The sequence below is a fragment of the Phocoena sinus genome, chromosome 14 (genome assembly GCF_008692025.1).
Source record: "Phocoena sinus isolate mPhoSin1 chromosome 14, mPhoSin1.pri, whole genome shotgun sequence".
Taxonomy (NCBI): Eukaryota; Metazoa; Chordata; class Mammalia; order Artiodactyla; family Phocoenidae; genus Phocoena; species Phocoena sinus.
In genome coordinates this window covers 20,192,553-20,264,641 of record NC_045776.1, presented here as the reverse complement: position 1 = coordinate 20,264,641, position 72,089 = coordinate 20,192,553, and positions in this window count along the sequence as shown.

Genomic DNA, 72,089 nt, shown 5'->3' with positions numbered 1-72,089 from the left:
AAGCGTTCCAAGAGACTGGCAAAATCCTAAGTGTTTATGATGAGGACAGCCTAAATAAACTATGGCAAATTCATAAAGATGGAATACTCTGCATCTGTTTAAAAAAAATGAGAAATTTCCCTACACCTTGATATGGAAAGATCTATAAGATATAAGAAATGGAAAGAAGGTTCAGATCAGTACCTATAGAATGCATCTGGTTGTTCTCCCTCTATCCCTAACCATCTGTTTGTTCTCCCTCTATCCCTAACCAGGTATAAATTCATACTCCATGCTTCTCAGCCTTGTTCTGGGCCTTGAAAGCCTGACGCCTGAGAACTGCATCAACAGGGCCCCTTTACTGTCTCATTTTGGGTGGGTTTGACCAGTGGAGTCACAGGGGTGAGAGAAGACCAAGAGTTCCTCCCCACTTCCTCTTTACTTGCCTACCAAAGGTCTGTCAGCTCACCATGACTGTGACTCCTGCCTGGAAAGCAAGCCTCTGAGCTCCAGCTCTCCCTTGCTGGAGAGCTGGTAACCCTTTATCCCCTTGCTCCACCAGGTCTAGGGCCAATAAATATTTCCCACTAGTCTCCAGGGGCATCAGCCTCCATTTTTACCTGTTAACACTATCAACATCTGTAAAAATTTGTCTGGTTAAATCTATTCAGTTGAACTATCTTAGTGGAACTTTGTTTCCTGCTGGGATTCTGATTTACATGGTATACGATCTTTTACTTAAGAATGAAAAAAAAGGGCTTCCTTGGTGGCGCAGTGGTTGAGAGTCCGCCTGCCGATGCAGGGGACGCGGGTTCGTGCCCCGGTCCGGGAAGATCCCACATGCCGCGGAGCAGCTGGGCCCGTGAGCCACAGCTGCTGAGCCTGCACGTCCGGAGCCTGTGCTCTGCAACGGGAGAGGCCACCACAGTGAGAGGCCCGAGTGCCACAAAAACAAACAAACAAAAAGAATGAAAAAATAGTTGATTAGTGGTTGCTTGAATTTACACAAAGAAATATTGGAAGGATACACAAGAAAGCAATCTAAATGTGGACCTTCAAGAGGTGATGGAGAACAGAAGTAGGAACAAGATTAATCACTAAAAACCTTTTGGTGGTCTCTTGCTAACCATGAGAATGTATTATCTTCTTCAAGAACAATTTAAAAGAAACAAAATGAGAAATATACAGAGGATTATATAGGATGATGAAATAAATCAAGCTGGGATGATTTTTTTTAATGAAGCTACCTCTATATATTTATACAAAATAATCTCCCAAGATATAGTAAGGGGGAAAAAAGGGTAGAAAACGTGTATTAAATGCTTCTGTTTGTGCGGAAGGAAGGAAGGAAGGGAGGGAGGAAGGAAACAGGGGTGAGCAAAAGAGGGAAGGAAGGGAGAAAAGGACTGAATATAAATGTATGTGTGCACAGAATACCTTGGATGGTACACAGAAGACTTGTAATGTGAATCAGGAGTCTGGTGGATAGGCATGTGAGGAAGAATTATTTTTTACCTTATATTCTTTTGTACCTTTTGATAATTTTTACCAAAAGTGCATAAGTAGCGTTTATTTTAGAAAAAGGAGAAAATACAGATAAATAAAATCACCAATATTCCCCACAATTTTTATTTTCCCTTTTTGCTCACCAAAATTTTTCCTTCTTTTGTAACAGTATAGTGAACAGGCTATGAATACAACCTTTGACAAGGCAATTTCACCTTTAGTAATCTATTGTAAGAAAAGAATTAAGGATGTGGGCAAAGACTTGTTTAAAAGATGTTCACAGCAGTATTTTTTATAATAGTGAAGAATTGATTTTAAAAAACCTACATGTCAAAACTAGGGTATTAGTTTTGATGAATTATGATTCATCCCAACAAAGGTATAGCCTAGCACTATTAAAAATAATGTTGCAGAAGACTAATGATAGCCCTGGAAATATGTCCATGCTCTACTATTTAATATAAAAGCAGGTTCACAAAATACAATTCAAGAATATTTGTTCATAAATTTTAAAAACTTGAGTGTCTATTATTTGTTAGGCATCCTACCAGGTATTAGGGACACAACAGTCAATAATAAGACACGGTTTTTTTGCCCCTCCTGGGGCTTTAATTCTAGTCAAGGATGCAGGCCAGTAAATATTCAATAACTATATAGTGTAAGACTTGTTGAGGGGGCAGTAGAGATGTCAAGAAGTAAAACAAAACTAACTAAACCCAGATTACATGGGACAAAGGGGACAGGGATTTAGAGGCTAGGAGGATGGGGACTGACACTTAAAGATGCTTCCCTTGAAGAAAGTGATTATATCAGTCACCTCTTGCTGTCTAAGAAGCCATTACAAAATTCTGTGGCCTAAAATAACTGTGATTTATTATCCTCTGAGTTGGCAATCGTGTCAGTCTTTCTGCTGCTCTATCCTGGAATCACACACATGACTATGGTAATCCAACCTCCCTACTAGAATATCCAAGATGGCCTCACTGATGTGTCTGGAAAATTCTGTTGGCTATTGGCTGGGGTGGCCCAGTTCTGCACTTGGCCTCTCATCCTCCAGAAACCTAGACCAGGCTTCACAGCAAGGTAGCATCAGTATTCCAAGAAGTTGAAAGCAGAAGTTACAAAGCCTCCAACTCTGATGCTCTGGAGCTCACATAACGTCACTACCTGCCAGATTCTACTGGTCAAAGCAAGCCATAAGACCAGCCAAGATTCACAGGGTTGGAACTATGGATGCCACCTCTTGATGGGAGAAATTGCAGCATTCCACTGCAGAAGAGTATGGACACAGGCTTGATTCACCATTACTGTAATAATCTTCCATAGCAATGTCCATGATGAGAAATGAAAGGTAGGAGGAAAGAGCTCTAGGCAGAGAGACCAGCCATCAAAGGTGAGAGAAAGCACAACACATTCAAGGAACAATCAGTTCAGTGGGGATTAAGCCTAGAACTGATGAGAGGAAAGGAAATCAGAAAGAAAAAATTATAAAGGAAGTTATTTCAAAAATGAGACAAGTAGGATGAATACCAGTTACCTTGCTTAAAACAAATAGATTTTTAAATGGCAGAAGAAGAGTTTGTTGTCAGTGAGAATGAGAGGGACAACTCTGAAATTCAGAAGGAATCAGGAAAGGAATGGGGCATAGCAGTCAAGAATGTGTCACACTGTATCACACACTGCTGGGTGGCCAAGATCAGGATAAGAATCCAAGGAGACGGCCTTTGGCTTCATCTATCAGATGGCCAGCTCAATAACCTGAAATATGTCTGACTTATATAACAAGAGTGGAAACTTCTGAGTGGTAGAATTATGGACTTTTTATCTTCGCAATTTACTTTCTTGTATTTTTAACTTTTTTCTACCTTTGAACAATCACTCGTAATATTGTCACTGATAGATAATCACTATTAAAAAGAAAGTCAGAGGGCTTCCCTGGTGGTGCAGTGGTTGAGAGTCCGCCTGCCGATGCAGGGGACACGGGTTCGTGCCCCGGTCCGGGAAGATCCCACATGCCGCGGAGCGGCTGGGCCCGTGAGCCATGGCCGCTGAGCCTGCGCGTCCGGAGCCTGTGCTCCACAACAGGAGAGGCCCGCATACCGCAGAAAAAGAAAAGAAAGTCAGAAATATGTATATACATATTTTCATCATTAAGATTCTATAAAAATTTTATGTCATTGTAACTTAATTAGTGTTCAGAAGTAGACTGGCTCTATCAAAGAGCATGCAAACCTTACTTCCAGAAAAGTTCAGCCAATTTATACTCTTACATACCTATTGTTCCTGTACTTCCTCAATACCGAAGCCTTAAAAAAAAGTCTTGGTTAACTTAATAGGCTAAAAATATATTACGTTGTTTTAACATTTCTATGTTTTGACCCTAATGAAGTTGAAGTTTTTCCATGTTTTTTGGCCATCTGTACTGCTTTTTCGGAAAAATCCCTATTTGTAACTTTTGCCCATTTCACTTTAAAACGGTAGTGATATAAAGTAATAGTTTATATATTAGCCCTATTTCATGTGAATAATGCAGTTGTTGAAACAGAAATCTCTTCAATCTATCTCAGGAAGCAGGGAACTTACAGCTAGAGAAAAGGATAATCTCATAGAACCCACAACCAGAAAGTAGAACAAGATCTCCCAAGAACTGGAAAGCTATCAGGCAGCTAGATATTCTCCCTCTCTCTGGGACTACTAGCCTCTTCTACTTCTCTCTACACAGCTCTTCCTTTCTGCTTTTCATAGACTAGTTCTCTTGATAAGACTTCATTTATGTATTCATGGGGTTATATATTCATGAGCCTTGAGGTTGTACAGCACCAACTCTGAGCCCTATTCTCCAAGGAATTAAAGCATGAATGTTCCCTTGAGTGTATTATAACCAGCTACATACCTATGTTTCCACATTCAAATATGTGAGTCTGAGAACCTTACTCCTGGATTATCTTGCTTTGAGCTAGACGCACACTTCTTGTGAATTTAGACATGGCTGCGGAGTTTGGGGTGGGGGAGGGATGAAGGGCAGAAGAAGCTCAAATGGCCTGTGCCGATTTATTTCATTTTCAGAGAAGGAAATAGGGGCAGCCACACAAACAAACTGATAAACATCCTATACACCCTATGGTTCTCCAACATGCTGCAAATATGTTTCCTAGTTCGTTTGAATTCACATTCCAGTATTTTTGACAGTGGAAAACTTTAAGTTTTGATGTGGTCATGCCTACCAATCTTTTCTTTAGCAATCAAAATTCATTATTTTCACATATTTGGCTAGTTATACCATAACATTTGCTGGAAAATCCATCTGCTTCTCACTGATTTGAAGTGACAATTTTTTCATATGCAAATATTTGTATATATTTGCATCTTTATTCCATTTCATGTATTGACGTGACACTTCTATATTGAGCCATGCAAGTATTCCCAACTTATTATTCTTTGTCAATATTTTCTTAACTCTTCTCAACCATTTATTTTTCCAGAAGAATTTCACATCACCACTACGAGCAAGATGACTGTTTCATCTGGAAGTAACAACTGTTTTGACCCTGAAGAAAAATCTGACCATAGCCTACATAGGCCATGGTTCCACTACTCAAAAAGTATGTGACTTTAAACTCTAGAACCATAGTTATCAGGGAAGATGTTCATGCTTTAATAGGATTATAGTAAGTAAAACTGAGCAAAGAAACAACAGGCTCTGTCTCTCAACTTCAACTCACAGTGTGGATGAGAGAGAGAGCAGTATTCTACTTTTTATTCTCTCCCACTTTGCTGAGCACATAGAGCTGAATTCACATAACTTAAATACTTGTTTAATAAGACTCCTCCGTGTTGGTTATTCTTTCACCTCGCCTTATGGCACTTGCTAAAACTTTCAGAAAAACACTAAAGAACAGCACCTCTAGTGGGCATCCTTATGATATCTGCAGAGTATGTATGTCCATGCCACTCTCCCACTGTGTCACAGTGGCATGGACATATATACACTACCAAACATAAAATAGATAGCTAGTGGGGAGCAGCTGCATAGCACAGGGAGATCAGCTCGGTGGTTTGTGACCTCCTAGAGGGGTGGGATAGGGAGGGTGGGAGGGAGGGAGGGAGACGCAAGAGGGAAGAGATATGGGAACATATGTATAACTGATTCACTTTGTTATAAAGCAGAAACTAACACACCATTGTAAAGCAATTATACTCCAATAAAGATGTTAAAAATATATATATCTGCAGAGACAACTTTGATGTGAATGAAATTATTTCTACATTTGCAAAGTGAACCGTAGAAGAGCAACAGACAGAAACAGTGAACTTAGAAAGCCAAATTGGATTCAGGTTTTAATGTGTCACTAACAGTGTGATGTTTGGAAAGTCATTTAAACACTGGATACTAGCCTCCATTGTGTCCCCCACCTGGGATGCTCTTCCCACCCACCAGTCTTTCTCATCACTGAAGACTTAACTGGGGAGTCCTCTCCTCCAGGAAGTCAACCTGGTCCCAACCGTATCAGGAGCTCCTCTCTTCGGTGCTCTACTGGCCTTCAAGGGTCAGTGACCTCAGCCCATGATTCTTTGTAGCCTAGAACCCAGCATATTACACTACTCTTTAAATATCATTTACTAATGCATTCATTTAACACGGGAATTGTCCTTGATAACTTTTAAAGTCCCTTATGGTTTCCAAATTCCAAATCACAATATCATAGCAATAATTTAGGCTTTCGAACCAAAAATAGCCAGTCAAGACTTAGTGGTTTATTTTTGCTTTAAATACTCAGATAATTTCCTCAGTTTTGCACGTAATCTTTTATTTAGGGATATTCCTTAATCATATGACATGAGAGAGAGAGGATATTAGCCTGATCAAAAGACAAGTGTTCTGATCCAAACTCCACTATTTCCCAGCTATGTGACATTGGACGAATCACTTTACTCACGCTGTTCCTCAATTTCCGCATCTTTCAGTTAAGTATGATCCTGGTCCTTCCTGCCCTACGGGCTTGTTGTGAGCGACAACTGAGAGAATACAGTGAAAGAACTTTCGTAAGACTACAAAGTGCTCTTCAAATATAATGCAGTAAGCTTCAATTAAAATGTTACATTAGGGCTTCCCTGGTGGCGCAGTGGTTGAGAGTCTGCCTGCCGATGCAGGGGACGCGGGCTCCGCCCCGGTCCGGGAGGATCCCACATGCCGCGGAGCGGCTGGGCCCATGAGCCATGGCCACTGAGCCTGCGCGTCCGGAGCCTGTGCTCAGCAACGGGAGAGGCCACAACAGTGAGAGGCCCGCGTAAAGCAAAAAAATAAATAAATAAAATGTTACATTAATTATTATCATTATTGTTATGTCTATTTCTCATAAATGTGCTACTATATAGAAATAAAATATAACATCATTTATACTATTGTATTATAGCTACTTATTTACATATTTAGTATTTAGTATGTATAAGTAGTGAGTAGAAAGTCACCCTGCCCATGCTAAATCTCAGTTTCGACAAAGTTCTGACAGTCGCTTTAATATGACGTTGGCCAAGAAACAGCCTTTGTAAATTACTTTGAAAGAGAAATCAATTAGAATGCCGTTTCTCCTATTTATTCTACAGTAGCATTTTACCCTCAAAATACAAGATATTACTTTTCACTTGATGAGTTGTTTCTTTTTGAAACCTGAACAATATAATTAAGTCTTAGTTATACACTTGAACAGAAAGAGCCAGAAAGAACAAATTCCCAAATCCTTTCTTTTTGTTTTTGCTTCAGACAACCAGCTTGGTTGCATGAAAGAAACAGGTGACCAGTTTATTGAGCAAGACGGATATGATAGGACAGAAAAGAAAAAACACTTTCTTCTTTCTCACCATTGCCCTTCAGACAGGCTATGCCAGGTCACCTTCCCGACTCAAGCTCATTGTGTTAGGGGGAGGGGAGGCAGCAATCGTCTGAGCCTCTCTTTTTCCTTGTGTAGTTACCTCGCTTTTCTTTCGAACTCCGCTTCTGACCCCTCCAGATCATAAAGCCATAGAAGTAAATTTCCTTCTTGAAAAATACAGTCTTCAGGGCTTCCCTGGTGACGCAGTGGTTGAGAGTCCGCCTGTCCATGCAAGGGACGCGGGTTCGTGCCCCGGTTCGGGAAGATCCCACATGCCGCGGAGCGGCTGCTCCCATGAGCCATGGCCACTGAGCCTGCGCGTCCGGAGCCTGTGCTCCGCAATGGGAGAGGCCGCAACAGTGAGAGGACCGCGTACCGCCAGAAAAAAGCCAAAAAAACAAACAAACAAAAAACAGTCTTCAGCTAGCACTGTGCTCTCTTAGCCTGGCAGATGTTGAAATCTGACATTTTCTGACAGCCAAAATTACCAGATAAAACACAGGACACCCAGTTAAAACTGAACTTCAGAAAACCATTCACTGCTTATCTGCGCAGTTATCAAATTGAACTGCGCATTCTGTATCTATTTAGGTATTTTCATTTGTTATTAACACTATCTATTGACACTACAGCGGTAGGGCCCTCCTAGGGGTTCCTCTAAGGCACTCTTCTTGCCTCAGTTGCTGGAAGTTTCTCACCCAGCAATTCCTGGGTGGTTGCATCTGTATTGCTGCTAGTCTCTTACTCTTCCCAGAGACCTTCCAAATCTGTTCTGCTGTGGTCTGCTCGCCCCAACAGAAGGCTCTCGTGGGTAAGACCTAGGCCATCTCTCTGCACCTGTGGCCGCACCTGGCCCAGCGAGGCCCGTACGCAGGGGGTCCACTCCCAGGGCAGTGCTTGTTCCTTGTCCTGCTGCCATAACAGTCAACCCCTTTTGGTCGAAGGTCAGTGGGACACATATAAAGTTCTCCAAGTGATCTCCTGGAAGCCCATTTTCCTGGCACCTTCCACCTCATATTCTGAGACAATCACTTCAAAACGGACACAAATAGCACCCCCCCCCCCCCACACACACACACACACACACTGATACATCTTCAACCCTGGTTCAGAAAAATAGAAATGATGACTAAACTAACCCATTAAAAACTCACACATACCCACTTGTGAATAATCTAAACTTAAATAATCCTTGTTTGCAAAGCTACATTTTTCTTCAAGTGGTTATGCAGAAACACAGAATGGAAGAATTGACAGGCCAGGTTTTTATTCCAATTTATTTAATGAGCTAAAAAAAAAAACCTCCGAATGTAAATTAGCAAATTAACAAGATGTCTGATTAAACTGGACCAGTGACAGCATTTAGCTGGCATGTGGGTCCACCCAGCCTGCTTAGATGCATTTCCTTGGCAGGGGCTTTGGGAGAGTTTGGGATGTTGACAGAATTTGTGTACTGCAAAATGTCTGTGCATCTATTCCGAACAGTCACACTTTTGTAGCTGCAGAGAAGTGAGGCTGTGAGATATGGCTATCTTTAATTCCAGCCTACATGCTTCATTAAAGGCAACTCTATACAAAGAACTGGAAAGCAGAGTCACAAAGCTGAAATCTAATCAGAAAGAGAAAATTCAAAACATTATTTCTGCTTCAAGCCTATATAGGGTGCAACGCGGAAGGTCAGTGTTTCCTTTATTTTTTTCTCCATTTTAATAACAATGTCCAGAGATGCTTTAAAATAACAGAAGTGCTTATGGAAATCTTTGTGCCTGTTGCCAAGAAACTAGAACGTCAGCCTACTGGGTTGTAAAATATCACACAGGTTGGCCTATCGAATCCCAAGGCATCATGCCCTCTTCATCCTCAGCCTATTTTCCTTCCTGGTGCCCACATCTGCCCTTTTGATGGCAGCATCCCACCCACCCACCCTCCACACCCCTTCTAAGTACCCAGGGCTTGGGGAACCCAGGAACTCTTAGCCTGCATCACCAAGCCTCCCCAAACCTAACAAAACTTACACCTTCAATGTCTCATTAATCCAAGAATGCCTAGCTCTTCTAATAAGCTAAACTCAACCAAGGTGAATGACCAGTCATATCTTGTTTTACTCTCACTAAATCCTTCTTGTCCGAGGTAGCTATTTTATTTTCATAAATCCTTCAAGCCCTTCATATCTTTAAAACTTTGGGGCAGGGGGATTCACTTTTACCTCTTAAGTCACTCATGACTACTGACCAGCACCTCTGTTCACACTCATGGCCAAGTGTTTCTAGAGCCGCATCTCAGGGACCACCCATGGTATGGTGTATGCCCACATTCATCCATTCGTTAATTTAAAAGAAAACCAGGTTTAGTTTTGTTGAAAGATGAACTGTGGCACATTGAAATTCTCCAGAGATCCTTCACACATACGTTGATTTAAATCAGACAGCGTCCATCTAAAAGTGCTTAGGTACTCTCCACAGACAGGAGCTGGGGAGAGGGGTTTTATAGAGGAGATGCAGAAGCAACGCGAGTAAACTATTTGATTGGCTATGGCTTAAGCAGTTGCCTTATTTTGCAAAGGCTGGTTGGCTGTTTGCGGCTGGTTGTCCTTAAGTTTCATTTTCTTGGATACAAGTGCACTGACTGACTTCAGGCTTTGGTTTGCTCACGTAGACGACCAAGGCATTGGAGCCACCTCAGTCTAATGGCCGCCTTGTTTAATTACATTAACAGTTTCATCAAATACTTTTTTCCTTTTAATAAACAATTAGTTGCAGCTAAATGAATCAAGCACTTCCTTTTTTAAAGCAAACATGAACCTAGTCTTGAGAAACAAGCTAGATTTTAGGTACAAGTATGATATGGAGCTGGAGGTGGGAGGCGCTGTTCCTGGCTATTACCATCCCATCATCAATATCGTCAGGTGTTTGCCCCTGACAATGGTACATCCTCGTCTGATTTTGGTTCAGTGCAGATCCTGCCCTCAGAAGTGATTTTGTTCTCCCTTCATCAGAAACAGCACTGTCTGCTGAACAGATGGGAAAGACAGTAACTGTGATGTCAAGTCATATGGTTTCGAGAACAGATAGGAGTAGTCATTCCAAACATTAGTATAGTTTCTTTCAGGTTTTCATGGAAGTGACACACATGAACGTCAATAGGCAAAAATAACAGATAACATTTTCAATCATCTCAAAATCTACTTGGCAAAAATCAAAAGTATAAATTGGTTGGCTTGCGTTCCTAAAGTACTGTGAATTTGATAGGGTAAAAAAATTAGGTTGGGCCTAATAGAAACGAGATTCTTCGTTCAGTCATTCAACAAATATATACTGAGCCCTGAATTTATGCCAAACTGCTGGATTTGTGGGATAACATGGTGAACAAGTCAGTCTTTGTTCTAGAGGAGCTACTGGTCTAATGAAGGGAGATTATCTTAATAAATGAACTGAGAATTACAATGCAGTGTGGTAAGTGCCAAGATAAAGGACAGCAGGAGATGCCCTGGGAAGCTACCGAAGGAGCACTCATCCCAATCTGGGGCGGACTGTCCGGGAAGACGACTGAGAAGTGGTATCAAAGCTGAAAACTCAACATGTGGCAACTGCCCAGACAAAGAGCAAGTATGTTGGGAGGGGGTAAAGAGGAGAACGCTTCATGCATGTCAAAGATGTGGAGGTGACAAGGTGACAGAGACAGTGACATTGAGTTTAAAATAGGCTGCCAGATCAGAACCTTGGATAAAAAGAATGGAATAAACTCTATAACTGGAACTTGTTAACCAAACATCTACTCATCAGAACTCAGCATTACCACAGGTCCCGGTCTAAACTGAAAAGAATGAGTCAGAACAAATCACCTCTGAATTACGTATCGCATTCTATGAATCTATTTGCAGCACAAAAACACAATTTGAGATCCTCAAAGTAGTTATATATTTATATATAATATATATATTTATATATATTATACACACCATACATAGATGCATAAAGAGACATGGAAATGTGAACTATGAAATATATAGGGGATCATATATATGTATGTGTGTGTGTGTGTGTGTGTGTGTGTGTGTGTGTGTGTGTATATGGCATCTAAATTATATAACCAAAATGTTTCATACCTGAAAGCGTTTTTTTTTTTTTTTTTTTTTTTTTTTTTTGTGTTACGTGGGCCTCTCACTGCCGTGGCCTCTCCCGTTGCGGAGCACAGGCTCCGGACGCGCAGGCTCAGCGGCCATGGCTCACGGGGCCAGCCGCTCCGCGGCATGTGGGATCTTCCCGGACCGGGGCACGAACCCGCGCCCCCTGCATCGGCAGGCGGACTCTCAACCGCTGCGCCACCAGGGAAGCCCCCTGAAAGCGTTTTTTTAATCCTGCAGAACACTGAAAATTGTTGCTTTCCAAAGAAAATACCTCTGAGAGGAACTGAGCACACACCAGCAGTCAAGCTGTGAATCTGACTGAGTGATTTCAGGATCACTTTTTCAAAGATAGTGAATGAAAGGTGAAGACAGTATAAAGGCAGAAAATATGCAGTCCTACTAAAACTGTGCCAACATCCTTGGAGAATGTTAGCTATGCACTTGTAAATTTCACGGACACCTTGCAAACTCCTAGCTGATATTTTCCTAGTATGAGCCCCTAACAGAGCTACAGCAGGTTTATCAGAACTTAGAACGCCCCAGCTTTCATCCCAAGGGAACTGTGAGATTCAGGTGGTTCGGGTAAAGTAAGTACAATCAAAATCTTGTTCTAACCACTTGTGGCTGAACAGAAAATAATAATTTTTTATTTTTAATGAGCGTTTGAGGCAAAGCCAGTAGCTGAGAATATGGCTGAAATGGGTTTCATCTAATATGCTTTAATTGATTATTTTTATAAAGCATCCCTGAGTTACTGAAGATGGTACAGGTATAGAAATTTAATGAAACCAAAATTAAGCACTCTAGAAGCAAGATAAAACGTTTCATGCTGTCTGTAAGAAGCCTGCCCAATGCTTTTTCTCTTTACTGCATCAAAGCACAGCAGCATTTCCCATGTCCTTCCCCCTGGGCTGTTGTCAGCTAAGTACTGATGATGAAACGAAAGGATAATAGCGTGTACACACACACACACACACACACACACCGTTGAGAAAGAGGAAAGGAGTAAAGGCTATTCATAAATCCAAGTTTGAGAACACCTACTAAAAATTCAGAGGTAAATAAAGTAGTGAATTGTTTTACTATATTCTAAATATTTTTCATACAAATGATGAGCACAAAGAGGAGAGCAGAGTTGGGGACTAACAAGCTATCAGTGTGGTAGATTTCATACTGTCTATAATTATTCACTTCCTCTCCCTATAGGAATATACCCAGTGTGGGTTTTCCCTTAAATTTATTCTGACTTCAATAAAAAGATCAGGCCACAATGAAAAGGAGCCACTTGGAAATCAACTTGGAAGTCAAGATCATTTTAGAAAAACAACTGAAATTGCAAAGAGATACAAATGTCTTTTCTCCAAGAAGACAGATAGAGAAAGAAAACCTGTCGCTTGATATCCTAAATTCTGGAGCAAGTGACCCAGAGCAAAGGAGCTTCGGAGCTGAAAGACATCTCCAGTCTAGAGGACAGTGGTTATGCATAGTGTATTGGCTACAGTTGGCCTCTACAATAACGAAGTGTTTACTTAGAGATTACATTCACCATGAAGCATATTAATACCACCATCCCTCCATTCCAGAACAGACATAACTAGCTCCTTTTTTTCTTTGATGAGCCTGGACATAGCCTCCTGTTGCCACTCTTAGTCTAGCAGAATTAGTACTAAAGATGAACCTTATTTGTCATCCCTACTCTAAAAGTTAAAGAGGAGATTTTAATTTATGTCTTTTATGTCTAGTTGTTGTATTGCGCTTCAATTTTGCTTGAAAGAGAATAACTTTTGTAGCTACTGATGAAAATTTTAAAATATGGATAATGAATGCTTAGCACATATATATTTACTCTTTTAATGGAGTTCCTCTTTTCCAGAAAAGCAACATAAGAATTGGATTGTTCTTTTTTCGTTCTGTTTTGTTTTTAATAAACTTCATTTTTTAGAGCTGTTTTAGATTCTCCGCAAAGTTGAGCTGAAAGTACAGAAAGTTTTCATATACCCTCATGCACATACACACAACCTCCTCTACCATGGACATCCCGCATGTCCCGCATGGACATACCACAGGAGTACATTTGTTAAAAATGATGAATATACATTGACACATCACTATCAAAGTCCACAGTTTAGATTAGGGTTCACTCCTGGCGTTGTACATCCTATGGGTTTTGACAAATGTATAACAAGGTATCATTAGGGTAACATACACAGTAGTCTCATTGTCTTAAAAAATCTCTGTGCTAAGTCTATTCATCCTTCCCTCTCCCCTAACTTCTGTCAACTACTAGTCTTTTCACTATCTCCATAATTTTTTTAAATGTCATACAGATGAAATCATAGAGTATGTAGCCTTTTCAGTTGGCTCCCTTCACTTAATAATGTTCATTTAAGTCTCCCCCATGTTTTTCATGGCTTGATAGCTCATTTACTTCTAGTGCTGGATAATATATTCCATTGTCTGGATGTACCAGATTATTTATCCATTTACCTACCGAAGGACATCTTGGTTGCTTCCAAGCTGTGGCAATTGTGAATAAAGTTACAATAAGCATCCAAGTGCAGTTGTTTATGTAAACATAAGTTTTCAATTCAGTTGAGTAAATATCAAGGAGCATATGGTAAGAGGATGTTTAGTTTTGTAAGAAAGTGCTAAATTGTCTTCCAGAGTGGCTGTACCATTTTATATTCTCACCAACAATGAATTAGAGTTCCTGTCGCTTCTGTGTTCACAAACATTTGGTGTTGTCAGTGTTTTGGATTTTGTCCATTCTAATAGGTGCGTTGTGGTCTCTCACTGTTGTTTTTATTTGCATTTCCATATGACGTATGACGTGGAACAGCTTTTCATATGCTTAATTGCCGTCTATTTATTTTCTTTAGTAAGGTTTCTGTTCAGAGTGTTTGCCCATTTTTAAATCAGGCTGTTTGTTTTCTTATTTTTGCATGTTAAGAGTTCTTTGTATATTTTGGGTAACAGTCCCTCATCAGACATGTCTTTTGCAATATTTTCTTCCAGTCTGCGGCTTGTCTTCTCAGTCTTCTAACTTTGTCTTTCACAGTGCAGAAGTGTTTAATTCTAATAAAGTTAAGCTTACAAATTATTCCTTTCAGAAATCGTGCCTTTGGTGTTGTACTTAAAAAGTCATCACCATACCCAATGTCAGCTACATTTTCTCTTATGTTATCTTCCAGGAAATTTATAGTTTTGCATTTTACATTTAGGTCTATGATCCATTTTCAGTTCATTTTAGTGAAGCGTGTAAAGATTATCTAGATCATTTGTTTTCATGTGCATGACCGGTTGTTCCAGTACCATTTGTTGAAAGGACTATCTTTGCTCCACTGCCCTGCTTTTGTTCCTTTGTCAAAGATCAGTTGACTGTATTTATGTGGGTCTATTTCTGGACTCTCTGTTCTGTTCCACTGATCTACTTGTCTGTTCTTTCACCAATACCACGCTGTCTTAATTAACGTAGCTTTATAGTAAGTCTTGACATGGGTAGTGTCAGTCCTCTGACACCATAAGGACCTGATAAAGCTCCTGGAGGTGAAACTCACAGAAGTGTGGGCCCCCCCATTACTGAGTCCCCCTGGAATTTTTAACTCTTGAAAGTGCCCACACTGAGCCCCCTGTTACTTGTCAGTTACATTTCAGGTTTTCCTACCCCAGCACTGGTTCCTGCAGGGATTTCTACTCTGGTAAGTTGTGACTCTCTGTATTCACCTGTCAGTCTCTCCAATTTGGGAAGCAGCAGTTTAGCCCATGATGTCAGTTCTCTGACAGATCTGAGAAGAACTGTTGAATTTTCAAGTTTGTTCAGCTTTTTCCTTGTCGTTAGGACAGACTGACAACTTCTAAGCTTTTTACATGTCAGACCAGAAACTGGAAGTCTGCTGTTATATTTAATCTCAATTCTTAGTGATCTAAGCCAGGGGTTGTGGAATTAAAGAGGCAAAACTGCTTGGAGCAGACCCAAATGGGAAGGTACCATAAATACAAAATTATAACTGACAAAAAGTAACCAATTTCCAGAAGTTGCCTTAAAATTCTAAACCTATTTCAGTGGCAACAAACTTTACAGTAAACTTTTCCTAAGTTTGTGGATCCTTCTCTGCCCAACTCCTGCTTTCTCTGTCACAACTACCTTGTTGGGTACTTTTCCCTGAATCACCCTTTTTCTCATAGCCCTGACATCACAGTGAACAATGCTGTCAGAAGTGATGTGTAGTTTATTTACAAAGTAGACAAATATCCAAGTACTACTGGGTTCTAGAAGCATAGATCCCTTTATGACTGCTGAGACTGAGTCCAAATCCCAGCTCCAGCAACTGGGCCAAATTCTTTAGTCTCTTTACATCTCAGCTACTTGGGAATGATTATGATATTACATGTGCCGTAGGCCTTGTGGCAATTACATGAGTTAAGATATATACAGCTCCTAGAACAGTGCCTGGCACATAGAATTACAGAGTGTTAACTCTGGTGAGACCTTTCTAATAACCCACACCACGGTCATGGGACTCTAGAACAGAGAAAAAGTTGCAGTAATGCCTGAGATATTGATCCCTTACCCTTAGGGTGGCCAGAAGAGATCCAGACCAATCACCTCTGGCCAGATATGCCATTCAAATAATTCTAAATTTCTCTGTATGTCAGGATGTGAAAGGGGACTGGGAAGCACTGTGTTTTTCTGTTTCCCATGGGGATAGCGTACATTATCATAGACCCATAATATCTTTTCCATTCTATCTCATTTTACTGAAAAGAAAATATCCCGGAATCTAAAAAAAAAAAAATGGTCATGAAGAACCTAGGGGCAAGACAGGAATAAAGACGCAGACCTACTAGAGAATGGACTTAAGGACACGGGGAGGGGGAAGGGTAAGCTGGGACAAAGTTAGAGAGTGGCATGGACATATATATACTACCAAATGTAAAATAGATAGCTAGTGGGAAGCAGCCGCACAGCACAGGGAGATCAGCTCGGTGCTTTGTGACTGCCTAGAGGGCTGGAATAGGGAGGGTGGGAGGGAGGGAGACACAAGAGGGAAGAGATATGGGGATATATGTATAACTGATTCACTTTGTTATAAAGCACAAACTAACACACCATTGTAAAGCAATTATACTTCAATAAAAATGTTTAAAAAAAAAAGGGCTTCCCCGGTGGCACAGTGGTTGAGAGTCCGCCTGCCGATGCAGGGGACACGGGTTCGTGCCCCAGTCCTAGAAGATCCCACATGCCGCAGAGCGGCTGGGCCCGTGAGCCATGGCCACTGAGCCTGCGCATCCGGAGCCTGTGCTCCGCAACGGGAGAGGCCACAACAGTGAGAGGCCTGCGGACCGCAAAAAAAAAAAAAAAAGAAAAGAAAATATTCTGGGAAATAGCCTCTGACTTTTTTCATTTTAACACACCATTACGAGAGAGCCTGTGCTGATTACCCAACCATGGCTTTAAAAAGCTGAATAATTTTACACTGAACTATTTATGTTACTTCCTTAGGGCTTGGATTTCTGCATGGGAATTATGGATTATTCTGACCAGACTCTGAAGCATTTATATTTATTCCAAAAAATTATTCTTCTGTCTGCCCCCTAAAGTGGCACGTACCTGGCAAATGCTGCTATGAATCAATTGGGAAGAATGAACACAGACTCGTCCGAGAACCAGGGGATACACACTTTGGATGTTTCAGGTTGAAAGCTGACTTCCTAGGCCCTGTGCAAAGTTCAAAAGCCCTGGTTAACTGTCCTACTCTGGTGGAATTGCCCATCATCTCCCCTCAGAATAACCATGGCACCCCACCAATGACAGCATAGATGCACCACGCTGCTTTCATGTTGCTTAGCAATTTTCCTTAACGTTACAGCTTTACAAATACACAGGGGGACCCTAGCAGGTTGAAGTTTTTGAGTAATTCAGCCCTAATATCTCTGAGAAGGAAACAAAGTTTAATCTTTTTCCAACTTGGGGTTGTTTTTATCACAAATGTAAATATTACACACACCTGTGTGCATACACAGTATCACTGGGACTTTGTAGTTCTATAAATTATTTTTATTCAGATTGTTTTCTAGTTTATGAGCAACTACACCAGATTGTAATGAAATCTTTTCTACTTGTAAATAGCCTGATAATTGCTCAATACTGTCATGTTGTTTAATAATTGTTACTGTCATTTTGAAAAAGTGAAGGAAAGAAGACATTCCATGAAGGGGAACAATGGAGAGAAAGGAATGTGTCAGGAAGAAATTTTCCTCTACCCTTCTAGGTTCTTCTGGCTGGTCTAAGAATTAAATTGACATGAGACGGATTAATAGAAGAAAATGAAACAAAAGTTTAATAACATGCACACATAGGAGAGACCCAGTAAAATTGAATAACTCACCAAAATGGCCAAAACCCTCACCTTAAATACCATCTTCTGCTAAAGACAGAAGGGGATGTTGAGGGTAGTAGCCTGGGACTTCAAAGAAGAGGAAGGCAATTTAGAAGGGGATGGAAAAGCAGATGGTCGATAAACAAAGGTTTGCTGGGCCAGGCAGAGACAATGGGACACAGAAAGGAATTTTAACAAACAGACTTTGCTAGGTTCCTCCCTGTCTACACACCTAGTTCATAACTATAGTTATCTCTGATGATAACTCCCTTCCTGGAACAGTCCCTCTATCTACACTCTTTTAGGCAGCTAGGGGAAAGGTCAAAGTTTCTTCCTGAGTCTTTTGGGCCTTGATTCTTTTCAGCTTTAAAGAATCTACATACCAAAGAGACATATTGGGGTGGCAAATTTTGCTCCCCTACAAGTGATTTCTAAATTTTGTTGTTGCTATTGTTATAGGGAGAATGCACTGAAAAGTTGCAGAGCTACTTGGTAAACACAAAACACATTCCAGATTTTTAAAACAGAAAGTATTATATAAGGTAGATAATTCAAAGCCCGTTCAACCTAACTCCACTTTAAATACTTTTAGCCCTGCTTTGGTACCAACTTTTTGCCCTCTTTCGGGATCTCCATTTCCTCATCTGTAACATTAGGACATGCATTAAATGGGATTTACATTACATCTAGAAAGATAAGAATAAAGTCTTCCTGATTTTAAGATGTTTACGTCTAAACACATTAGGAGGTTGACTAACATATCCATCACAAAGGGAAACTTCTAGGAAACACTTTCGTCTCCTTTTAAGACTTTGTCTACATAACGATCCCAAAGTAGATCAAAACCTTTTAAAGGATAAAGTCTATTTTGGAGATGTGTTAGAAGTGGAAATATTTTATCTCAGGCTTGGCCTGGTCCATAAACTTCAATATTTTGTAATCATGTTAGCAGAATGTTTTGTTCACAGGTTATGTTCCCTTTGGCTTGTAGCTTATACAGTGTTTGTTGAGTGTCTAAGACCAACACATAGAGCCAGCAAGTGAAAACTATCAGCTAACTTCCCCTGCACTTTTTACTAAGGAGAATTAGTGAGCACATAAAACCTAAATTCCTTCATAAAGTTTTTTTCTTCATCTTTTCCTTCATGAAGTTTGTTTTCTGGTCTTCAAAGTAAAGACCTTAAATTAGATAAAGCCTGGAGTCCTTTATTCCTTAAATTATCTGGTGATTGTAAGATTCTAGATCTTTAGAAGACATTTGAAAACAATTCACAAGTACTCTTGCTCTTTCAGAAGCCAACTGAACCAACAACATTCTCATCTTAGAAACTTGTGTATGTCATACGGAAATACATCAAATCTATAATGGCTTCCAGTAATGACTGACCAGGTGATTAGGACCAACTATCCCACTGACATAGGAAAACAAAGAAACAAAAGCCCCTGTGCATTATTGGTGCAGCTAAATATGGAAAACAGTGGGTAGTTCCTCAAAGTATTAAACATGGAATTACTATATTATCCAGCAATTCTACTTCTGGGCATATTCAAGAGAACTGGAAGCAGGGTCTTGAAGAGACAGTTGGACACCTGTGATATAATAGGAAATACATATTTACTGTTTCTGGCTTCTGGCACAGAGCTTCTAAAACCCTGGGGAATTTCGTAAGCCATGAAGTCTCTTTTGTATACTAATGAGATGACCTAAGTCAGAAGGCCCCTAAGTAGTTTCAAGATGGGGACCAGAAAGACCAAGCCCTGATTAGAAGGTGGCTCTATCCTCTCCCCACCTCCAGGGAGGGGGAAGGGGCTGGATATTGAGTTCAATCACCAATGACCAATGATTTAACCAACCATGCCTACATAATGAAATGTCCATAAAAACCCTTAAACACAGGGGCTTGGGGAGTTTCCAAACACACTGAGATACTGGGATGGTGGCATGGAAGCTCTGCTCCACTCCCCCTGGACCCTTATACCTTGCCCTATTCACCTCTTCTATTTGGCTGTTCCTGGGTTGTATCCTTTATAATATACTGATAAATGTAAGTAAAGTGATTTTCTGGGTTCTATAAGTCATTCTAGCAAAGTTTTGAACCTGAGGAGGGAGTTATGGGAAACCCTGAGCTTGTTTTTGGACAAGCAAAATGTGGGTAGCCCAGGCACCGTGCTTAGGCTGGCATGTGAAGTGGCAACGTTCTTGTGAAACTGAACTGCTTAACTCGTGGAATCTGCACTAATTCTGACTAGTTAGTGTCAGAACTGAATTAAATTGTTGGATACCCAATTGGTGTCAGAGAATCAGACAGTTAGAGAATTGGTGGTGGAAAGACACCATGCATTTGATATCAGGGAAATAAAGCCAACAGCCATGTTTACAGCAACACTATTCACAAAAGCCAAAAGGTAGAAACAACCCACATGTCCATCAACAGATGAGCGGATGAACAAAATGTGATATATACATACAGTGGAATATTATTCAATTGTACAAAGAAAGGAAATTCCGACTTACGCTGTACATGGATGAACCTTGAGGACATTTTGCTAAGTCAAAGAAAACAGTCACAAAGAGACAAACAGTACATGATTCCACCTATATGAGGTACCTAGAGTAGTCAAATTCATAGGGGCAGAATGCAGAATGGTGGTTAACAGGGAAAGGGGAAATGGGAGTTCTAGTTTAACCATTACAGAGCTTCAGTTTTGCAAGGTGAAAAGAGTTCTGGAGATTGGCTGCACAACAATGTGAATGTATTTCCACTACTGAACTGCACCCTTAAAAATGACTGAAGGCTTCCCGGGTGGCGCAGTGGTTGGGAGTCCGCCTGCCGATGCAGGGGACACGGGTTCGTGCCCCGGTCCGGGAAGATCCCACATGCCGCGGAGCGGCTGGGCCCGTGAGCCATGGCCGCTGAGCCTGCGCGTCCGGAGCCTGTCCTCCGTAACGGGAGAGGCCACAACAGTGAGAGACACGCATACCGCCAAAAAAGGAAAAAAAAAAAATGATTGAGACGATAAATGTAAGCTGGTTGACTGACCCTAAGGATGAATGAGGAGGTCAGAATTTAACTCTGCCAATGTATAAATCCTAACACAAAATCCCTCAAAGGTTCCACTCTGAAATGGAGTTATGGATTTAGAAAATTCCAGGGATCATCTAGGTGACCCAGAGGAACCCAAGCCTCGTTCATAGGACATGAGCACCCTCAGATCCCTGGAAGAAGCGATGAAAATTCCTCTCTTGAGAAAGCCCGTATCACTCTTGGTATCACATTATTTATATCTGTAACTTCTCAAATGTATGTCCAGGAAATAATCAAAGAACTAGTCCCCTCTGGACAAAACAACATAAGCCATAATCAATAGAAAAAAGAGACAAAAGAAATTGTCCACTGGGAATCCATTGCACAACTAGAATCATTAGATTTAAACTGTAAACAACACTGTACTAGTTATGCTCATAACTAACAAAAGCAAAACATTAAAATGCCAACAAGGAGTTGGAAGCCATACAAGTAACATTTCAGAGCTACAGAAGAGTTGGTCTGAATTTACAAAATAGAAAGAACCCATAGACAAAATTAACAATTCACTGGATGGGCTCAGCATCAGATTAAACACAAGAAAAGAGAAAACTAGTGAACTTTAAGATGGGTCAAAGGAGACTATCCATTCCGTTATTTCAGAAAAACAACAATAACAAAAAACAGTAAAATCATGATGCAAGGTAGAAACATAGTCAATATAATGAGAAGATAGATCAGTGTTTAATTGGAGTCCTAGAAGGAGAGGCAAGAAGGGGGCAACATTTGAAGAAATAATGCCTGAGAATTCCCCAAACCGATAAACTATATTAATCCAGTGATTCAAGAAGCCCAACAAACCTCCTGCCTATGCAGTGAAACTACAGGAAAATCAAAGACAAAAGTAAAATATTAAGGCAGCCAGAGAATAAACAGCAGATTACCCTACTGGAACAAGAATTAGAGAACTAGCTGAATTCTTAAAAGCAACAATGGAAGCTAGAAAACAATGTGAAATATCTGTAAGGTACTAACAGAACTAATTGTCAATTTAGAATTTGCTGTTGAAAGAAAATTTTGATCCAGGATGGAGATAAAACAAAGACATTTCAGACATAAAATCTCAAATAATTTGCTACATGCAGAATTATCTAAAACCAATGCTTAATGGTAGTTCTTAATGGCTTAATTTCTTCGGGCTGGGGAAAAAAAAAAGAACCTCAGGGATTCAGCAAGAATAGAAATCAATGAACCTGGTAAATATATGGGTGGATCAAATGAAATTTGGATTATGAAATAATAACAATAACAACAGAATATGAAATAAAATTATTTTTAAAATTCTCCTGGCCTCACAATTATGGTCGTATACCTAATAAGTGAAGGATTTCTAAGTTGTGATCGACTAGTAAACGTTTCTTTCAAATCCTTAGCACATGCTCAGTGGAGAATGGAATGAATGGAAGAACTAACATTATGAAAAGCTCCATTGACTCATCTGCAAGACACAAGTGACTGAGCTCTTGAATCATCCATGAGATCAGTGTTCTAGGAAATCCATTTCATCTAGAGTTCTGGTAGAGATTCCTTTGGGAAGGAAATGTTCCTTGTCCTCGATAATTTTCTAAATAGAATGAAACGTGTAACTGCAGATGCAAGTTCTTCCATATGGCAGCTTTAGTTACATGTCACTTTTACACATTGCTTTTTCGCTGATTTACAATATTATATTAGTTTCAGGTGTACAGCACAGTAATTCAATATTTTTGTAGATTATAATCCATTATAAATTATTACAATATAATGGCTATAATTCCCTGAACCCTACAACATTTTCTTGTTGCTTATCTATTTTATACATAGTAGTTTGTATCTCTTGAGCCCATACCCCTAATTTGTCCCTCCCCCAATCCCTTTCCCGTTTGGTAACCACCAGCTTGTTTTCTATATGTGTGAGTCTTTTTCCATTTTGGATATTCATTCATTTGTATTATTTTTTAGATTCCACATATAAGTGATATCATACAGTAAATGTCTTTCTCTGTGTGACTTATTTCACTAAACATAATATTCTCTAAGTCCATCCACATTGCTGTAAACAGAAGAATTTCATTCTTTTTTATGGCTGAATAATATTCCATTTATAAATATATCTCACATCTTCTTTACCCATTTGTCTGTTGAGGGGCACTTTGGGCTGCTTCATGTCTTGGCTATTGGAAATAGTGCTGCTATGAACACTGGGGTGCATGTGTATCTTTTCAAATTAGTGTTTTCGTTTTTTCCAGATATATACCCAGGAGTGGAATTGCTGGATCATATGGTAGTTCTATTATTAGTTTTTCTGAGGAACTTCAAAAATGTTTTCCATAGAGGCTGCACAAATTCACATTCTCACCAACAGTGTACAAGGATTCCCTTTCTCTACATCTTCACCAACATTTGCTATTTGTAGACTTCTTGATAATAACCATTCTGACAGGTGTGAGCTGATATCTCATTATTGTTTTGATTTGTGTTTCTTCAATAATTAGCAATGTTGAGCATCTTTTCATGTGCCTATTAGCCACCTGTATGTCTTCTTTTGAAAAATGTCTGTTCAGGTCTTCTGCCCATTTTTTGATTGGGTTTCTTTTTTTTTTCATATTGAGTCATATGACCTGTTTATATGTTTTGGACATTAACCCCTTGTCAGTCACATCATTTGAAAATATTTTCTTCCATTCCATAGGTTGTCTTTTCATTTTGTTCACTGTTTCCTTTGCTGTGTAAAAGCTTTTAAGTTTAATTAGATCTCCTTTGTTTATTTTTGTTTTTATTTCTTTTGCCTAAGGAGACTGATTCAAAAAACTACTGCTATGATCTATGTCAGAGTGTTCTGTACATATTCTCTTCTAGGAGTTTTATGATTTCAGGTCTTACATTTAGGTCTTTAAACCATTCTGAATTTATTTTGGTATATGTTGGAATGTTCTAATCTCACTGTTTTACATGTAACTGCCCAGCTTTCCCAAGAGACTCTCTTCTTCACTCTTGCCTCCTTTGTCATAGATTAACTGACCATAGGCACAAGGGTTTATTCTGGGCTTGCTATTCTGTTCCATTGATCTATGTGCCTGTTTTTGTGCCAGTACCATGCTGTTTTGATAACTGTAGCTTTGTAGTATAGCCTGAAGTCAAGGAGCATGATCTTCCAGTTTTGTTCTTTTTCTCAAGATGGATTTGGCAATTCAACATCTTTTGTGGTTCCATATGAATTTTAGGATTATTTTCTCTAGTTCTGTGAAAAACATCATGGGTATTTTGATAGGGATTGCATTAAATCTGTAGATACAGTCTTTGAGGTCCTAAGTACAGAGAGTGCCTCTTATTTCATACTAGATTCTAGTTTTATAAGAAAAAAGTTAGTGCTTATTTTGCTTGACCTAACATTTTTAAGACCTGTAAAAAAAAATAGACACAATGAAATAAGCAAAAGAAAAAATTATTTTCTTCTTGAAACTGACGTTTCCAATATTCTGATGGTTGTATGCAAAGAGAATAAAATTTGGTGACAGAAGAAAAGTCTTTTGTTTCATTAATGGCTCTTGTTGTGATATGGAATGGGAGGTACTTTCCAAAACAATTAAGGTGGATGGATACGTGTCACTCTTTCTGAACATTTTCCTGAACATTATGTCATCTTCCAGCATCTGACCCACTTTCTATGTTTGGAAAGTTCTACACCTACTGAGTCTTGGTGGAAGGCAAAGCCCCCTCCCTTTTCAGAAGCTGAAGCAGCAAGATATCACTTCCCCAGACTCCTCTGCAGCTAGGGCATGACCATATGACCTAGTCTCCACCAACGAGAGCACTTGTTCCATACCATTATTTAGGGACAAATGATCGTGCAGAATCTTTTACGACAATAGGTAGAGGCAATGTTGGCAACCACACCCAGATATCAGGGCCTACAGTGGCTACATCCAGTGTCAAAACTATGACATTTAGGAGAGTAAACTGTGGGGAACTCAGAAGTGATGTTAGACTGTCACTAAACCAGCGATCTGAAGTACTGCCTTTGGCTATGTAGCCCCAAGTCTGGTTCTTCAGCTATGCCAGCAATTCTATCTGTTCCCCCAATTTTTAACAATTCCTTTACTACTTAAATCAGCCATAGTAGATTTTCGTAACTTGTGTCCAGACCCCAAGAAAATGTTAAGAGATCTGTGCTTTGAAAGCACCTGAAAATATATCAGTGTATCATGCAGGGAAAGAAAAATTTCCTTCTGCAGTTGAACTGCGTATTCCTTCAAAAGATAAAATAGAAAATGCAAGAATATTAAGTGATGAAGGAAAGCTGATTTAAAAATCATATGTATTATGCTTAAATACACTTTACTGTATATTTACTCAATCAGATTACGTTACATATATTGGGGTAACCTCATTTGCAGTCCCAGCAATTCCTTACCCAAGTAAGACTGTAGTCAACCAACACTACTGAGGAAATGAATGATAAGAGAAAAACAAAAGGAGATATGACATGCGACAGCTGGCAGCTGATCTACTGAGAGATAGCGTGATTAGTCCCATTAGTATCTAAATAACTGTGAGTTCTGTTTCACCTTACTCAAAGTTCCATACACTTAAAATTTCAAGAAAAGACATTAAAGACTAACTAATTAAAGATTATCTAATTTCCGTATTTTACACCTAGGAAACCAAGGCCTACAGAGGGCAAGTTAAAAGTAAGTTTGCACAGCATGTTTCAGAAGCCCAAGAGCACATAGAAGATGCTCCCTGGGTAGAAACCATCTTGACTTAATTTAGTCCTCAATTCTTCTGATGGGCTACTGAATTTCTAAATTAAATTTTGTTTGTGTGTTTAGTATCCCATATGAGAAATTTCATCATCAGCCATATTGGTGATCTGCCACATTGGCTTCCCTGGTAAACAAGCCCTATTTATCTTGTGGTCACATTGAATACCTACAAGACTACACATTTTCTAACATAAACGAAATCCGTAGCGAGAAAGAAATTCTATTTATTTGCTTTATTCATCATAGCAACCTTTGAAGGGAATTATAGTTAAACAGGAAAAAAATATAGCCTAGTATAATCCTGCTGTATAACTGGATTAAGCCATAACTGGAAGTACGCATCCATCTCTCTGAGGAAAAATGTGGTGGGGATAGTTCTGGATTTGGTCACCCTTATCTCTTCTGGCTCAAAGAAACTGTTGTTGAGTTTTTGTCTCAAAGACGAATTTGTCTCATCTGTCTGTTTTTGGTTTGATCATCTACCAAGGGAGGTATCTCTTTTATTAGATGCTTTCATTATTGTTATTATTAACACACCTATTAGGTGAGTCTTAGTATTTCCACACTACAGGTAAGAATCTGAGATGCAGAGAGTTAATGTATCCAGGACTGGACAGTTGATAAGGTGGAGAGGAAGGATTTGAACTCCTTCTCCCTAACCACAAAGTCCAGGTGCCTTCCACTATACTTGGCTACCTGCTTGCTCCTGAGACTACACTATATTAGACAGCAGCCTCTGAAAAATGACACGGTCCACAAGACAGCTCTAGGCAGAATCTGGGGCACCCAGGATGCTTTTCTCTCTCTATGTCTCTCTCTCTCTCTTCTTCTTGGTACACAGGAAGTAGGGACCAGCCTAAACATGCAAAGTACTTCTTCTCACAATGAGGCAGTAATTACCGGTTTGAAACACCAAAGTTAGATCAGACTAGAAAACTGAGAGAACAGGCAGGAAAGAGGGTATTGAGCTAGGAAGTCAACATGGAATGACTGTAATCCCACAAGTCTGAGACCACACTGAGCAGCCACTTGCAAAATAACTTGTACCAAAGGAAAACGTTGGTGATTCTGGGCTGAGTCTTGGTGAGCCTGCTGGGCTAGAGCCAACAACAGCTATAGAGTTTTCTGGTCCCTTGGCACTGCTGCCAATTTGTGGATTAAATTTCCCATTATAATCAGCCAGTCAGATGCTGATACTGCTGTGATGACTCTATCTCGAACCTCATGTAAACTCTCCCCATCAAGGTTACCATGCTATAATAGTCAATTGCCTTATTCAAGGGCTTCCAAGCAAGTTTAAGAATTTTAAGATTTTCCAAATCCTTCCCCAGATGCATTCATTGAGCCTCTTCGGCTGGATCATGCTCAGATAAAGGTATGGCTTAATTTGTGAGCAAATGAGAATTGACTAAAAACAAGAAGTTCAAAGTCATTCACACCAGATTATCCAGGCTTATCCTGTTGCTGGGCTGTCACAGATGTTGATGCCTAAACATATGCCTTCTGCACTCAACATTCTGTGTATACTGGATGTAGGCTTCCATGTGCATTCTTTTACTTTACCTTTACTGGAGTATAGTTGACTTACAATGTTGTGTTAGCTTCAGGTGTACAGCAGAGTGATTCAGTTATACATATACATATATTCATTCTTTTTCAGATTCTTTACCCATATAGTTTATTACAGAATACTGAGTAGAGTTCCCTGTGCTATACAGTAGGTCCTCGTTGGTTATCTATTTTATATATAGTAGTGTGTGTATGTTAATCACAAGCTCCTAATTTATCCCTCCCCCCCGTCCCACATTTCCCCTTTGGTAACCTTATCTTCAAAATCTGTGAGTCTGTTTCTGTTACTTAAATAAGTTCATTTGTATCATTTTTTAAAATTAGATTCCACATATGGGTGACATCATATGGTATTTGTCTTTCTCTTTCTGACTTACTTAGCTTAGTATGACAATCTCTATGTCCATCCATGTTGCTGAAAATAGTAGTATTTCATTCTTTTTTATGGCTGTGTAATATTTCATTGTATATAAGTACCACGTCTTCTTTACGCATTCCTCTATCAATGGATATTTAGGTTGTTTCCATGTCCTGGCTATTGTAAATAGTGCTGTGATGAACACTGGGGTGCATGTATCTTTTTGAATTATGGTTTTCTCCGGATATATGCCCAGGAGTGGGATTGCTGGATCATATGGTAGTTCTACTTTTAGTTTTTTAGGAACCTCCATCCACATACATTCTTGAATTGATCAAGACAGACCAGGAGTTCCAGGGAGTTAATATCCCTTGGAGTAACCCTCAGTCAGGGATAGATGGGCATCAGTACAGTAGTGCCTGTAATGCGTGTTACCTATGCAGAACTATTAACAGTGCTTCCTTTCACTATCAGCAATTCATGGGCGACTTCACAAAAGGCAGTTGGTAGAGGTGGAAACTAAACTGGAGTGTGAAGAGGAGATGAGAAAACTAAGTCAGCTTATGCAGACAGGTGTTTTGAGAAGTTTGACTATGAAAGGGAACAGAATGGTGAGGCAGCTAGAGGACACTGGTGACAAGGAAGGCTTTTTCTCTATGTTCCACGTATATAAAAATGAGAATTAACCTCTAGTGAGAACAAGATTGATGATAAAAAAGAGAAAGAGGAAAACTGTAGAACCAAAGTTCTCGGGGAAAAAGAATTCAATCTAGGGAAGCAATCGCCATTAGACGGAACTCTTCTGTCTGATACAGTAGGCGCATAAGAACCAAGATTTTGAGTTATAAATAATGTATACATTTTCTACCTTGTTTTTAATATCCTTTTTGATAGTTCTCAACACTGGTTGATCATTTAATGCTCAGAACAATTGTTTTAATTAACATACAATAATGGCTCCTAAGAATGACTGTCATCCAGTTACAATAACTTAGTTCAGCATTACCAAAACTGTCAGCTACAGATTGCTAGCATCTCATGAACTGTCAGAAGTGCTCAGAGGCAAAAGAGATTCATGATCAAATAAACTTGGGAAACACTACATACTCTGTCTATTCTTAGATATCCACAAGGCTCTACAATATAGACCTTGGTTTAATTTTGTTTAACAAAGGATTTCCTCAGAATGAGAAGTGAGAGTTTACTCCAAAACATATTCCCTTATAAGTATCCACACATACTCATCTGTTAATTTTCACAGTATTCATGTAGCCTCAAAATACCCAAACCAACTTGGAATCTGGAAGATCAATGTATTGCCGTCAAAGCTTACCCACTTACTTTAGAGATCATTACCTCTAATTTACCCTAGAATTGATTTCTATGAATTCACTTTTCCTCCCAGAAAAATGCCCCTTTATTACTTTACTTTCTTTCTATACTTTAAACTGATTGCTGTTATTGACAAAATAATACAGGCAATGCTATAGTGACTCAACTTTTAGTAAGTTTTTTATGCAAATATTGTTCAAAGGTTTTAGAAAGTCTAAATATATTCTATTCGTATGTTCCCTTTTATCTACATCCATATTTATTCTCTTGTAGAACTCTAGAAGATCAAAAAGCAGTCCCAATTTGAGGGGGAAAAAATTGCATTGCTGAAGAAAAAGCCAGAGGCTATTCCTCCAAAGAGCTAGAAATAGTGGAATAAAATTAAATAGAAAATTTCTTCTCATGGCATATTCCCAACAACTTTGGACATGTTTTTGCAACTTGAGCCAGAAATGTGTTTGAACACGTTACATGAAAAAAAAGTGGTGGGAAAGAGAAAGAGAGAAAGAGAGAGAGAGAGAGAGAGAGAGAGAGAGAGAGAGAGAGGGAGAGAGGGAGAGAGGGAGGGAGGAGCGGGACTTACTCTGGTGTGGATGATTTTATTGTATAAATATGAAAAGTTTCATGTCTCACCTTCCAAAATGTTTTCAGAGAAACTTAACTTTTATCAAATTTATATTACATACAACTTCTATCCAAAGTGCAAATAAGAGTTGGTTTTTTAATACTGAGGTGAAAGTTTAGATTATAATAGAAAATTAGTTATGAAGTATTTCAGGAAAATGAGTCCAAAACTTAAATGTTAGCAGAATAATAATCATTTCTAGGTAGCTGAGATTGTTACAGAACATTACATGACTTCCAACTCCTGGGTCCTTTTTGGAGCCAAAATATCCCATGGCAAACATACTGAGCTTTAAAATAAAAGAGGATCAATACACTTGAGTAAAATTCACCTTTGGGCAAGAAGCATCAGGGCAAAATTAAAATCTCAGAGCCTCTTTATCGAGTTAAACGTAGTCTGGAGGATATGGAGTTCACCTCCATTAATATCTATGTAAAGTCAAAAATGCCTTTTTATTAAGAGCCAAGTCTAATTTCCTATAATGCTTTTGCAATACCTTTGACTGAGTATGTCCAAGGACATGAAGTTGAACTCACATGCCATGTTTATTAAACTGCTCCAGGATGATGTTAACAGAGGAGGACTGTCTATTCCCAAAAGATCACCTGAGAGGTCAGAAGACTACATCACAGGCTTCCATAATCACTCCCCATCACCATGTTTGCATACTGTCTAGGTTCATTTTGATAATCACTTACTGTTTTAAGTAAAGATGAGACGATAGAAGTCAACTGCATTGGTTCACACCAATCAGTAAGTGTGAAGTGATTACCTACTAACATGACAAAAAAAAGCAATACATAAAAATTATATCCTTGAAATATAACTGATACCCATGAACACCAGCTGGCAAAAGCTCTTGCACACAGTAGGTACTCAAAATGTATTGATCTGAATGTGAAAAAATAGAAGATAATTTAATATGATACAAAATTTCATGTTAAAATACTTGGTACACACCAGTGGTTCTCAAAGGATGATCCCCAGACCAGCATTATCAGCACTGCCTGGGAACCTACTAGAAATGCAAATTCTCAGACCCCACTCCATAGCAAGTGGAATCTGAAACTCTGGACTGGGGCCCAGCAACTTGTGTTACAGTAAGCCCTCCAGGTGACTCTGACGCACATGAAGGTTTGAGAACCTCTGGTGTGGACGACAAATGCTAGTTGTTCTAGCGAGTCAGGGGATTGCTGAAGATGGAGCGACAAGGCAACGCGTTATCAAGGAAGCAGCAGGGTCAGACTTCCTACTCTCCCAGTGCAATCAAGATGATAAAAGAAAATTAATCACTGCTTGTTATAAGCAGTATGATTAAACACTGTGTTCATTGTGACCTCATCCAAATCAGAAGAAGGAGGGCCAATCGACCTAGATAAAGAAAACAACACAAGTCAAAGAACTCTTTGGGGGGACTGTTAAAGTATGGTCATGTTTGTGACGTAGAGTGCAAAATGGAACATGGAAGGGATGACTTTCTGGAAGAATTTGGCTGAGGCTAGCTAAATGATTACTAATAACAGGAAGATCACACTTCTAAGCCCTCCTTATGGTTAAATTGGGACCTTATGACTGGGATCTGGCCAACGTAATTGTAGGTTGCACGGATATTTGCCATATCCAAGCTTGAAAACAAAAACCCTGGTCCTGTCTCACCCCTTTCTGTGGTGATGGTGGAAAGACTGAGAGTGTCATCACCGCACTATGGTCAAAGCCTGGATCCCCACATCACTACTTGTAGGAACGCTGTCCAGGAGAGCTACCTAGGCAGATGTGGACCAGAAGTAGTGGTGAAAAACCATAAGCTCCTCAGATAGTGGACTTGTTACCACAACATAGCCTAACCTACCCTGACTAACACACTCTAGAAGTCACCAAGGGATGGCAATGGCATGTTCATGATACTCAAGGGCAAAATTCAACAAAGCCAAAGAGAGTCAAGAAAAACTGCACTTTTCAAATCAGTTGGACCAAGCAAATTCCCAGAGCCAGAGCACAGTCTTTCTAATTTGTGATTTGAACCAATGGCCCACTCTCCCCTTCATTTACAACTAGAATTCAATAGATATACACAATGAGTTCTTCCCATCCAGACAAGCAACACTCAAGAATCCCACCTCCCTCTAAAGAGACTCAGCCTTCTCGTGAGCAGCGGCTATCAGCGCAGACCCCAGAGACGGGCATGGGACACTAAGACAGCTGCTGCTGCCACCAAGAAGCCTGTGTGCGAGCACAGGTCACTATCCACATCCCCCTTCCGGGGAGCCTGTGCAGCCCGCCACTGCTGGGGTCCCATGATCCAGGGACAACTTCCCCGGGGGAACACACGGCGCGCCTCGGGCTGCTGCAACGTCACGCTGGCCTCTGCCGCCGCAGGCTCGCCCCGCACTCCGTACCCCTCCCTCCCCCCGGCCTGAGTGAGCCAGAGCCCCCGAATCAGCGGTTCCTGTAACCCCGTCCTGTCTGAGCGAAGAACAGACGGCCTCAGGTGACCTACACGCAGAGGCGGGGCCAAACCCAAAGCTGAACCCCGGGAGATGTGCGAACAAAGAAGAGAAAGGGAAATCCCTCCCAGCAGCCTCAGGAGCAGCGGATTAAAGCTCCACATTCAACTTGATGTACCTGCATCTGTGGAATACCTGAAGAGACAACAGATCATCCCAAATTGAGGAGATGGACATTGGGAGCAACGATGTATATTTTTTTCCCCTTTTTCTTTTTGTGAGTGAGTATGTGTATGCTTCTCTGTGTGATTTTGTCTGTATAGTTTTGCTTTTACCATATGTCCTAGGGTTCTGTCCCTTTTTTTTTCAATTACTTAAAAAATATTCTTTTTCTTAATACTTATTTTTTATTTTAATAACTTTATTTTATTTTATCTTCTTCTTTCTTTCTTTCTTTTCTCCCTTTTATTCTGAGCCGTGTGGATGACAGACTCTTGGTTGTCCAGACAGGCATCAGGGTTGTGCCTCTGAGGTGGGAGAGCCAAGTTCAGGACATTGGTCCACCAGAAACCTCCCAGCTCCATGTGATATCAAACGGCGAAAATCTCCCAGAGAGCTCCATCTCAACGCCAAGACCCAGCTCCACTCAATGACCAGCAAGCAACAGTGCAGGACACCCTATGCCGAACAACTAGCAAGACGGGAACACAACCCCATCCATTAGCACAGAGGCTGCCTAAAATCATAATAAGGCCACAGACACCCAAAAACACACCACCAGATGTGGACCTGCCCACCAGATGTGGACCTGCCCACCAGAAAGACAAGATCCAGCCTGATCCACCAGAACACAGGCACTAGTCCCTCCATCAGGAAGCCTACACAACCCACTGAACCAACCTTAGCCACTGTAGACAGATACCAAAAACAATAGGAACTACAAACCTGCAGGCTGTGAAAAGGAGAACCCAAACAAAGTAAGTTAAGCAGAATGAGAACACAGAAAAACACACAGTAGATGAAGGAGCAAGGTAAAAACCCACCAGACCTAACAAATGAAGAGGAAATAGTCAGTGTACCTGCAAAAGAATTCACAATAATCATAGCAAAGATGATCCAAAATCTTGGAAATAGAATAGAGAAAACACAAGAAACATTTAACAAGGACCTAGAAGAACTAAAGAGCAAACAAACAGTGATGAACAACAAAATAAATGAAATTAAAACTTCTCTAGAAGGGATCAATAGCTGAAAAACTGAGGCAGAAGAATGGATAAGTGACCTGGAAGATAAAATAGTGGAAATAACTACTGCAGAGCAGAAAAAGAAAAAAGAATGAAAAGAACTGAGGACAGTCTCAGAGACCTCTGGGACAACATTAAATGCACCAACATTCGAATTATAGGTGTCCCAGAAGAAGAAGAGAAAAAGAAAGGGACTGAGAAAATATTTGAAGAGATTATAGTTGAAAACTTCCCTAATAGGAGAAAGGAAATACTTAATCAAATCCAATGAGGACAGAGAGTCCCATACAGGATAAATTCAAAGAGAACCATGCCAAGACACATACTAATCAAACTTTCAAAAATTAAATACAAAGAAAAAATATTAAGAGCAGCAAGGGAAAAACAACAAGTAACATATAAGGGAATCCCCATAAGGTTAACAGCTGATCTTTCAGCAGAAACTCTGCAAGCCAGAAGAGAGTGACAGGACATATTTAAAGGGATGAAAGAGAAAAACCTACAACCACGATTACTCTACGCAGCAAGGATCTCATTCAGATTTGATGGAGAAATTAAAACCTTTACAGACAAGCAAAAGCTAAGAGGATTCAGTGCCACCAAACCACCTTCACAACAAATGCTAAAGGAACTTTTCTAGGCAGGAAACACAAGAGAAGGAAAAGGCCTACAATAATAACCCCAAAACAATTTAGAAAATGGTAATAGGAACATACATATCAATAAGTACCTTAAATATAAATGGATTAAATACTCCAACCAAAAGATACAGACTGGCTGAATGTATACAAAAACAAGACCCGTATATATGCTGTCTAGAAGAGACCCACTTCAGCCCTAGGGACACATACAGACTGAAAGTAAGGGGATGGAAAAAGATATTCCATGCAAATGCAAATCAAAAGCAAAGTAGAGTAGCAATTCTCATATCAGACAAAATAGACTTTAAAACAAAGACTACTACAAGACACAAAGAAGGACACTACCTAATGATGAAAGGATCAATCCAAGAAGAAAATATAACAATTGTAAATCTTTATGCACCCAACATAGGAGCACCTCAATACATAAGGTGAATACTAACAGCCATAATAGAGGAACTCTACAGTAACACAATCATACAGGGGACTTTAACACCCCACTTTCACCAATGGACAGATCATCCAAAATGAAAATATATAAGGAAACACAAGCTTTAAATGATACATTAAACAAGATGGACTTAATTGATGTTTATAGGACATTCCATCCAAAATCAACAGGATACACTTTCTTCTCAAGTGCTCATGGAATATTTTCCAGGACAGATCATGTCTTGGGTCACAAAACCAGCCTTGGTAAATTCAAGAAAATTGAAATCGTATCAAGTATCTTTTCCGACCACAGCACTATGAGACTAGATATCAATTACAGGAAAAAAATCTGTACAACATACAAACACACACAGACTAAACAATACACTACTTAACACCCAAGAGATCACTGAAGAAACCAAAAAGGAAATCACAAAAAAACCGAGAAACAAATGACAATGACAACACGACAACCCAAAACCTATGGAATGCAGCAAAAGCAGTTCTAAGAGGGAAGTTTATAGCTATACAAGCCTACCTTAAGAAACAAGAAACATCTCAAATAAACAACCTAACCTTACACCTAAAGCAATTAGAGAAAGAATAACAAAAAAATCCCCAAAGTTAGCAGAAGGAAAGAAATCATAAAGATCAGAGCAGAAGTAAATGAAAAAGAAATGAAGAAAATGATAGCAAAGATCAATAAAACTAAAAGCTGGTTGTTTGAGAAGATAAACAAAATTGATAAACCATTAGCCAGACTTATCAAGAAAAGAAGGGAGAAGACTCAAATCAATAGAATTAGAAATGAAAAAGAAGTTACAACTGACACTGCAGAAATACAAAGGATCATGAGGGATTACTACAAGCAACTCTATGCCAATAAAATGGACAACCTGGAAGAAATGGAAAAATTCTTAGAAATGCACAACCTTCCGAGACTGAACCAGGAAGAAACAGAAAACATGAACAGGCCAATCACAAGCACTGGAATTGAAACTGTGATTACAGATCTTCCAAGAAACAAAAGCCCAGGACCAGATGGCTTCACAGGCGAATTCTATCAAACATTTAGAAAAGAGCTAACACCTATCCCTCTCAAACTCTTCCAAAATATAGCAGAGGGAGGAAAACTCCCTAACTCATTCTATGAGGCCACCATCACCCTGATACCAACACCAGACAAAGATGTCACAAAGAAAGAAAACTACAGGCCAATATCATTGATGAACATAGATGCAAAAATCCTCAACAAAAACTAGCAAACAGAATCCAACAGCACATTAAAAGGATCATACATTATGATCAAGTAGGGTTTATCCCAGGAATGCAAGGATTCTTCAATACAGGCAAATCAATCAACGTGATTCACCATATTAACAAATTGAAGGAGAAAAACCATATGATCATCTCAATAGATGCAGAGAAAGCTTTTTGACAAAATTCAACATCCATTTATGATAAAAAACCCTCCAGAAAGTAGGCATAGAGGGAACTTACCTCAACATAATAAAAGCCATACATGACAAAACCACAGCCAACATCGTTCTCAATGGTGAAAAACTGAAACCACTTCCACTAAGATCAGGAACAAGACAAGGTTGCCCACTCTCACCACTCTTATTCAACATAGTTTTGGAAGTGTTAGCCACAGCCATCAGAGAAGAAAAAGAAATAAAAGGAATCCAAATTGGAAAAGAAGAAGCAAAGCTGTCACTGTCTGCAGATGACATGATACTATATGTAGAGAATCCTAAAGATGCCACCAGAAAACTACTAGAGCTAATCAATGAATTTGGTAAAGTTCCAGGATACAAAATTAATGCACAGAAATCACTTGCATTCCTATACACTAATGATGAAAAATCTGAAAGTGAAATTAAGAAAACACTCCCATTTACCACTGCAACAATAAGAATAAAATATCCATGAATAAACCTACCTAAGGAGACAAAAGACCTGTATGCAGAAAATTATAAGACACTGATGAAAGAAATTAAAGATGATACAGATTCAGAGATATAACATGTTCCTTGATTGGAAGAATCAACATTTTGAAAATGACTCTACTACCCAAAGCAATCTACAGATTCAATGCAATCCCTTCAACCTACCAGTGGCATTTTTCACAGAACTAGAACAAAAAGTTTCACAATTTGTATGGAAACACAAAAGACCCTGAGTAGCCAAAGCAATCTTGAGAAAGAAAAATGGAGCTGGAGGAATCAGTCTCCCTGATTTCAGACTATACTACAAAGCTACAGTAATCAAGATAGTATGGTACTGGCACAAAAACAGAAATATAAATCAATGGAACAGGATAGAAAGCCCAGAGATAAACTCATGCACATATAGTCACCTTATCTTTGATAAAGGAGGCAAAAATATACAGTGGCAAAATGACTGCCTGTTCAATAAGTGGTGCTGGGAAAACTGGACAGCTACATGTAAAAGAATGAAATTAGAACACTCCCTAACACCATACACAAAAATAAACCCCAAATGGATTAAAGACCTAAATGTAAGGCCAGACACCATCGAACTCTTAGAGGAAAACATAGGCAGAACACTCTATGACATAAATCACAGCAAGATCCTTTTTGACCCACCACCTAGAGAAATGGAAATAAAAACAATAATAAACAAATGGGGCCTAATGAAACTTCAAAGCTTTTGCACAGCAAAGGAAACCATAAACAAGACGAAAAGACAACCCTCAGAATGGGAGAAAAGATTTGCAAATGAAGCAACTGACAAAAGATTAATCTCCAAAACATACAGGCAACTCATGCAGCTCAATATCAAAAAAACAAACAACCCAATCCAAAAATGGGCAGAAGACCTAAACAGACATTTCTCCAAAGATATACAGATTGCCAACAAACACATGAAAGAATTCTCAACATCATTAATCTTAGAGAAATGCAAATCAAAACTACAATGATATATCACCTCACACTGGTCAGAATGGCCATCATCAAAAAAGCTACAAACAATGAATGCTGGAGAGGGTGTGGAGAAAAGGGAACCATCTTGCACTGTTGGTGGGAATGTAAAGTGATACAGCCGCTATGGAGAACAGTATGGAGGTTCCTTAAAAAACTTCAAATAGAACTACCGCATGATCCAGCAATCCCACTACTGGGCATATACCCTGAGAAAACTATAATTCAAAAAGAGTCATGTACCAAAATGTTCATTGCAGCTCTATTTACAATAGCCAGGACATGGAAGCAACCTAAGTGTCCATCAACAGATGAATGGATAAAGAAGATGTGGCACATATATACAATGGAATATTACTCAGCCATAAAAAGGAACGAAATTGAGTTATTTGTAATGAGGTGGTTGGATGTAGAGTCTGTCATACAGAGTGAAGTAACTCAGAAAGAGAAAAACAAATACTGTATGCTAACACATATATATGGAATCTAAAAAAAAAAAAAAAAAGGTCAGAAGAACCTAGAGGCAAGATGGGAATAATGATGCAGAGCTACTAGAGAATGGACTTGAGGATACGGGGAGGGGGAAGGGTAAGCTGGGACAAAATGAGAGAGTGGCATGGAGATATATACACTACCAAACATAAAATAGATAGCTAGTGGGAAGCAGCCGCATAGCACCGGAAGATCAGCTCAGTGCTTTGTGACCACCTAGAGGGGTGGGATAGGGAGGGTAGGAGGGAGGGAGACGCAAGAGGGAAGAGGTGTGAGGACATATGTATATGTATAAGTGATTCACTTTGTTATAAAGCAGAAACTGACACACCATTGTAAAGCAATTATACTCTAATAAAGATGTTAAAAAGAAAGAAAAATAGACTTAGCCTTCTGAGTGTACAATGGAACCGATCATTTCCCCTTGAGCTCTCTCAGAGTGGACTGGATTTGATAAATACTTTCACTCTAGCAGGAGGAGAGACAGTAATAGTTTCCCAATTTTCAGAGTTGAAGGTTGATCATTTTGACCATCACTGCATGATCCTTCTTGATCCTTCTCCATACCACGATACGAGAGAAAATGATTCAGTCAGGGTTCTTTTAGACAAACAGAAGCCACCCTAGATATCTCAGTGAAGATGAGATTAAATACAGGAAATTGGAGGCTTACATAGACATTGGGAGGGCTGTAGGAGTGACGGTCAGGAGGGCTGCTGGCTCTCAGGAAATCAGAAAAGTCAAGAATCAGAGGGTGTCTGCTGCCAATGATTTCAGCTGCCTATAGCTCCAACAGGTAGTCCTTGGGAAGATGCCTAGAAGCAGCTCAAAGCTGCTGCCAATCATGTTGGTCACCTGCAGTAAGGAACTGACTTTCAGGAAGACCGCAGAAACTACCGCAAACCCCCACATCTGCCATCTTCTGACACCTACACACCTTTCCACAGCGGATGCTGGAGAAGAATGGCTGTCCCTTAGATGTGCCTTCCAGACCTCCCCAAAGTGACTATTATTTGCAGAATCTAATGGGAACCCTTTTGGTTAGGAATTCGAGAAATTTAATTTCCAGGATTTTAGCCCCTGGAATACAAAAGAAAAGGAAGAAGAGTAGGGACAGTGCTGAGATCAATAGACCAAGTCTGACACAAATACTGAGTTAAGTAAATGAAAACCAGAGGGGACACGAGGCCAGTTAAACAATCTTTGTAAACAACTCCGTGGGACTGTATTCAAGTCTTGGACAGCTGGCAAAGCAGAGCACTGGCTGTGGTAGTTTAGGTGGTTGTCTCCAAATATATTACTTTCCAAAAGTATTGGTTAGGATTTTATTGGTAGTAACTAAGCAGAACCAACTCTGGTCAACCTGAGGAAACATGTAGAAAGCCTTCTGTACTCCTTGGCCATTTACTGCTTCTTGTGCTAATCAGTTCATAATATCAATAGAAACAGCTCAGATCAGCTTAAACAAAAAGGATGGTTCATAGACATTTGGTCCTGTCCGACACATCCGTAAGACATTTGGTCCATGCCAGGTGGTTTTGGACAGAACCAAATGTCAAAGACCTTATGGTATAGACCAAATGTCTTATCGATGTGTTGGACAGGACCAAATGTCATGCAAGAAAAAGGACATTTCTTGGATCCTGTATCTGGGGAATTCAGGTGTTGAACAGGCTTTAGTCATGGTCGGAGATCCAGGAATTCAGACGGTGATGTCATGGTGTCAGAACTATTTCTCTTTTTCCAACTCATAGCTCTATTTTTAAATCTTGACTTTACATTCCAGAGCAACCTCCTTTGTGCCAGGCAAAATTGCCATGACACGCTCTTACCTGTCCCAGTTTTAACCACCTCAAAAAAAAGACAAAAACACCTTATCTCTTCTCTCTCTACAGTCACTCCCAGGGAAGACCTGACAGCTCTGCTTGGGTCAAAATGATCATACATCCACTCTAAGCCAAAATCTCTGGCTAGGGGGATGAGTAAGTCTAATTGATCAGCCTGGGACAGGAGGTTCTAATGATTTACAGCCCTCCAACACTACAAGGAGTACAGAAGGTGCCCTTCCACCAAAGGACAGACAAAATGACTAGGGAGCTATACTGAGAGAACAGTCTGCTTCAGTTGGGCTGACTGGTGATAATGGACAGAACTGGAAAACTAGAGAAGCCAAGAGAGGTCAGATTTATGTATATAATAACAGATGAGGAGGTCATCTAGAAGGAAATAGATGGGAGGGGAAAGGGGACTGCAAAGGAGGGCAGAAGAAGAAGGAGGGAGAGCAGGAAAACACAACAGAAGCTCAGACCTCTTTTTCCTTTTCTACTTGCCTCTCTTCCTTCTCCTCCTTTCTCCATCATTCATCTCCTCAGTCAACTTTTCCCTATGGGACCTCAGGGGTAGAAGTTCCTAGACCTTCCCGAGAACTATAAAGATGACTCATCTGTTAATCTAATAGAGGATTATTGTTATGAACTTTAGTTTCCAAGAGAAAGATTCATATTTCCTTACCTTTGGCCAGATATCCAGTTCAGGACAATCAATCAACCACATTCTGCTGGGCAAGGTAAGGGCTAATAGAGACCAAACCCCATGTTTTAAGAGACACAATCCTGGGATGCTAATATACCCTAGAAAGTTGCAGCCTAACCAATTACATGGGCCAGGTCTATGTTGTCACTGTTCTCTGGAGCTTTCCGCATCAGAAAATGGAGTACAAAGCACAGGGTAACAGTTGGGAAATGTAAGTGCAGGCCTTTCTAGTACCGCCTTTCTCCTGTATCTATAAACATTCTGACTTTTCAAACGTGGCTCAAATGAAAGTGAAGAAACTCGGATAAACAGTCAACTCAGTTGCTGACAAGAGGATGATTTAAAAGTGCTACACAGAAGGCAACGTGGCATCCACATTTCTGCCTAAAGGGAGATTCATTTTCTGCTCAGGCTTTGGTCTGACACCAGGAACAAATTTTTAAAAACCATCTCCATGACCGAAGCATGGGAAGTACCACACATGGGAGCAGAAAACAAACACAGGAAACAAAGGGAGGATGTGAGGTTTGTACAAACAGAACACAAAGTCATTCACAAGGAAGGAAGGCTGGTGACAGAAATCTTTACGGTATATTGTGTTACTGGGCTTCCTGACAGCAGTGGTCCCCAAGGACCCACCATGCCCACCCTCCCTTCACCAGCTTGCCATGAGAGTCCAAAATTTCAGAACAGTGCTCATCAGACTTGAGTGCCTGTATTGGTCAGTTCCACACTACTTTGTGAGCCAGTAGACAGAAAGATGGATTCATATGAGCCAAGCCCCTGTCCCAAGACAGAGAACTGGTCAGAGCCCTGCTTCTCCTCCTGGAATTCACAATCTCCTTGGACTACACATCTTCTGGCTCACCCCGTAAGTCCCCTCCACAGCACAACCATCTTTGTTTCCCCAGAATCACCCTGAGGACTAAATGGCTTTAAGATTCCTTTTCTTAATTTATATTAGCTAGCCTTTCTATATAAACATCCCTCCATATCTGTCTTCACAATTGGCCCTCCCTTCTTCCCGAACAACAAAGCCAGCCATATTCTTTTCCCCCAGAACTTACCTATTTCCTATTCTAGCTATTACAAAGGGAACTTGGGAGTTAGACAAGTTGAAGTTGCTTAGAGAATTTAATTTGGGACGGCAGGAGTAAATTCAATCAGAAAAGAATAGAATTCACACTTCAGTCTTTAGCCCAGATTCAGACAACCTCAAAGCCCACAAAAGGAAGGACCTCTCATAGAATTTACCGAAGTCTGACTGTGTATTAGAATTGTTTATGCATGTCTCTAACTCCTCCACCAGCCTAAACAAGCAGGAACTTTATCTTATTTGTCCTTGTATCCTTGATAGTACCCAGCACAAAGCCTTATCTAAATACTCAGTTGGCTGAATGGAAGAGCAGGTGACAAAATGGATTAGCTAAATAAACATGAGTTAATCTATTGGTTCAGGTGGAAAATTCCACTCCCGTATGGCTGAGCAGCCACACATATCCATGGGGCAAAATGAGAAGTGTACTGCCATTGGTTCATTACGATTCTCCAGAGTTAACTAAAACCACCAGGTTATTTTTTTCTTCACTCCCCTGTGTTCCATTTTATATCACGCGCCAACCACATCTCTGGCTCAGCTGCCCTAGCTTCCCATCTGAAAACAAGACAACTCTTTCCAGCCTCTTCACAGGCGTCAAGTGAGTCTTGACAACGTTCCATGTGCACACGCTGCTCCATGTTCTTTTCCTGCTCTTGTCAGAGAAAGGGAGTAAAGTACTCCCCTTCCTTTAAAAAGGTTCACATCCCTTCAGGTGATTTGCATAGCATCATCTGTCCTGGAAAGCTGTTCCCTGAAAGAGTTAAAGCGCTTCCTTTTAAACACAATCATAGAGTAGCAGATGGCACAGTCGCTCCGTGAGAAGACGGTGCTCTCGCTTGGGTCTCAATTCCCTCTCTCCACCTGGCGTCCCAGACAGCTGTGTCAGCTCCATCTGCCCACGGTGAATTCAGCAGGTGAATGCCCCATTTCCTTAATTGAGGTTAAGCTAACCCAAGTAATCAAAGACAGGTACAGAATGTTCCCTGTCATAACCGTGCCTCTGATTATATGATACCAGCAACTATCCCCGTGCTCAGAAGCCGCACTTTCACACCTGAAAAGCTTAGCACAGTGAATGATGAGACAGGTAAGGATGACAGGCAGATTGCTTTGCAAGGACTCATGGGCTGACTGCACGTGTCGTTCTTCCTCTTTAAAGTAATTAGGAAGCTCTTACCCTCAAAAACTTTGACACGTGTAACATCCCCCAAATCCTGCCTGGGAAGACCCATGTCATCTTCAGCATGCAAGTCTTGGGGAGTCAATGACCTGCCTTGCCTGGTGAGAGATCTCAGGGACCCTCTCTGGTGACAGCTGGTGCTGGGCCTCCAGATCCTCGCCACTAGCCCTATATTCATTTATCGAGTACTCAGTTAATTTGGGCACCAGGAATGCAATGGAGTATAAGATGGACAAAGTCTCTGGTCTCTCAGTGCTTATATTTCAGTGGAGAGACAGATAATTAATAGGTACACAAACAAATAAATTTGAGAGTTCAACAAGTGATAAAAATTCCAAAGAATGCAGGATAATATAGTGTTAAACACAGGATAGGGCTGGGGCCATTTGTGGGGGGAAGCAAGGTCCAGTGGGCAGCGGGTAACAGACTCGGTAAGAAAGAATAGGACAATCTTATTGAGGGGTGTAGCTCCCCAAACAAATGTCATTTTGGAATAAGACTTTGCTTCTTTGGTCACCAGACTCTCCCCTTAAAGTTGCTGGAACCTTGATGGTAGGTTATATATACAGCAGGCTAATATAAATATATTTTTTAAATACCCATGGAATAATAATAAAAGTAGTATACAGATTAGTCCAAAATGGGGGGAAAAAAATATAGCAACATTCTCCAACCAAACAGAAAAAAAATTAATGACCTCTTATACCTCTCAGAAGAGGTAAGAAACTAGATAAATAGAGACAAAGATCTACTCTCAATGGAAACAAATTAATGTGTGTTTTAGCTGGGAAGCTGGCTAGAGCATTAATCTATAAGTGGAGGCTCCCACCTCACTGTAATGGGCTGTAAACATGGTGCTGTTCAACTCCAGGTTCCAGATGTGATTCTGTATAAGCTAAAGGTAAATGGCACTAAAACACATGCTCACTCCTGTTCCATACATAAATAAATGCCTTGGTTTAAATTTCAGCATGCTACAGGGAAAAAAAAAACAAAAAGTTTTTTTGTTATTTATAACTCCCTGCTGCCTTCTAAGGCAGGTGGGTCCTGATACCTGGAGGATTTGCTAAATGCAAACTTCATTCTCGATGCAACTTAGAGAAATAGTAAATATTGGATGGGAAATACTTGGAGAAAGAGTAAATATTGGGTGAGAGATTGCAAGTATGAAAAGAGCAGCATGTTTGAACAGTAAGTTCACTCACATATCTGGGACATGACTTGACCTCCAAAATGACATCAAGCCTAAATGATCTTAAAAATGAGTTATATGCTACTTAATCTTCCTAGAGCATGAAAAAAATAGAAATCTTTCCAAAGAATCCTCAAGGCTAACCTTTTCCTGAAACCAAAATCAAAGAATAGTACAGAGCCATCTTACTTAATAATATGGATGACCAATCCTCAATAATATTGTATTAAAAGAATAATAAAACCCAAGCAAGTAGGTTTTATTCCAGGAATGCAAGAATAGTTCAACATTAGGGGATTCATTAATGTTATTTCTAATACAGAATAAAGAAGAAAACCTACATTATCCTCTAAATAGATGATAGAAAAGCACTTGACAAAATTCAATATTTATCTCTTATTTTAAAAAAAGTTTAATAAGGTAAAAAAGAGAAGGAAACTCCTTGATAAACAGTATCAACCTACAGTAAATTTCATATACTGAAATTTTGAAGCATTTGCATTAAAGACAGAACAATAATGATCAGAATCACCAGAATTACTCAGCATTGTTCTGAAAGACCCAGCCAATGCTATAAGACATGGAAAGGAAATAAGAGATGTGAATATTTAAAAGGAAGAGAGAAAATTTAATTTGCAGATGACATAACTTTCTATTTAAAAAATCTATACTGGGTCCCTTTCTTATACCTAACATAAAAATGAATTATATATGGTCAAATATCTAAAACTTTAAAATGTGATAATAATATGATCTTGGGATAGATTATAAAATTATAAACCATTCCTGTGGAAATTTGTTTCTAGACACACAAACTAGTTCTTAGGGACACATCCTGTAATATTTACAGGCAAAATAATAAAATATTTGGAATTTGCTTCCAAAACACCAGGGAAAATGTATGAAATAGTGAGTAAAATTACAGTGTGCTGATAAAATAACTGTTGAATCTGGGAGATGTGCGCATTATGGGAGTTTATTATACTGTTCTAATTTTGTGTATGTTTAAAATTCTTTATTCTATATAATAATTCAAAAATATTGTCTGCATAGAAGAAGTGAGAGTTTGAGTTGGCCCTAAAGAATAGGATGCACAAATCCCCAGTTTTCATTCTCTGTAATTCTTCTGGGAAAAATAAATCTTATATTTTAACTTGTCTCATTATTTTAATCCCAAGTCTCTGAATTTTGTGGTTTCACTTTCTTTATTTCAATTAATCAACTTGTTTTTTCCATGAAAGAAAACCAATAGCAACTTGACAGAATCTTCCTAGTTCTTTTCCCAACCTACTCACAGCCTCAGAATAAGAAAGTTCACGAAGTATCCTTTGGGGGTTTTCTTCCCCTTGAACTGGTTCTTTTAGTTCAATACACACATTCATCATTGGTTCATGTACGGCCCACTTTCTTTAGTTATTTTTAATAACGTAATAAGCACCTCCAAACTCATCACCCAAAACAAGCCAGGACCTTGAAGATAAGCCACCACCAATGGTGTCTCCTTATCTCAAATTCCTGCCTCCCCGACATCTGCCCAAAGTAACCATCACCCTAAATTCCATACCCATAATTCCCTTACTTTTCTTTCAGTTCACTTGTGCCATCTTAGTTCTCTCCAACTTAATAAAAAGGTTATCATGTCATAGTATGTTTTTTTTCACTTAATCATATATCACCAAGATCCATCCATTATCGTGGGGTCACTCTGTAGTTTACTTAATTTATCATATAATGTCATTGTATGAATACTCTCCATTGATTCATCCAGTCTCCGATGGGCATTTGGATTGTTTCTGGACTTCCACTGTTATCAAAGATGTTATGAACCATCCTCTACACATCTCCGGTTGTACAAGCTTGAGAGTTTCTCTTGAGTATATGCTGAAGAATAAAACTGCTGGGTGACAGGAAATGGAAATCGTTCCCCTTACTTTCCATCTGAAAAATCTTTCTTCAGGAACCCTGCCCCATGCTTGTACCAGAAGGGTGACATTTCTATGCTTTGTTGTGATTTGTCCCTGGCTTTTTCTTCCAGCTCTTCTTTTTCCAGCCCTGTGGTAATCTAAGAGATTTGTTTTCACATTTAGTGCTTCAGAATAATTGAAGAAAAAGTACTGACAGAATCATTTTGAGTTTGGAAAGCTCCAAGCATCTTTAACTGGCACAACTTTTGCAGTCAAAGTGGTGGAGATTCGACTGCTAGCTACCTGCATTTCTTTTGGGGGTTGTAATCACACACACACACACAAATATATATATATATATATATATATGACCTTTCTCTCCATATACATCCAATCTATTCCAACTTTCATTTTAAAACAGAGTATTGAAACAAATTCATCCTAAATTTTTTATGTTGTGTTTACTGTTTCCCCACTTTTTTAGAGATGGACAAGATTTTTAAACCAGTGACACTTCGGGAGCTACTGAGCTCTGTAAATTCCTTAAAGCTACACTCTTCTCATTTTATGACATGAGCAAAACTACTTGAGAAAATTAATAATCTGCTCCCTGACTTGAATGAGAAAATGAGTAAGGAATGTCAGATTTTTCTCCCCATTTTCAGTGTCTAAACCACACGCTCACCTTAAGTTAACCATCACCTCCAGAATCAGGTGCTGGCTGGCTGATGTGGGGGAATTTTTTCCTCTTCATTTTAATTAGGAAAAGAGAACATGAATACTTGAAAATTCATAATATTAAGTCTAATTAGAGTTTCTTAAATGCTGTTTTAAATTAGGGTAATTTTAAATTATTGGATGTGACAACTATATAAACATAAAATGCTTTAATTAGTGTCTTGTTTGAGAGGAAAAAAAATCCACTCGAAGCATCCATCTGTCATTCTGCATTAACTTCCAACAGTCATGGATTCCCACTGGACCACTGAATCTTAGCAATAAGTCTGTACCCATCATCCTCTCTCTGCAATTTAATCCTCACCTGCTTGTGGCCAGGTCTCTGCTCTTTAATGGGAAACAAAAAACACAAAGAACTCAGGGCAACAAATTCAAGCTGAATTCTCATTCAAATTCATGGCAACTCCTAGTGTTTCTGAATTTGCTTATGTTATCACTAAGCACAATCCTTCTGAGCCTTCATAAATATCATGCCACATTACCCATGAAATAAACGTTGTGTGAGTAGCTCAATCTTAAAGGGTGAGAAAATGAACAAAAATAAAATCTCCAAGCCTCCCTCAAGTACTGATTAACCTTTTTAAGGCACTTTCTCCTCTTAGAATCTGATAAAAATCTATGCACTCTTTCCCAAAATCACAAAAAAGATCGAAAAATCCAAAAGCACAAAAAAGTATGCATACAAATTCAGAGGGCTGGTGTAGCTCCTGATGGCCACACCCACCTGCCCTCCTTGAATCCACCCACTCAACCTTAAGAACCACCGTAAGGTTCAGATTCTAACTCTTGTGAGATAAAATATTCATTAATCAATAAGTATGTGTGGAATACCTACTGGGTGTCAAATTCTGTGCCAGACACTAAAAGCACAGTCAGACCTGGCCCCTGCCCTCACGATGCTCACAATCTCATGGAGGAAGCAGACAGTACCTAAATGACCATGCCAACAAGGCAGAATAGGAATGCTGTCAGAAGGACAAAGAGAATAAAGGCTGAGTGCTCTGAGAGCCAAGAAATGGGGATCTGGCTCGATCAGGAAGGTTTCAGAAGACTTCCCTGAAGTTGTGACAGTGGAGCTGAGGTAACAGGTGGAGGGATGGAAAGAACATTTGAAGGGGTAGGAACAGCAGGTTCAAAGGCCCTGTACTAAGAGGGAACATGGTATATAAGAAAGAGTGGCCAAGTACAGAGAGGGAGAGAGAGAGGCACAAGCTAGGCTGAAGGATAGGCAAGGATACATTATGCAGGTCTTTACAGCCATGCTTTAAGACTTTTTTTTTTTTTTTACTTTATTTTGGAGCAATAGGAAGTCATTGAACGCTTTTAAGCTGGGAGATAGGCAACATAATCAGATTTGAATCCGATAAATTCATTTTGCATGTAGTGTGGAGAACAGATGGGCAGAGGGCCAAAATGGATACTGAAAGATCAGGTTAAAGGTCACGGCAGTAGTCTAGTAAGAACAATAACTAGACAAGGGGGGCGACTGAGGAGTTGAGTGTGGTTGGATTCAAGAGAAACTGAGTTGGGATGACTAACAAGAAGCTGTGAAATATTGGTTTTTCATCATGTGCCAATACATTGACCAATACATTGACCAGTGCCTGCCACATAGTAGGTGCTCAGCAAGTATCCGTTGAACAAATGAATAAATGAATGAACGAGGTGACAAATAATGGATAAACATAAAAGTATAAGTAGGTCAAAGATTTTTATGTAATTGTAACTGCTGAAAGAACATGGGGTACAAAAGCTGCTCAGGTAGAGGTTAAAAAGTAAAAACATAGTATGTGGACGAAAAATTTGAGTTGGTTTGCCCCCGAATCGGGGGAGGATGATGCTGAAGGGCTGAGTTTGACTTTTACAGGTTCTATAAATTGAAAACGAGTGAGGAAATGAGTGGGAGCAAAAGGCTGATAGAAGAACAAGGAGAGAAATTAACTTTTGCTTAATATGAACAGTCTGTGAATTTGTAACTTCCTTAGAATGTGGCAAAACAATAATGATTTGGGAGGAAATTTTACTAGAATATAAACCCTGTATTAATAACCAGCCCTGTGCACAACAGTCCCGAAACCACTTAAATTGGTACATTCTTTCATTTCAAAAACCAGAACATTAGGTTGCTGTGTGGAAATGTCCACACTCAAGATATTTTAGAAAACTAACAACTGATGTGGAAATAAGGCTCTGGAATTTCATGTCTTTGATGCAGCCACGGCCACTGGAGTTCAACCTGGGAGATTCTTCATAAATCACTGTGGATACTGGCCCTTTAACAACCCAAATCATTCACCTTGATTCCACCTTGATTTCACCTTGATTCCACCAAAACAGAATGCATGTGATGAAACAGGACAAGCTCTATGTTTCTGTTCCCCCAACCTAACTATGTATAAAAATTCCCATAAGATTTTGATCAACTAATAAGAATACAAATGAATGCACACATAAGGGAGATTCATTCTCACTTCTAGAATCTATATGCATTGAATGGTTTGGATCTTTATTACCTTTGACTTTTACTCTTAGATGGAAAGTTAAATTAATGACCATATTCACTGTATATTTTGAAAGCAACCTTTGAAATTTTTAGAAAGGGGATGGATTATATGGAGGCTTCATTCTCCCAATAGAGCTCCACGTCTGACGCTACTGTTTACTGAAGATTACAGGCTTAAAGACAGTCCCTCAGTAAAACTAGAGGTAGTAAAAAGTCTCAGAATTTTTCAGAAGTGGAAACACAAGTAGTGGAATGGGGGATTCAGCATTCACTGAACAGTTCAACAGAGAGGTGGTATCTCTTATATTAGGACAAGAAATAAAATGCAATCAGTTTTTCCCCATCATCATCTAGGCTAGGGTTATCCAACATTTCTGCAAATAGGTGCTGTTTTTAATTTCCTCCAAGGTCTCATGCCTTTGGGGTGTGACTTGGTAACTATGTGGCTGGAGGAGGAATATAGAAATTGAAATTCCTGATTAAAGATGATTGTAAGGCATTAGTCTGAATACAAATCCAGAAAAGAGAACACACTGTCATTTTTTTCAGCCATCCTCCCTGACCACTGATGGCTTAACTAAAGCAACTGACTTTGAAATTGTATTAAGTAAAGCTGTGATGTCCACTGACCTACTAGTTGGAGATTTCCTGCGCTAAGTTTCCTTATTTGCTTTCTGGGCAGTAGCTTGACCTTTAGGCAGGTTGGGAAGAGCCTGAAATCTTTGTGATGAGAATTGATTGCAATGGAAATAGATTGCCAACTCAGCACCCAGACAGTACTCTTTGCAACTACTTCTCCCAAACGACCTCATCCTCAGAGTGGTCTAATTCCATTGCAAATGCTCAGCACGCTCCTTAGTGCATCCAAGGCAGAGATGTCTAACTCCAAATATATAATGGATGCTGTCTCAAAGATGGGTAACAATAAATGGCTCTATTTAAATAAGGTGAAAATTAAGATTACTTTACCATTCTTCTGTACTCAACTCTTAATTGTCCACATTAATGAAGGAATCAAGGGACGAATAGTCCAAAATAAAAGACAATACAAAGTAATTTATATTTGGCTTCAGTATTCATTATGAGATTTTGAGGGTGAGCAAATTAACTTTCTAATTATGGCTTGGCTTTTCAGAATGAGTTTGTATTCTCAGCTGGCTTCTGCTGAAAGCCAGCTAGTGGTGTGCTAGAAACCAGGAGAAATTTGACCTGGAATTTATAATTTTCTGTACATGATGCATCCACATATTATCACAAGCTGATATGTTCTGACACTTAGAGAAGATCTGTATCATTCCAATGGTCTCTGGAGAGCAGTGGTGTAATGTAACTTGCATAGATACAGAATCAGATACTGTATTAGACATACTAGACTTCAAGACAAAAGTATTACTAAAGAGAGTCATTTCAACAGGAAGATGTAACAATCCTAAACTTACATCTAACAGTATAACCCCAAAATATGTAAAGCAAAAACATTCTCAGAACTAAAAGAAGAAAGAGACAAATTTTCAGTCATATTTGGAGAATTTAACACACTTGGCTCAGTAACATAAATAAGCAGACAGCAAATCACTAAGGCTATTAAAGACTGGAACAATCTACAACACATCTAGACCTAACTGACAACTGTGAAAGACCACATCCAACGACCACAGGAATACACAATTCTTTTGTGTCCCTATGGATCATTTACCCAATCTTGAATTCTAGATACCATCCTAACATGTAATCTTTGGTACATCACTTTGCTTCCATAAGCTTCCGTTTTCTCAAATAAGAAATGTAAAAAATAGTACTTGTTATACAAAACTGCTGGGGATATTAACTGTGAAATATAAACTAAAATACCATGTTAAAATGAAAAGCACCATACAGATGTTAGTTACCAATGTAATAAAGGATTGAGAATATCTCAATAGGAATAGCTTATGGACCACAACTGGCTGAAAGAGGATACTAGGGCATTTGTCTTAATGCTGAGATTTGCACAGCCCAACACTGTTTAACTTGGAGTGTAAGTTTATTGGGAGTGGCTGGGGAATGGAACTACTGATGAAAATGATGGGTCATCTTACAGATGCTGCTTTCCCTACTTCCACTGGCAGGCATGAAACAATAAGATAATACCTGAGATTAGTTACCATTTTCATTTTCACCAGTTCACATCTACTTAGCTACTACCATTTGTTGAACTGAGCATAAAAAGTCAAATAGCCTTTACACCACAGGTTTTTCACATTTTAGAATCTACAAAAGACAGTACTGTCAGAGTCTAGACCTAGTTAGCTTGGACAATGGGTAGGAAAAGTTCTCTCTTGAGGTTTTTCAGTTTTAATCTTTAATAAGCTATCTTATTAATCACAATCTGAAAGTATAGTATTCCTACAGAGAACTGTTTTGAGGACTGAATGAGATAATAAGAGACAGAACTGTGCACCCTATAATACTCCATGCAAAATGCAAGGGATTATTATTTATTCAGCCTACTTATTGAGAATCTATTTTATCAGCACCTGTAGTCAACATGCAAACACACACATGCATGCACTCACACACACACACACACACACACAAGTGCATTGTGGAGAAGTACACAAAAGTAGAAAATGTAAATGACTGAGGAGAATAAAGGTTAAAGGGATGACATCAAGGAGCCCTAGAAGTGGCGGCGACACAGCTCCAGTCGGGCGGACAGGTGAGGGTGTGCGCTGCGGTCAGCGCTGCCCCAGCTCCCCACACCGCACTCCTGCCTACCCCGCGGCCCGTGGCAGGTGGAGTCTGCGAGACTTTGCCCGGGAGCTCAGGGAACTTTCACGCTGAAGCTCCGCTCCTGTGAAAGCAGTACCTGCTAGCGCCCTCTGCTCCCGTACCCGCTCACGAGGTTACTTCACAGAACGAGCACTTAAGAGGAAAAGAAAGGATCGAAACTGTGGAAAGCCAAACTATGGGGTCTTCGGAAATGAGAGATGCAGCCATCTGAAACGGTCATAAACCCCAAAAAAGTCTTCCTCTCAGTGCTGATACTTGGAGTAGCAGGGCTACCCCTCTTCATGTATTTGCAAGCCTGGATTGAAGAACAACACACAGCTGTGTGCATGACAGGCTCTTGGTGCTGCAGCCAGGAGTCAGGGATGTGCCTCTGAGGTGGGAGAGCCAACTTCAGGACGCTGGTCCACAAGAGACCTCCCAGCTCCACGTAATATCAAACGGCGAAAATCTCCCAGAGATTTCCGTCTCAACGCCAAGACCCAGCTTCACTCAATGACCAGCAAGCTACAGTGCTGGACACCCTATGCCAAACAACTAGCAAGACAGGAACACAGCCCCATCCATTAGCAGAGAGGCTGCCTAAAATCATAATAAGGCCACAGACACCCCAAAACACACCACCACCAGACGTGCACCTGCCCACCAGAAAGACAAGATCCAGCCTGATCCACCAGAACACAGGCACTAGTCCCCTCCACCAGGAAACCTACACAACCCACTGAAACAACCTTAGCCACTGGGGACAGACACCAATAACAATGGGAACTATGAACCTGCAGCCTGCGAAAAGGAGACCCCAAACACAGTAAGTTAAGCAAAATGAGAAGACAGAGAAACACACAGCAGATGAAGGAGCAAGATAAAAACCCACCAGACCTAACAAATGAAGAGGAAATAGGCAGTCTACCTGAAAAAGAATTCAGAATAATGACAGTAAACATGATCCAAAATCTTGGAAATAGAATAGAGAAAATACAAGAAACGTTTAACAAGGACCTAGAAGAACTAAAGAGCAAACAAACAGCAATGAACAACACAATAAATGAAATTAAAACTTCTCTAGAAGGGATCAATAGTGGAATAACTGAGGCAGAAGAACAGATAAGTGACCTGGAAGATATAATAGTGGAAATAACTACTGCAGAGCAGAATAAAGAGAAAAGAATGAAAAGAATTGAGGACAGTCTCAGAGACTTCTGGGACAACATTAAACGTACCAACATTCAAATTATAGGGGTCCCAGAAGAAGAAGAGAAAAAGAAAGGGACTGAGAAAATATTTGAAGAGATTATAGTTAAAAACTTCCCTAATATGGGAAAGGAAATAGTTAATCAAGTCCAGGAAGCACAGAGAGTCCCATACAGGATAAATCCAAGGAGAAACACGCCAAGACACATAATTAATCAAGCCATCAAAAACTAAATACAAAGAAAAAATATTAAAAGCAGCAAGCGAAAAACAACAAATAACATACAAGTGAATCCCCATAAGGATAACAGCTGATCTTTCAGCAGAAACTCTGCAAGCCAGAAGGGACTGGCGGGACATATTTAAAGTGGTGAAGGAGAAAAACCTACAACCATGATTACGCTACCCACCAAGAATCTCATTCAGATTTGACGAAGAAATTACAACCTTTACAGACAAGCAAAAGCTGAGAGAATTCAGCACCACCAAACCCCCTTCACAACAAATGCTAAAGGAACTTCTCTAGGCAGGAAACACAAGAGAAGGAAAAGACCTACAATAACAAACCCAAAACAATTAAGAAAATGCTAAGAGGAAAATACATATCACTAATTACCTCCAATGTAAATAGATTAAATGCTCCAACCAAAAGACACAGAGTGGCTGAATGGATACAAAAACAAGACCCGTATATATGCTGTCTACAAGAGACCCATTTCAGACCTAGGGACACATACAGACTGAAATTGAGGGAATGGAAAAAGATATTCCATGCAAATGGAAATCAAAAGAAAGCTGGAGTAGCAATTCTCCTATCAGACAAAATAGACTTTAAAACAAAGACTGGGGGGACCTTGAAGATGGCGGAAGAGTAAGACGCGGAGATCGCCTTCCTCCCCACGGATACACCAGAAATACATCCACACGTGGAACAACTCCTACAGAACTCCTACTGAAGGCTGGCAGAAGACCTCAGACCTCCCAAAAGGCAAGAAACTCCCCACGTAACTGGGTAGGGCAAAAGAAAAAACAGAGACAAAAGAATAAGGACGGCACCTGCACCAGTGGGAGGGAGCTGTGAAGGAGGAAAAGTTTCCACACACTAGGAAGCCCCTCCGCGGGCGGAGACTGCGGGAGGCAGAGGGGGGAGTTTCGGGACCGCGGAGTAGTGCACAGCGACGGGTGCGGAGGGCAAAGCGGGGAGATTCCTGCACAGACGATCGGTGCTGACCGGCACTCACCAGCCCGAGAGGCTTGTCTGCTCACCCGCCGGGGCAGGCGGGGCTGCGAGCTGAGGCTCGGGTTTTGGTTTTGGACGGAGCTCAGAGGGGAGAGGACTGGGGTTGGCGGCTTGAACATAGCCTGAAGGGGTTAGTGCACCACGACTAGCCGGGAGGGAGTTCGGGGAAAAGCCTGCACCGGCCGAAGAGGCAAGAGACTTTTTCTTCCCTCTTTGTTTCCTGGTGCGCGAGGAGAGGGGTTTAAGAGCGCTGCTTAAAGGAACTCCAGAGACGGGCGCGAGCCGCGGCTAAAAGCGCGAACCCCAGAGACGGGCGCGAGCCGCGGCTGAGGGCGCGAGCCCCCGAGACGGGCGCAAGCCGCGGCTGAAAGCGCAAACCCCAGAGACGGGCGCGAGCCGCGGCTACAACCGCGGACCCCAGAGACGGGCGGGAGACGCTAAGGCTGCTGCTGCCGCCACCAAGGGGCCTGTGTGCGAGCACAGGTCACTCTCCACACCCCTCTTCCGCGGAGCCTGTGCAGCCCGCCACTGCCGGGTTCCCGGGATCCGGGGACAGCTTCCCCGGGAGTACGCACGGCGGGCCTCAGGTTGGTGCAGCGTCACGCCGGCCTCTGCCGCAGCGTCACGCCGCCTCTGCCGCCGCAGGCCCGCCCCGCACGCAGTGCCCCTCCTTCCCCCATCACCCAACCCCCGGCCTGAGTGAGCCGGAGCCCCCGAATCAGCGGCTCCTTTAACCCCTTCTACTAATTCTCCCTATTTTTTCTCCCTTTTATTCTGAGCTGTGTGGATGAAAGGCTCTTGGTGCTCCAGCCAGGAGTCAGGGCTCTGCCTCTGAGGTAGGAGAGCCAACTTCAGGACACTGGTCAACAAGAGACCTCCCAGCTCCACATAATATTAAACGGTGGAAATATCCCAGAGACCTCCATCTTAACACCAGCACCCAGCTTCACTCAACGACCAGCAAGCCACAGTGCTGGACAACCTATGCCAAACAACTAGCAAAACAGGAACACAACCCCACCCATTAGCAGAGAGGCTGCCTAAAATCATAATAAGGCCACAGACACCCCAAAACACACCACCAGACGTGAACCTGCCCACTAGAGAGACAAGATCCAGCCTCATCCAGCACAACACAGGCACTAGTCCCCTCCACCAGGAAGCCTACACAACCCACTGAAACAACCTTAGCCACTGGAGACAGACATCAAAAACAACGGGAACTACGAAAGTGCAGCCTGCAAAAAGGAGACCCCAAACACAGTAAGATAAGCAAAATGAGAAGACAGAAAAACACACAGCAGATGAAGGAGCAAGATAAAAACCCACCAGACCTAACAAATGAAGAGGAAATAGGCAATCTACCTGAAAAAGAATTCAGAATAATGATAGTAAGGACGATCCGAAATCTTGGAAGTAGAATGGACAAAATGCAAGAAACAGTTAACAAGGACCTACGAGAACTAAAGATGAAACAAGCAACGATGAACAATGCAATAAATGAAATTAAAATCACTCTAGATAGGATCAATAGCAGAATAACTGAGGCAGAAGAACGGATAAGTGACCTGGAAGATAAAGTAGTGGAAATAACTACTGCAGAGCAGAATAAAGAAAAAAGAATGAAAAGAACTGAGGACAGTCTCAGAGACCTCTGGGACAACATGAAACGCACCAACATTCGAATTATAGGGGTTCCAGAAGAAGAAGAAAGAAAGAAAGGGACTGAGAAAATATTTGAAGAGATTATAGTTGAAAACTTCCCTAATATGGGAAAGGAAATAGTTAATCAAGTCCAGGAAGCACAGAGGGTCCCATACAGGATAAATACAAGGAGAAACACGCCAAGACACATATTAATCAAACTGTCAAAAATTAAATACAAAGAAAGCATATTAAAAGCAGCAAGGGAAAAACAACAAATAACACACAAGGGAATCCCCATAAGGTTAACAGCTGATCTCTCAGCAGAAACCCTACAAGCCAGAAGGGAGTGGCAGGACATACTGAAAGTGATGAAGGAGAATAGCCTGCAACCAAGACTACTCTACCCAGCAAGGATCTCATTCACATTTGATGGAGAAATTAAAACCTTTACAGACAAGCAAAAGCTGAGAGAGTTCAGCACCACCAAACCAGCTTTACAACAAATGCTAAAGGAACTTCTCTAGACACGAAACACAAGAGAAGGAAATGACCTATAGTAGCGAACCCAAAACAATATATAAAATGGAAATAGGAACATACATATCGATAATTACCTTAAATGTAAATGGACTAAATGCTCCCACCAAAAGACACAGATTGGCTGAATGGATACAAAAACAAGACCCTTATATATGCTGTCTACAAGAGACCCACTTCAGAACTAGAGACACATACAGACTGAAAGTAAGGGGATGGAAAAAGATATTCCATGCAAATGGAAACCAAAAGAAAGCTGGAGTAGCAATTCTCATATCAGACAAAATAGACTTTAAAATAAGGACTATTAAAAGGGACAAAGAAGGACACTACATAATGATCAAGGGATCGATCCAAGAAGAAGATATAACAATTGTAAATATTTATGCACCCAACATAGGAACACCTCAATACATAAGGCAAATACTAACAACCATAAAAGGGGAGATCAACAGTAACACATTCATAGTAGGGGACTTTAACACCCCACTTTCACCCATGGACAGATCATCCAAAATGAAAATAAATAAGGAAACACAAGCTTTAAATGATACATTAAACAAGATGGACTTAATTGATATTTATAGGACACTCCATCCAAAAACAACAGAATACACATTTTTCTCAAGTGCTCATGGAACATTCTCCAGGATAGATCATATCTTGGGTCACAAATCAAGCCTTGGTAAATTTAAGAAAACTGAAATTGTATCAAGTATCTTTTCCGACCACAACGCCATGAGACTAGATATCAATTACAGGAAAAGATCTGTAAAAAATACAAACACATGGAGGCTAAACAATACACTACTTAATAATGAAGTGATCACTGAAGAAATCAAAGAGGAAATAAAAAAATACCTAGAAACAAATGGCAATGGAGACACAACGACCCAAAACCTATGGGATGCAGCAAAAGCAGTTCTAAGGGGGAAGTTTATAGCAATACAAGCCCACCTTAAGAAGCAGGAAACATCTCGAATAAACAACCTAACCTTGCACCTCAAGCAATTAGAGAAAGAAGAACAAAAAAACCCCAAAGCTAGCAGAAGGAAAGAAATCATAAAAATCAGATCAGAAATAAATGAAAAAGAAATGAAGGAAACAATAGCAAAGATCAATAAAACTAAAAGCTGGTTCTTTGAGAAGATAAACAAAATAGATAAACCACTAGCCAGACTCATCAAGAAAAAAAGGGAGAAGACTCAAATCAATAGAATTAGAAATGAAAAAGGAGAAGTAACAACTGACACTGCAGAAATAAAAAAAATCATGAGAGATTACTACAAGCAACTCTATGCCAATAAAATGGACAATCTGGAAGAAATGGACAAATTCTTAGAAATGCACAACCTGCCAAGACTGAATCAGGAAGAAATAGAAAATATGAACAGACCAATCACAAGCACTGAAATTGAAACTGTGATTAAAAACCTTCCAACAAACAAAAGCCCAGGACCAGATGGCTTCACAGGTGAATTCTATCAAACGTTTAGAGAAGAGCTAACATCTATCCTTCTCAAACTCTTCCAAAATATAGCAGAGGGAGGAACACTCCCAAATTCCTTCTACGAAGCCACCATCACCTTGATACCAAAACCAGACAAGGATGTCACAAAGAAAGAAAACTACAGGCCAATATCACTGATGAACATAGATGCAAAAATCCTCAACAAAATACTAGCAAACAGAATCCAACAGCACATTAAAAGGATCATACACCATGATCAAGTGGGGTTTATTCCAGGAATGCAAGGATTCTTCAATATACGCAAATCTATCAATGTGATAAACCATATTAACAAATTGAAGGAGAAAAACCATATGATCATCTCAATAGATGCAGAGAAAGCTTTTGACAAAATTCAACACCCATTTATGATAAAAACCCTCCAGAAAGTAGGCATAGAGGGAACATTCCTAAACATAATAAAAGCCATATATGACAAGCCCACAGCAAACATCATCCTCAATGGTGAAAAACTGAAAGCATTTCCACTAAAATCAGGAACAAGACAAGGTTGCCCACTCTCACCACTCTTATTCAACATAGTTTTGGAAGTTTTAGCCACAGCAATCAGAGAAGAAAAGGAAATAAAAGGAATCCAAATCGGAAAAGAAGAAGTAAAGCTGTCACTGTTTGCAGATGACATGATACTATACATAGAGAATCCTAAAGATGCTACCAGAAAACTACTAGAGCTAATCAATGAATTTGGTAAAGTAGCAGGATACAAAATTAATGCACAGAAATCTCTGGCATTCCTATACACTAATGATGAAAAATCTGAAAGTGAAATCAAGAAAACACTCCCATTTACCATTGCAACAAAAAGAATAAAATATCTAGGAATAAACCTACCTAAGGATACGAAAGACCTGTATGCAGAAAATTATAAGACACTGATGAAAGAAATTAAAGATGATACAAATAGATGGAGAGATATACCATGTTCTTGGATGGGAAGAATCAACATTGTGAAAATGACTCTACTACCCAAAGCAATCTACAGATTCAATGCAATCCCTATCAAACTACCACTGGCATTTTTCACAGAACTAGAACAAAAAATTTCGCAATTTGTATGGAAACACAAAAGACCCCGAATAGCCAAAGCAATCTTGAGAACGAAAAAAGGAGCTGGAGGAATAAGGCTCCCTGACTTCAGACTATATTACAAAGCAACAGTAATCAAGACAGTATGGTACTGGCACAAAAACAGAAAGATAGATCAGTGGAACAGGATAGAAAGCCCAGAGATAAACCCACGCACATATGGACACCTTATCTTTGATAAAGGAGGCAGGAATGTACAGTGGAGAAAGGACAGCCTCTTCAATAAATGGTGCTGGGAAAACTGGACAGGTACATGTAAAAGTATGAGATTAGATCACTCCCTAACACCATACACAAAAATAAGCTCAAAATGGATTAAAGACCTAAATGTAAGGCCAGAAACTATCAAACTCTTAGAAGAAAACATAGGAAGAACACTCTATGACATAAATCACAGCAAGATCCTTTCTGACCCACCTCCTAGAGTAATGGAAATAAAAACAAAAATAAACAAATGGGACCTAATGAAACTTCAAAGCTTTTGCACAGCAAAGGAAACCATAACCAAGACCAAAAGACAACCCTCAGAATGGGAGAAAACATTTGCAAATGAAGCAACTGACAAAGGATTAATCTCCAAAATTTACAAGCAGCTCATGCAGCTCAATAACAAAAATACAAACAACCCCATCCAAAAATGGGCAGAAGACCTAAATAGACATTTCTCCAAAGAAGATATACAGAATGCCAACAAACACATGAAAGAATGCTCAACATCATTAATCATTAGAGAAATGCAAATCAAAACTACAATGAGATATCATCTCACACCAGTCAGAATGGCCATCATCAAAAAATCAAGAAACAATAAATGCTGGAGAGGGTGTGGAGAAAAGGGGACACTCTTGCACTGCTGGTGGGAATGTGAATTGGTTCAGCCACTGTGGAGAACAGTATGGAGGTTCCTTAAAAAACTACAAATAGAATTACCATATGACCCAGCAATCCCACTACTTGGCATATACCCTGAGAAAACCAAAATTCAAAGAGAGTCATGTACCAAAATGTTCATTGCAGCTCTATTTACAATAGCCAGGACATGGAAACAACCTAAGCGCCCATCATCGGATGAATGGATAAAGAAGATGTGGCACATATACACAATGGAATATTACTCAGCCTTAAAAAGAAATGAAATTGAGCTATTTGTAATGAGATGGATAGACCTAGAATCTGTCATACAGAGTGAAGTAAGTCAGAAAGAAAAAGACAAATACCGTATGCTAACACATATATATGGAATTTAAGGGAAAAAATGTCATGAAGAACCTAGGGGTAAGATAGGAATAAAGACGCAGACCTACTGGAGAACGGACTTAAGGATATGGGGAGGGGGAAGGGTGAGTTTTGACAGGGTGAGAGAGAGTCATGGACATATACACACTAACAAACGTAGTAAGGTAGATAGCTGGGGGGAAGCAGCCGCAAGGCACAGGGATATTAGCTCGGTGCTTTGTGACAGCCTGGAAGGGTGGGATGGGGAGAGTGGGAGGGAGGGAGGCGCAAGAGGGAAGACATATGGGAACATATGTATATGTATAGCTGATTCACTTTGTTGTAAATCAGAAACTAACACACCATTGTAAAGCAATTATACCCCAATAAAGATGTTTAAAAAAAAAAAAAAAGAAACGAAGATAGTTCTGGGAACTATAAAAAACTAGAAGAGCTTATTACCTGTGATTTTCTAATGACTGTACCAACATCTAGGATACTAATACGCTTTATTTTATAAAACTCAACATATTATTTGAGGACATAAGTTGTAGGTGTGGTAGATATCTACAAATGAAATTCACTAAGCTTGAATATATTGCTTCAAAAATTTTGTCTCATGTGTCCACAAGGAGTATTCTGAAATACTAATGTACCCACTCACAACTTTTAGGGTGATATGTAAATGTTTTCATTACAAATGTATGTAATTGCAAAGGATATAACTTCCTTTGTACTGTTACTGCTGAAATTTTTAAATGAGATTGTTACATTGCTCTTTTAAGTGGATCCAATGAAATAAAATACTATAACTATTTGAAAAAAAAAAAAAAAAAACAAAGACTACTACAAGACACAAAGAAGGACACTACATAAAGATCAAGGGATTGATCCAAGAAGAAGATATAACAATTGTAAATATTTATGCACCCAACATAGGAGCACCTCAATACATAAGGTGAATACTAACAGCCATAATAGAGGAACTCTACAGTAACACAATCATACAGGGGACTTTAACACCCCACTTTCACCAATGGACAGATCATCCAAAATGAAAATATATAAGGAAACACAAGCTTTAAATGATACATTAAACAAGATGGACTTAATTGATATTTATAGGACATTCCATCCAAAATCAACAGGATACACTTTCTTCTCAAGCGCTCATGGAACATTCTCCAGGATAGATCATGTCTTGGGTCACAAAACCAGCCTTGGTAAATTTAAGAAAATTGAAATCGTATCAAGTATCTTTTCCGACCACAACACTATGAGACTAGATATCAATTACAGGAAAAAAATCTGTACAACATACAAACACACACAGACTAAACAATACACTACTTAACATCCAAGAGATCACTGAAGAAACCAAAGAGGAAATCACAAAAAAACCGAGAAACAAATGACAATGAAAACACGACAACCCAAAACCTATGGGATGCAGCAAAAGCAGTTCTAAGAGGGAAGTTGATAGCTATACAAGTCTACCTTAAGAAACAAGAAACATCTCAAATAAACAACCTAACCTTACACCTAAAGCAATTAAAGAAGAACAGAAAACCCACAAAGTTAGCAGAAGGAAAGAAATCATAAAGATCAGATGAGAATTAAATGAAAAAGAAATGAAGGAAACGATAGCAAACATCAATAAAACTAAAAGCTGGTTCTTTGAGAAGATAAACAAAATTGATAAACCATTAGCCAGACTCATCATGAAAAAAGGGAGAAGACTCAAATCAATAGAATTAGAAATGAAAAAGGAGAACTAACAACTGACACTGCAGAAATACAAAGGATCATGAGAGATTACCTCAAGCAATTATATACCAATAAAATGGACAGCCTAGAAGAAATGGCAAATTCTTACAAATGCACAACCTTCTGAGACAGAACCAGGAGGAACGAGGAAATATGAACAGACCAATCATAAGCACTGATTGAAACTGTGATTGAAAATCTTCCAACAAACAAAATCCCAGGACCAGATGGGTTCACAGGCGAATTCTATCAAACATTTAGAGAAGAGCTAACACCTATCCTTCTCAAACTCTTCCAAACTACAGCAGAGGGAGGAACACTCCCAAATTCATTCTATGAGGCCACTATCACCCTGATACCAAAACCAGACAAAGATGTCACAAAGAAAGAAAACTACAGGCCAATATCACTGATGAACACTGATGCAAAAATCCTCAACAAAATACTAGCAAACAGAAGCCAACAGCACATTAAAAGGATCATACATGATGATCAAGTGGGGTTTAACCCAGGAATGCAAGGATTCTTCAATATATGCAGATCAATCAACGTTGTACACCATATTAACAAATTGAAGGAGAAAAACCATATGATCATCTCAATAGATGCAGAGAAAGCTTTCAAAAATATACAATACCCATTGTTAATAAAAACCCTTCAGAAAGTAGGCATACAGGGAACTTATCTCAATATAACAAAGGCCATATATGACAAACCCACAACCGACATCATTCTCAGTGGTGAAAAACTGAAACCATTTCCACTAACATCAGGAACAAGACAAGGTTGCCCACTCTCACCACTATTATTCAACATAGTTTTGGAAGCTTTAGCCACAGGAATCAGAGAAGAAGAAGAAATAAAAGGAATCCAAATCAGAAATGAAGTAAAGCTGTCACTGTTTGCAGATGACATGATACTACACTTAGAAAATCCTAAAAATGCTACCAGAAAACTACTAGAGCTAATCAATGAATTTGGTAAAGTAGCAGGATACAAAATTAATGCACAGAAATCTCTGGCATTCCTATACACTAATGATGAAAAATCTGAAAGTGAAATTAAGATAACACTCCCATTTACCACTGCAACAAAAAGAATAAAATATCTAGGAATAAACCTACCTAAGGAGACAAAAGGCCTGTATGCAGAAAATTATAAGACACTGATGAAAGAAATTAAAGATGATACAAATAGACGGAGAGATATACCATGTTCTTGGATGGGAAGAATCAACATTTTGAAAATGACTCTACTACCCAAAGCAATCTACAGATTCAATGCAATCCCTATCAAACTACCAGTGGCATTTTTCACAGAACTAGAACAAAAAAAATCTCACAATTTGTATGGAAACACAAAAGACCCCAAATAGCCAAAGCAATCTTAAGAAAGTAAAACAGAGCTGGAGGAATCAGGATCCCAGACTTCAGACTATACTACAAAGCTACAGTAATCAAGACAGTATAGTACTGGCACAAAAGCTGAAATATAGATCAATGGAGCAGGATAGAAAGCCCAGAGATAAACCCACACACATATGGTCACCTTATCCTTGATAAAGGAGGCAAGAATATACACTGGAGAAAAGACAGCCTCTTCAATAAGTGGTGCTGGGAAAACTGGACAGCTACATGTAAAAGAATGAAATTAGAACACTCCCAAACACCATACACAAAAATAAACTCAAAATGGATTAATATCCTAAATGTAAGGCCAGACACTATTAAACTCTTAGAGGAAAACATAGGCAGAAAACTCCATGACATAAATCACAGCAAGGTCATTTATGACCCACCTACTTGAGAAACAGAAATAAATAAATAAATAAATAAATAAATGGGACCTAATGAAACTTCAAAGCTTTTGCACAGCAAAGGAAACCATAAACAAGACAACCCTCAAAATGGTAGAAAATATTTGCAAATGAAGCAACTGACAAAGGATTAATCTCCAAAATTTACAAGCAGCCCATGCAGCTCAGTATCAAAAAAACAAACAACCCAATCCAAAAATGGGAAGAAGACCTAAATAGACATTTCTCCAAAGGATATACAGATTACCAACAAACACATGAAAGAATGCTCAACATCAGTAATCATTACAGAAATGCAAATCAAACTACAATGAGATATCATCTCACACCGCTCACAATGGCCATCATCAAAAAATCTACAAACAATAAATGCTGGAGAGGCTGTGGAGAAAAGGGAACCCTCTTGCACTGTTGTTGGGAATATAAATTGATACAGCCGCTATGGAGAGCAGTATGGAGGTTCCTTAAAAAATTAAAACTAGAACTACCATATGACCCAGCAATCCCAGTACTGGGCATATACCCCGAGAAAACCATACTTCAAAAAGTCATGTACCACAATGTTCATTGCAGCTCTACTTACAATAGCAAGGACATGGAAGCAATCTAAATGTCCATCAACAGATGAATGGATAAAGATGTGGCACATATATATAATGGAATATTACTCAGCCATAAAAAGAAATGAAATTGAGTTATTTGTAGTGAGGTGGATGGACCTAGAGTCTGTCATACAGAGTGAAGTAAGTCAGAAAGAGAAAAACAAATACCATATGCTAACACATATATATGGAATCTAAAAAAAAAATGTTCATGAAGAACCTAGAGGCAAGACAGGAATAAAGACGCAGACCTACTAGAGAATGGACTTGAGGATACAGGGAGGGGAAAGGGTAAGCTGGGACAAAGTGAGAGAGTGGAATGGACACATATACACTACCAAATGTAAAATAGATAGCTAGTGGAAAGCAGCCGCACAGTGAGATCAGCTCAGTGCTTTGTGACCACCTAGAGTGGTGGGATAGGGAGGGTGGGAGGGAGGGAGACGCAAGAGGGAAGAGATATATGTTTATGTATAGCTGATTCACCTTGTTATAAAGCAGAAACACCCCATTGTAAAGCAATTATACTCCAATAAAGATGTTAAAAAAAAAAGCCCTAGAAGTCATTATAGAAAAGTTGCAAAAATTATTCAACCCATTTTATTTGACCTAAAAAACAAAAAATAATTTGACTAAATGGAATAGCCCAACTTGATAAAGTTAAGCATATCATCTACAAGACACTGAAAAAGAATAAATGAAAAAGAAATGTTAGAAGAGTAATTGAAGAAGTAGAAAGAAGCTGTCCAGGATTTACTTAGTGTCTAGGTGAACAGACCTAACACAGTGGTAGGATCATAACATGCCCTCAAGATATATTTGTGTATTTGCATTGCAATCAAAACTTGGTCAGAGTCTATTTGCTCTCCCCAGGCAATCAATGTTCTAGAAAAGTTAGAAGAGTTTTATCACTCTCACAAATGTAAAGTTGTTGTCCAAGATACGTTAAAATAGATTCTACTTTGATCATATATAAAACCTGTGATAGGCTTGAGGGAAGCTGTGAGACGTATTTGACACATATTTAGGACTCTGATATTTTTCCTAAGCTTCTACAAGCCTCAGTCAAAATATATCTAATCTCAGCCTTCATCCAGTGAACAGTATTTGTATTAGTAGTTTAAAAAAAACAGAAAATGTAAAGCAATCGTAGTATCTGATTTATATATTCAAACATAATTATGATATTTAATATCTTTATAATGCTTTATAAGTTATAAATTGCTTTCTTTTACAATTTCTTACCTGTGTTATATATTTTTCCTAGTTGTGTACAACAATAACATACGAAGACATGCCTTATTATCCACAAAATACATATTAAAAATTGAGGCTGAGTGATTAAATGAGGTAGTTCTCAAAATTTTATGACTGAAACATTCCTGAAGGATAAGATTAACCCTCAGAGTCTGGTGATGTAACCCAAAGCAATCTAGCAAGGAAAAAATTACCCTGTGTCTTGTTTTATCTTTACATTTTTTCCCCAAATTCTGTATCTGAGTAGGCTCTAATAGGTAGAATCAGACCCACTACAACAACTGGGCAAAAATCATTTTGTTAAAAGACACTGGATACCTGTTAAAGCAAAGAGGACAAAATGAATTTAATATGACAAAGGATAGAGCTTTTCTTAGATGAACTGATATTGATGTCTATTTTCTATCTTGAAGACACTTGCTGAAATTACATATTTATTATAAATTGGGCTTGCTATGAGAGAGAGTCTTTGGGGAAGAAAGAAACAAGCACAGTTTTTGATGACATTACATGGGCTGGCATGCTGAATTGGAATCCAGAGAATCCCCAAGGCCCATGTCTCAGTTTTCCCAGTGAGAAAGTTGCTGAGTCTTGGGATATCATGGGAGGCAGGAGGGCTGGGATAAAAAGGCAAAGTAAAATCACCCCCAACATCTGGTGCTTAAGCGACAAAGTTCTACTAGAAAGAGGAACTACAACAAACATTTAACGGGTCTTGTCCTTCAGACATTTGGTACAAAAGGAAAATAGATTATAACCGAAGTTTCCAGACAGCCTTAACAAAGACCTGATTGGATTGAACTTATTCACCCATTACTCTCCCTGGGGAAAAATAAAATCAATTTTAGCATTTATTCTTCTTTTATATACAATGTCCTGTATATTATTTAAAAATTCATGAGACACAGGAAAAAGGTAACGAATGTGACCAATAGTTAAGAGGAAAAAAAACATAGAATAAGAAGCAGACTCACAGTTGATACGCATATCAGAGTTATTAGAAAAAGATTTTTAAATAAATATTATAAATATGGTAAAGAAAACAGAAAAGATGAAGAAAATGAATGAAAAACAGACACTTTCAACAGATGATTGGAATCTGTAAAAAAAGAATCAAATACACATTCTAGAACTGAGAAACACAATCTATAAAATTAAAATTTCATTAGACATGTTAACAACAGATTTGACAAAGCAGAAAGGATTAGTGAACTCAAAGACAAGTCAATGAAAACATATTCAAATTGAAGCACAGGTAGAAAAAAATGAAAAAAATAGAACAGAAAGTAAGAGACATGCAGAACACAGTAAAATGGTCTGACATGTATATAATTGGAGTTCCAGAAGGAAAAGAGAGAGAAAATGAGCTTAAATAATATTACAGAGATGATAGCTAAAATTTTCCAAAACTTGTAAAACACTTCAACAGATTTCAGATGTGTCAGGAACCCTAAGTGGGATAAACATAAAGAAAACCACACTGAAGCACATTCTAGTATAACTGGGGGGTGGGGGGAAAGGTAAATTTTAAAGCAGTCAGAAGAAACAATGCCATGCACTCACTTAAAATAATTTTGCAACTGATTTTTCAACAGAAACATGGACAGAAGAAGACAATGAAATGATACCTTTAAGATGCTAGGAAAAGAAAAAGAAAAACCCTGCCAACTTCACCAGTGAAAACAGTCTTCAAAAGTGGAGATGAAGTAAAGATATTTCCAGACAGACAAAAATGTAAGAGAAGTCATACTTATCAGACTGGCACTATAATAAACATACAAAGAAATTCTCCAAACTGAAGTTAAAATTAACCCAAGTACAAGTACAACAATAGAGGAAGGCACTAAGAACACTAGAAAAGAGAAATCTGTGGGTAAATATAAAGAATATTGCTTTTTAAGTCAGCAATATTAATAATGTCCTGTGGAATTTTTATGATAGTTTTTGAAATAAATAAAATACATGACAACAATAGTACAAAGAATGGAAGAGAAAACTATTTAAACAGTTATAAAGTTCTTGCATTTAGAGGAGGAAGTGATAAAACTACCAATAAGGTTGACCTGTTGTTAGTCAAACGTACATTAATCTTTAAAGCAGGAGTCTGCGAATCATGGCCCGTGGGCCAAATCTTCCAGCAACTTGTTTTTTTAAAATAAGGATTTATTGGCACAGAGCCATATCTATACGTTTATGTTCTATCTGTGGCAGCTTTCACATTAAAACTGCAGGGGTGAATGGTTTCTACAGAGACCACATGGCCCTCAAAGCCAAAAACGTTCACTATATGACCCTTTCCAGAGAGTTTGCATACCCCTACATAAAGTAACAATTATTAAAACAGAAAACAAAAATAAAAACACAACTCAAAAGCTAATAGAGAATATAAAGTGGAACAAAAATATTTGGGTAAGATCAAAAAGGCAGGAAAAAAAGAATAAAGAGGCAAAGATGGAATTAAAAATAAAACAAATGGTAAAATGAGAGACTTTACCTAACTTAATAATGGGTTAAATACTTCAATTAAAAGACAAAGATTTTCAGGCTGGATTAAAAACAAAAATGGGACAAAAAGGCTTACACTGACTATAAGAAAACAGTTTGAAAGGATGGAGAAAAACATACCATGAACGTACAATCCAAAAGGTTGATATTAGTATCAAATACAGTAAACTTAAAGGCGAGAATATTACTATAGATGAGGGCATTCCAACAGGAAGAAAGAACGATCCTAAACTTACAGCTAATAACATAGCCACAGAATATATAAAGCAAAAAGGCTTCTAAAGTTCTTAAAGAAATTCTAAAGTTCTAAAAGAACTTCAGGAGAAACTGACAAATCTTCAGTCGTAGTTGGAGAATTTAACACACCTTGCTCAGTAACCAAAAGAACAGACAACAAGATCAATGAGGATATGGAAGACCTGAACAACCTATAAACCAACTTGAGCTAACTGACAATTATGAAAGACTATATCCAACAGCTGAGGAATAACACTTCCCTAGAGTTCCTACAGAACAATTACCAAAATGATCAATATGCCCATCCATAAAGCAAGCCTCAACCAATTTCAAAAGACTGAAATCACACAAGTTCTGTTCTCTGATCACAGTGGACTTAAACTAGGGAGAAGTTACCAAAAACTAACTAGAAATAAACACACTATTACACAATTCATGTCTCTAAAAGGAAATTTAAAAATATGTTGAACTGAACTTTCAAGAAGATTTAGCACACCAAAACTTGTGGGATATAACTAAAGTTCTGATTACAGGGAAATTTATACCTCTAAAGGCAAATATTAAAATAAAGATGGAAAATCGAAGTCTAAGCTTCCCCCTCAAGAAAAATCAAATTAAACTCAAAGAAGAAAGAAGGGAACTCTAAACGTACAAGCAAAAATTAATGATACAGAAAATGCGTATTATGTTTATTTAACAGATGTGGAAACTGAGGCACAGAAAGGTTAAGTAACTTACCCAAATCACATAGTTACCAACATGCAGAGCCATGACTTGAATCCAGATAGTCTGAGGCCGAAATCCTTACCTTTAATGGTTAGGATTCACTTTGTTATAAAGCAGAAACTAATAATCCAAACAGACTCACAGATTCTGAGCACGGCAGGTAAGTGGCAACACTCCCCTGTGCACCACGGAAGCCACCAGTCCTCCCTCCAACTCAGTGTGAAATTCTGCCTCCATTGCTGCTCTGGCCCTGACCCCTGATGACTCACTCACCAGGTGCTGAGCTGTTCTCTAACCGCTCCAGACCTAAGCCCAATCTACAACCACCACTCAAACTCATATTCCAAGTACTCTGTCCTGATCCCTGCTGTAGTCCAGTCAGTTGCAGCCCTGCCCCTGTTCACATCATGCCTGAAATCCGTCAGCCTGGCCACATCCTCACCTCAAAAGCCCTGCCAATGCCAACCTCTGTCTCCCACTGCCTGGACCACTGCAGCCACAGAAATGCCACTGTGGAGTTAGACCCAGCCATCTCCCACTGTAGCCACAAATCTAAAAGGTAAAACAACAAAGGGAATGCTGCACAAGGCTTTCTACTGAGCTGTTACAAAGAAATTACAAATATACTTGGATGGGAAAGGTTTTAAAAAGCTGTTCAATGGCTTTTTTTCTTTCTGTGAAATATACATAAAGAAGGTAACTTGTTGCAAACTACCCAATAAATTAGAGAGTTGGTTTTGGAGGGACTGTTTTGCATTGCACAGTTGTTTGAAATACAGTAAACATTAACCAACAACATGTTGGAACCAGGGTGTACAGTAAAGAATTTAGCCTTAACTAAAGAGAAGGTCTGGTCTTTGCCCTTGGAATGTTATGTCTGACAGGTGTGCCTTTGTTTGCCTGGGAGCACTGAGTCACGCCAGATAGTCCAACAGCATGATTTGGGGGTGTGGGAGGTGGGTTAGGGGAGGTGGAAAGGAGACTGGCCACACTCATACAGTCTTAGGGTGGAGACTGGCCATGCCAGAAAGACCAAAAGTGTAACTGAGGGTGACAGCTTTGGGTCACACGCTATCAATCAACCTAGAGACTGAGATTTACAAAAACAGAAACAGACTTACAGATACCGAAAACAAACTTATGGTTACCAAAGGAGAAACGTGAGGGGCGGGGAGGCGGGGATAAATCAGGAGCTTGGGATGAACATACACACACTACTATATATGATAGAGAATTTAAGAAAAGAAAAATGTCATGAAGAACCTAGGGGTAAGACAGGAATAAAGACACAGACCTACTAGAGAATGGACTTGAGGATATGGGGGGGGGGGAAAGGGTAAGCTGTGACAAAGCGAGAGAGTGGCATGGACATATATACACTACCAAACGTAAGGTAGATAGCTAGTGGGAAGCAGCCGCATAATAGCACAGGGAGAACAGCTCGGTGCTTTGTGACCGACTGGAGGGGTGGGATAGGGAAGGTGGGAGGGAGGGAGACGCAAGAGGGAAGAGATATGGGAACATATGTATATATATAACTGATTCATTTTGTTGTAAAGCAGAAACTAACACAACATTGTAAAGCAATTATACTCCAATAAAGATTCAAAAAAAAAAAATAGATAATCAACAAGGACCTACTCCACAGCACAGGGAACTCTACTCAATATTCTGTGAAAACTGACATGAGAAAAGAACGTGAAACACAATGAATATATGTATATGCATAACTGAATCACTTCGCTGTATACCTGAAACACTACATTGTAAAACAGCTGTACTCCGATAAATTACAGCCACATAGCACAGGGAGATCAGCTTGGTGCTTTGTGACCACCTAGAGGGGTGGGATAAGGAGGGTGGGAGGGAGACGCAAGAGGGAGGGGATACGGGCATATATGTATATGTATAGCTGATTCACTTTGTTATAAAGCAGAAACTAACACACCATTGTAAAGCAATTATACTCCAATAAAGATGTTAAACATGGGCTGTCAATCAATCAATCACATCTACATAATGGAGTACCAATAAAAAGTCTGAACACTGAGGTCTGGGTGAGCTTCCCTGATTGATAATACTCCATACATATTGCCACACAGCAGTTCCGGGAAAGTAATGCACCCAGACTCCATGGGTAGAAGACAACAGAAGCTCCAAATCTGTCTACCTCTCCCAGACTCTGCCCTATGTTCTTCCTTTGGCTGACCTTAATCTCTATCCTTTCCCAGTATTAAACTGTAACCACAAGTATAACAGCTTTCAGTGAGTTCTGTGGGTCTTTCTAGCAAATAATTAAACTGAAGGAGGGTTTGGAGAACCCCTGAAACTTGCACTTGGTGTCAGAAAGGAAAGCAGTCTTGGGGGACTCTGCCCTCTAATCTTTGTAGTTGGCCTAAACTTCCACACAAGGGTACATTTTGACTGAGTTTGCTACTGTTGTACCCCCCCATTTTTAATAAAAGTCAGGGGAAAATGAGTTCTTTCATACCACTGTTTGCTATTCAACTGTCCTTTGATCGTTTTTCTCTTGTTGCAGACATGATTTACAATATTACCATTAAATTGTATATTCTATTTCAATTTGGACCCCTATCATCTTCATGGACAAACATAGAAAGAAAACAGAAAACAGACTTTCTGTGGCTCTCAAAGTCCCCACTGTCTGGTCATATCCAACTATCAAACTCCTTTTCCTTCCAGACCTTGAGCTGTATTTAGACCAGTCTCCTTCCTGCCCTTCCACATCTTTTGCTTGTTTAGCTGTCTGTTGACTTTATGCACACAACTCCCTTTCCCCAAGGTCCTGCTTCCATCTCCTTCTCCTGTTCAATACCAAACTACTTCAGTGACAGAAGTCAAATCACCGCTTCTCTATGAAGTGTCTGTGGCACCAACCTCACAAGGCTGATAAGGACATTCAAGGAAGCAATATGCATAAAGGACTCAGGATGTCACATGACTCACAGTAAGCCCAATGTTAAGCATTAGCTGCTGTCACTATTATTGCTATTACTCCTACTATACCTATTGCTGTGATA